Source organism: Cimex lectularius, unplaced genomic scaffold, assembly GCF_000648675.2.
Source record: "Cimex lectularius strain Harlan isolate CLEC.00 unplaced genomic scaffold, Clec_2.1 scaffold383, whole genome shotgun sequence".
Classification (NCBI taxonomy): domain Eukaryota; kingdom Metazoa; phylum Arthropoda; class Insecta; order Hemiptera; family Cimicidae; genus Cimex; species Cimex lectularius.
Genome location: NW_019392903.1, coordinates 147096 through 201584, shown reverse-complemented (window position 1 = coordinate 201584; position 54489 = coordinate 147096). Strand labels below are relative to the sequence as shown.

At 36.4% G+C, this 54489-nt stretch overlaps 3 protein-coding genes and 1 long non-coding RNA gene across 7 annotated transcripts; 2 read left to right on the top strand and 2 right to left on the bottom strand.

Moving 5' to 3' along the window:
- Positions 1–2469: 2469 nt before the first annotated feature.
- LOC106673344 (microtubule-associated protein RP/EB family member 1) lies at positions 2470–18032 on the bottom strand. 2 transcript variants are annotated; one of them, XM_014405432.2, is made up of 7 exons: positions 17921–18032; positions 11885–12054; positions 11722–11828; positions 10314–10530; positions 5402–5505; positions 3209–3358; positions 2470–3148 (listed from the first exon to the last, which is right to left on the bottom strand). In XM_014405432.2, exons 2-7 carry the CDS (start codon positions 12042–12044, stop codon positions 3089–3091), a joined length of 798 nt encoding a protein of 265 aa, XP_014260918.1. In that variant the 5' UTR covers positions 12045–12054; positions 17921–18032; the 3' UTR covers positions 2470–3088. The 2 variants fall into 2 exon arrangements, with proteins under 2 accessions (XP_014260918.1, XP_014260917.1); XM_014405431.2 differs by lacking the exon at positions 10314–10530 and adding an exon at positions 8650–8914 and having other exon boundaries at positions 2474–3148.
- A 1269-nt stretch (positions 18033–19301) lies between these two features.
- Positions 19302–26114, top strand: LOC106673342. Its single transcript, XR_001341385.2, has 3 exons — positions 19302–19782; positions 25807–25937; positions 26021–26114. It is a non-coding gene; the product is annotated as an uncharacterized LOC106673342 (long non-coding RNA).
- Positions 20417–21479, top strand: LOC106673341 (actin-related protein 2/3 complex subunit 4). The gene has a single exon (XM_014405428.2). It carries the CDS (start codon positions 20571–20573, stop codon positions 21075–21077), a length of 507 nt encoding a protein of 168 aa, XP_014260914.1. The 5' UTR covers positions 20417–20570; the 3' UTR covers positions 21078–21479.
- An 85-nt stretch (positions 26115–26199) lies between the features above and the next one.
- Positions 26200–52774, bottom strand: LOC106673340 (epidermal growth factor receptor kinase substrate 8-like protein 2). Of its 3 annotated transcripts, none has more exons than XM_014405426.2 (16): positions 52542–52774; positions 43332–43403; positions 43029–43243; positions 42747–42893; positions 42502–42676; positions 42240–42426; positions 40719–40839; positions 40414–40649; positions 39969–40143; positions 38231–38415; positions 37928–38171; positions 35198–35347; positions 34725–34836; positions 26671–26842; positions 26428–26563; positions 26200–26368 (listed from the first exon to the last, which is right to left on the bottom strand). In XM_014405426.2, exons 2-16 carry the CDS (start codon positions 43375–43377, stop codon positions 26300–26302), a joined length of 2370 nt encoding a protein of 789 aa, XP_014260912.1. In that variant the 5' UTR covers positions 43378–43403; positions 52542–52774; the 3' UTR covers positions 26200–26299. The 3 variants fall into 3 exon arrangements, with proteins under 3 accessions (XP_014260912.1, XP_014260911.1, XP_014260913.1); XM_014405425.2 differs by lacking the exon at positions 52542–52774 and adding an exon at positions 48968–49190; XM_014405427.2 differs by lacking the exon at positions 52542–52774 and adding an exon at positions 43822–43913.
- Between the last annotated feature and the right edge of the window lie 1715 nt (positions 52775–54489).

The window sequence follows — 54489 nt, the reverse complement described above, 5'->3', positions numbered from 1 at the left end:
TCCGACTCGTATTTGCCAAGCTAGCAGTTCTGGGTTTAAATCCTAGCATAGCCTATGGATTAATAATATTGTAAAAATAATGTTATAAAGTGGTTTGGGTTAGGGCGTCCGACTTGTATTTTACACTCTAGCAATCCTAGGTTCAAATCCTAACAGAGGCAATGGTTTTTAATTGGATTATAGTATGAAAATGTATAGAGGTTTGACCCACAACACACAATGGGTTGGACATTAAGCCGTCCTGCGTATATGTATGGATAAAAACTATTTACAATGCTACTGAAAAGTTCACATCTGCCTTAGATCCATAAAGGTGTTGAAGACGCGTCAACTTAGGAACAGTTCACCTGTTAGACATTGAACACCTAGCCACAGAACTCAAACGTGTCAAGCAACATAATTTATGTGGTGAATAAGTGATTCAAGAAAACTATATTTTGAATTTGTTTTATTGTCTATGATAATTATTAGAAAAAGATTCCTTATTAGCTATTTGATAGCTAGGTTGTAATATTAATAGTCTCTCCACTTAATAGAATTAGATGAAAATTTTTTCTTGCTTAATCCATGAAGAGGTAGATGCATTAGTGGGGGTGTAGTGTACTGTTGATTTTAAGAGCTGTTGTATCCTCTGTTTTTGCTTACAGCACACTGGTGAGTCCTAGTTCATCAAGTAAGTTGATTAGTAGGCCGAGTCTCAGTGGTTGATTTCTTCTACAGTTATATTGTACATCCCAAATCACTTCCTCTTGTGAGCAAATGCGGCTCCACATTTTATTAGTAGATGTTTCCTCTGTTTCCTTGCAGAATCTGCACATACTGTGTTGTTTATGCCGATCTTCCTCAGTTGCCCATGCAGTCTGCAGTGTCCCATCCTGTACAGAATCCTGTTAGGACTCAGTCTCGCAATTTTTTCCTACTTCCTTTAATGCATTCTATTATCTCTTTCCTACCAAAATTTTCTGGATTGTTCTTGGATTGCTTATGTCCAATGAGTGAATTCCATCCCACATTTTATTTGTATCCTTCAGTCTGAGGTGCTCATAGATAGTGTGGATTCCCATGCCACAGAAGGGCTCGGCTCCTGAGCCCCTTTTCTTGCAAGTGCATCCGCTTTCTCATTGCCTTCTACATGCTCTAGGACCCAGCAAAGGGTGACATTGTTTTGCATACCTAATCTGTTTAGTTTAGTTTTTCAATTCAGCACCATCTTTTTAGCGCTCTGATGGTACCTGAGATACCTATATTCTTGTTTTTGTACTTTTTGTTCAGATTGGGCTCGATACATTTCTCAATTGGATGGACTTCAGCCTGGAAAATGGCATGTATATTTTCCCATGGGTTCTTTTTATTTGGTTCCAGGACCGAATACCCCCTATCCCCATACCTTCTGATCCATCTGTGTACCAGTATATGATGCCATTCTTAAAGGTGTTTTCCTCTCTTTCCCATTCTTTTTTGGTACCCAAGTTTATTTGGAAATTTTGATTAAACATCCTGTTCACGTCATCTCAGACTGTCATACTAATAAGTTTTCTGTGCTGTCCTCATTATCAAATGGTGGAGGGGGATTAATCCCAGTATCTTCTCCATAGCAGCTGTGGGACGTTCTCATTGCTCCCTTATACATATGCACGCGTCTCTTACTACTGGCAGATCCACTACTTTTTAGCTTAATTCTTCTCCGTGCTCTGTGATTATGTATTTTCTTTCTGATAGATACCAATACCAGACTTTATTTTTCCTCTAAATTACCATTTTGTGTGCACTAACTGAGTCATTGTTATGAATTGTTTCTCAACAAATATTTTGGGGAAAATGACTTGTTTTATCCATTTCAATCAGGGTATGTTGAAACCAACAGTTGATATATGCTGGGCTATTGACAATGCTGGCTATTTGGATCAATTTAACAAAAATGAAGTCTTTTGACAAAAAACAAGCTTCCCCAATAATTTAATTTCAGCTCTACTTTAGATCTGACATTGACATAATTATATCCGGAGTACTGACGGGTCCTCTCCTGATTTTACCTCTCTTTCATTACACAAGTGTCAGATTCAGTACACATAAACGAATAAGCAATGATTTATTCGGTGTGAACGGAAACCAGGCTGTACTGACACAAGAAGGAGTCATCTCAGATAGCTAAAGCGTTCTATAACCCTGCTGAGTCGATTGGCTCAAGAATTAAACTCATAATAAACACCACATTTACGAGAGGAACACATAAAAAAATCTGAAAAATTGTTTTTGACCAATTTACACTTACTAATTTGAGGACGAGGTAGGTGGAGATCAGACACTATTCACGTCCAACTCGTACACACTTAAATACATAGTGTGGATGGCATTTTTAACATAACCGTCAAAAACTTGGTTGGAGTCTTTTTTTTATCCTCACTTCAGTCCAATTGTCATTGACAATTGTCATCATTGACATAACAAAAGTAGGGATTATGAAGGATGTCAATAAATTAAGCCATTTATTAAAAATTATGTCAACTTACAACAAAATTGTTACTTTAGTTTGTGAATAAATTAAATATAAGCTTTATTTCTTTTCTGGATCAGTACGAAGACATTATTTAAAAAAACTGAAAAGAATCAGCCACATATGCACGTAAGCAATGTATAATCTTTAAGTGCACAGCAATTATTAAAATATATAGACTGCATTATATTTAGAGAGTATCTTTTTTTTTTTTTTTCAAGCATTCATTGATCTGCTATATAATAAAATGTTTAAACGATAATAATCTGAAATTTTACTAAATAATTATAAAAAATATCTCCCCTCTATACGAAAAAATAACTTGCAAATTGTGTCCATCACATTTAACAATTGAACATTAATAACATAGAACTTTCAACATAGAAAAACTTGAAAATCAATTTGAAGTGAGCCTAGAATTAACCAAAACTTGAGGGTGCAAAAAAGACATCACCAACTTTTGTGTGTGTGTATATACATATGTATATCAAATATGTATGCTTGTCTGAATAATACTATAAATATATATTGTGCACATATATATTTATATACACACACAAAGTTTTACTGAACTTGAAGTTTAACTAAATGAAATTAATATTCATCATCCTGGTCTTGTCCTTCAGAAACATCTTCTGGGGCAGCAAATCCATCCTAAAAGTTTTTAAAAAAATTTATTACCAATTTTATTTTTCCTTTCATTGATTCACTTACTTCTGTGGCATAGAGAATATCTAGAATTCTTTGAAGGACAGGAGATTCACCTTCATGTGCTTGGCAAACGACCTCAATATCTCTGAGCTTACCATAATAGAAATCACGCTCTTTTTCTAATCCATCAATTGTGAGTTTTGTCATAGAAAGCTGAAAAATTGTAACAAATTAATTTAAAAAACTTTAATTTTCAGTACAACTTTTAGTGTATCCTTGATACAATAGAACTTTTCAATTTTATTTATTGGGTGTTCATCGCCAATTTGCATTAAAGAAAAAAACTCTTGCATAGACTTACAAAATGCCTCAATTTCTATTTTTAAGACAACAGGTCCTGGAATCTTTGCACCTTGTACAATCAGCAAATGATTCAGAATACTTGCTCAAAATAAAATTAAACGATTAAAAATTAACAGATTGTTTGTATATTAACGAATAGGTTTGTTCCAACATATCACAAACAGTTGAAAACTAATCAACGATTTATTGACTGCACACGCATGAACAGACATTTCTAAACGCAGTTGAAATGCTCGGACTAGTACAGTCAAATGGTATTTTCCATATGGTTTGTAAGTTTAAACACTTCTTGATCATAACCAGTGGCTAGGATTCTTGAAAGTCACAGCTCTCCCCACTTGAATAAGTAGAGGGGCCAGCAAGGCTTAGCTGCCTCTGCCTGGAGACCGGACGGTCCCACTCCGCTACCCATCCCTGAGAGCTGAACTAATTTGGTATTGCCTTATCATTTACCTTATTCTATATTATTTATATTTTTCCCTGTCTATACTTTTTGTTTGATATGCAACCCTCACCTTCACCTACGCTGACTGGTCATGAGCATATAATTTGATCTTTTATGACAAACCCAAGGGAGTCTTTCTTCTATTTTGTAATTTATCTTTATCTTTGCCATTATGCTTGGCACCAAGTTTGGTCAAATCAATTTAGTTTTAGTCTTTTAATTTATCCCTTATCTGGTTCAGGTCATAAAAATATGGAGTATCGGTTATTTGGTGTCTCCCAAAATTCAGACCGATCCTTGCTACCACTGACCAGATATTTATAGGGCATTTTAGGCTTATGTATACAGAGAGAATGGGTTAATGGTTAGAAGGGTCATGAATTTCACTTGACTAGAATAATCAATCCTACGTTCTAGTGACACCAAACAAATGATTCAAACACGCTCAAATCCAAAAATGCCAGCACCTTTGGATACAAAAGGCCATCTAAATTCCTGGTGATCCACAGTGTTAACAAATCTGGGTTTCCGCTGGTCTACCCTTTTATATTTCAAATAATTTTTGAAGGATATTCCAAATTTGAAGATATTATTGTACTTTATTATGTCATTTTATTAATGTAAACAAACCAGCAGAAGAGAATTTTCTTGAAATAATCGGCATATTATTTAAGGCCCCCATTTCTAAAACTTCCGAGTGTATTTTTTCCCTTTCTTAAAGTTGTCAGGATGTAAAAAGAAACTGGAGCCTTATTTGAAACGTAAGTATGATAAGTGTCAGTCCTCTTCCTAATTGTATGTGTATCCGAAATTGTTCTATTCTATTTCCTTCCAAAATGAATATGTACTAGGCAAAAAAAAAAATCTATATTAAAAATAAATTATTCACTTATCAGTAAGGCTATCTCTTACATTCATCCAGTGTTTTTTTTTTTTAAATATTTTAGAGGAAATGTAATATTTGAGGGTTTTTTAGTGCACAATATATGGTATTTTTGAGGAATTTTATTTATTGCAAAGAAATCCGGGTTCTAGTTATATGAAATATCTGATTTGATGAGAGCAATCCTTGGACTGATTGACGGTCAAAACCGAGTTCAAACTTGGCCTGAAACGGTGTTGGAACAGCCATCTGACATTTTTGAGATTGCATTTTTAGCCTGTTGGAACATCCAAGCTCAACTGCGCATGCACCCATTAGCTGATGGTTTGGATGAAGAGGGAACAAACCTAATATAGTTTATTTTTATTATTTTAACCATCAGCAATGGTTGTAATAAATTGCATACAAGTGGTCAAATAAACTACTTTAAAGTGATGTCCGATGTTGGACAGTTTATTGTCCTACATCGGCATTCTAACCACGATCGGTTTATTCTCCTTTCTTATTGTTTTTACACTAAGTTAAACTTACAAATATAAAACTTAATACAGACTAAATAATTTACCTGAGAACTCAGTTCTTCAATTTTATGTAGATCACTATTTAATCTCGAAGAGGTTACTGTATTTGAGTTTACTATACCTCCAATTCGGCTGTTTGATTTGGCAACTACAAATTAAAAACACTTTTTTAAAAAAATCCTTACAAAACATTTCATAAAGTTCAATTTTATTCAATTTTAAAGGATTCATGCAACATTAAACGACACAATGAATAAAAACAGCACAGAACTATTCTACCAAAGCTTAAACTTGAAATGAAATTACATACAAGGGGGTCAAATAAACTACATTAAAGTGTAAGCATCTATAAATTAATGTAAATAAACATCTAGAAGCTAATAATATTCCCATTTTTACCTGATTTTCTTTTCCTCCTAATTATGTAATTTTTGTTCTAACCCTTTATTGTTCTTCACCACTTCATAAATTAATTAGTTTTAGTTTTTTAAGAGAGCTTCCCTTATATTGTGACAATTTATTTTTATATCAGTCAAAGGGTTTATTACAATGATAATAAATTTGTAAAATGTTTCTTTTCTTATTCAAAATTTGAAATGTACCTCCTTTATATTCGCTACAACTGTTTACTACAGCAACTGCCAGGATGTTGTAGGTGTGTTATGCAATCCCAATATTGCGAGGGTAGGGAAGGGTGTTATCACATGTTAATAAATAATGCAATTAATTAAGGTTTTTTAGTTGAGATGAAAAAAAGTTAATGGCACGAGAGGGATTCGAACCCACGACCTTCCGTGACCTCGATCCACTCGGACATCAACTCCCCATCTCAACCCCACCTTATGAGTCTTCCCTCCTTTTGCCATTTTTTTTTTTCTGATGTCCGAGTGGATCGAGGTCACGACAGCTCAGGTGGTAGAGCAGCGGCGTATCTAGCCGAAGGTCGTGGGTTCGAATCCTTCTCGTGCCATTAACTTTTTTTCATCTCAACTAAAAAACCTTAATTAATTGCATGTATTAATTGGTCAAGCGGACCACGAAAATAGTGAATTAATAAATAATGTATTATAATAAAGTTTGATTTTAAATGTCTTCATACTGGTGGTTTAAGATCCTGCACTGATGACATAATACAAAAGAAGATTGGGACAATCGTCACAACCAATGAGACAAGTCAGAGGTGACACTAATATGTCATCAGAGGATCTGGAAAAGGAGAGGAAGATTTTCATAAGCTAATGCGTCTAAGAATTTATAGGTGTACTTTTCAAATTTTGAGTAGTGTAAATTCGTTTGCATAGATTATACGGTTTAGACTGAAATATTTTGTGAATTTCATTTTCATTCTCAATAAAATATTCCATCAAGTAAAACTTAGTTTTGCCTCCATAGAAATTTTAAAAAAAGTAAAAACTATTTTATAGCAAGTGCAACATAAAAATTAGGATATTAACATAGCCGTGTTTTTAGGTTGGATCCATAACTTTTTATTTGGCCATTTTCACGTTACTGGGTAGTGTACATGGGTTGGGTTAGGAATGGTTGGAGTTAGGGATGAGGAGGGTTAAGAATGGTTAGATTAAATAAGTGTTAGAATTAAATATCCATGGTCAATGCTTTTCCATAAAGTGGAACAAAATATGCAAGTGCAAAGCGGAAGTTTTCAGGAGAAAAATGGGCGAATGAACCAAATAAAATGTTCCATAATTATTTCTCTAGAATATACAAAATTAATCCTGCATGAATGACACACGTTATATCAAAATATTTGTCATGCTTACTGAAATGTATGTAAGGTTAAGTTAGGAATAATTACTGTTAGGGACAGGTTAGGTTAGGAATGGTTAAAGTAAATTAGAATTAAAATATCCATGATTCAATGCATTTCCGTGAAGCGGAACAAACTATGCAAGTGCAAAGTTCAAGTTTTCTGAAGAGATTTCCTTGAAGAGGAAAAAATGCCAAACGGTCCAAATAAGTTCCATAAGCGATTCTCTAGAATATTCAAAATTAATCCCACATAAATGTCAACACATTATATCAAAATATTTGTAGTGTTCACTGAAATGTACGTTAGGTTAAGTTAGGACTGGTTATGGTTAGGAATGGTTTGGGTTAAGGACAGGTTTAGTTAGGAATGGTTAAGGTTAGGGACAGGTTAGGTTAGGAATGGTTTGGGTTAAGGACAGGTTTAGTTAGGAATGGTTAAGGTTAGAGACAGGTTAGGCTAGGAATGGTTAAGGTTAGGCTAGGAATGGTTAAGGTTAGGGACAGGTTTAGTTAGGAATGGTTAAGGTTAGGGACAGGTTAGGTTAGGAATGGTTAAAGTAATTTAGGATTAAATATCCATGATTCAATTTTTTTCCGTGAAGCAGAACAAACTATGCAAGTGCAAAGGGCAAGTTTTCTGGACAGATTTCCTTGAAGAGGAAAAAACGCCAAATGGACCAAATAAAACGTTCCTTAAGTATTTCTGTACAATATACAAAATTAATCCCGCATGAATTACAACACATTACAGCAAAATATTTGTTATGTTCACTAATTAAAAAATAATCTAATTTTTTTAATCTTATCTGAAGTTGTTTTCTGTCATCATCAGATGTTACTGACTTATTGAGAAGTTTTGTTGTGTATTGAACAAAAAAAAATTAATTCGTCGATAATAATAATAATAATTTGAGATAAGTGAATGGCACTTGAACAAATAAAAATAAATATCAATAAAAAATAATAAAAAGGTGTGACCCCAATCACAAGTTTATTCAAAATTCTTCTTTTAAGTAACATTTTAATTTGAAATTGATTTCAGCTAACGAAAAACTGAAAACCCACTCTTGGAAATTATACATAGATAAAATAATGTTATCTTTCAATTGTTTCCCCCCAAAACTTTTTTTTAAAGTAGTTTGACTGTTTGTTAGTTATAAGTTTAAAAGTGGATGGACAACTGTGGATGTGGCGAGTAGTCTGTAGTAAGTCACTAGAGATGGTCTATGTTAGACCAAAACGTGTCTGACAAAATAAACACCTAGTGTGGAAAAGGCAGTTTATTTTTCACCCATCAACTTATTATGGAGTTCCACAAAATTAAGATGGACACTATCAAAAAATTATTTGATAATTTTATCTAACACTAAACCCCAAGTTGTATATTGACTCTTTGATAATTCTGAAATTAATGCGGGTTCCCAATTAATTATTTAAAATATATTAAAAGAAATAACAGCTAAAATAATAGTTTTACGATTTTATGACTTTAATAATAACTTCCAACTGTTCATCGGATTACCAGGTTTTCCCAATTTAGTTGCTGGTTGGGCCGTCAAATCGGTTTTGGAAGAATTGGTCTTTCTACTGTTACTGCTGTTGATTAAGTTGTTTGATTTAGTGGTAGCACTGCTTGCACACCCCCCTCCCATTGCTTCTCCGCTGCGGGCTGTTATTGCACAGTATTCTTGCCCAGAATAATTAGCATCAAAGAATTTTTTAAACCATTGGAGAAATTCGAAATTGTCCTGAAACTTGCCTTTAACAAGTTTGTCAATGGGAACAATCTGAAAATAAAACGCATGCAACAAAAAACAAAAGTGAGAAAACAATATTAAATGAGCATAAATAAATTAAAATTAATTAAAACATTCTCAGGCAAAACTAACACCAAACAAAATTTTCAAGACCTCCTTCGTTTGTACAGATTCAATTATGCAAAGGTCATTTAAAAATTTTAAAAACTTACAAAAATTTAAACGGAAACTAACAAACACATCTAAAATTCTACAGTGTGATTTATCAAATGTTGAACAACGCTATTGAGGAGAGAATAAATGATGGACATTGGTTATTTCACATTCTTTCATGTTTATATAACTAATACAAATGAAACTGATGAAAATAATTTAATATTTCATCACTTAATTTATATTAGGTTTGTTCCAACACATCACAAACGTCAATGAGTCAAAGAGGCCACCTTAATTCCTGGTGATCCACATCGATAACAAATCAGGATTCCACTGAATTTCATATTTTCAAATTATAAGAAATATCCGATTTGACAAGAGCAAAAGACTAGGGAAATGTCTAAGCATATACTGGATTGTCCATAGCCAAATCCTCAGACTGTTTTGATTGTCAAAAATCAGTCACAAACTTGACCTGAAACCGTGTTGAAACAGACGTTTGAGTTTGCATTTGTTTGAACTTTGAGTTTGCACTGCAATGCCTAAACTCAACTGCACATGCACACCGGTTTGCAGATGGTTTGGACTTATGTTGGAACAAACCTATAATAACTAAATAAAACAAGTAACAAGAAAATCTCAATCAATCATAATTTTTACTGAATGCTATTTAAACCCACTTTAAAATCTTGAGTAAATAGGCAAATTTTAAATTAGGAGAAAAGCAGCCCAATACTTTTTCTTTAATGAAAGAATGCAAATTCAATAAATATATGTCAGTATAGGTTCATCGCCTTACAAATTTCACAACTCTTTGAAGTCACATTGAAACTTTGAACCAGATACTTCTTAAAATTTAATATAATCGCTCAAAAGCAAAAACCTGATCAAGCAATTGTCATGTTTTATAATTCTTTATGGGTCAAACTTGGTCTGATAATTGAAATGAACTCGGGCCTCAATTAATAGTCCGTCTTTGTCTTTGGCATTTACTTATATTTGAAATTTTTACAACAGTTTAGGCTAATTTTGTATGAAATCTTAAATTTGACAAATCATCACAACTTTAATTTGGTGCTTAAATAACTAACTTATAACAAACAAAGCAACAGCATTTGTCATAATATTACAAAAATAAAGTAAGCAAAACAGATCTAATAAAGTGTGGGTGGGTGGGGGGTTATAAAAAAAAAAAAAAAAAAAAATGCATTCAGTCATCAACAAATTACTCAAACTAGTGAAGGAGGCCTTAAAATTCATGCCATCTGGTTACCAGAAGCTATCCGTCTGCTAACTGGAGGCTTAGGTGGAGCAGGTGCAGTGAAACCTGCCGATTCTATATTACCAGAACCCAACGTAATCCCACCCCTCACATCGAGTGGATCATATTCATGACCATCATAGTTTGCATCAAAGAATTTTTTGAACCATTGAAGAAATTCGAAATTATCTTGAAATCGACCTTTAATTAATTTGTCAACAGGGATTACCTGCAATGAAACACAATTTTTCTTCAAATGTGACATTTTTTTTGGAACGTTATTCTAGAAGGGCTTAATTAATCTTATCGAAGATCGTGTTGAACGAGTTGTAAAAATAAAATTAAAAATAAGGCAATACGTTCCAGGAAGAAAATGTCTGTCAATGGTAGGGATAGAATTGAAACAAAAACACAAAACAATTTCAATCCTTCAAGTCAGAATGAGCCGCAATAAGAATAGGGAAAATGGATAAAGATAAACAATCTTAAACTGTTGCAGTAGATAACAATGAGTAATACAGTTTTGATAAATCTTTGAATAAGTCTAATAAGAAGATAAAACCGTTTCCTGTAAATTTTGAATTAAGAGTGAAAAATTGCTGCCAATATGATTTCTAGGGCATGTCTAAATTGAAATGACTTACACTAAATTAAATTTATTATATCACCAAGGACAATTTTCCCAATCAAATCCTGTTTTGCCTAACACAGTGGGAATACTCTCAAAAAATCACCATTGGTTTCCATTTCAATATTCTGTTATGAATTAAAAAATATTAAAATTGACAAAATATTATAAACAAGAAAACTAAAATGTAAAAAAGACTTACAGTAATATCCTATTTATAAAAAGTCAATGTACACACATACTACAAACTTAAGAAAACATACACAACTAACACTACTAATTATTTTAAAAAAGTAAGTACTTTTTGAAAACTGAATACTTTAAAAAAAAAAAGATTTTATTTTAACCTACATTATTTTTTGTAATTAGATTCACTTAAGACTATTTAAAAAAGCACGCTTGGAAAAGCCTCTAATGAAAAGTATCATATATTTGAGCAGATTAATTTAGAAATACATTAAAATAAATAACTTGTTGGATTCGTAGAATGAGGTAGTTTAGAAAAACACCTTTTCCATTCATGTTTTGAACTTTAAACGGGTCATTTTCAGGATATCAAGTGCTGTGCTATTCTTGTAGTGTCTTATTGATGTTGTGTAAGTAAAATTGTTGTTCTAGACTACCTCATTCTTGACCCTCACGAATCGAACAAATTAGTAAACAACCAGTTACTAAAAAACGCATTAAAATAGATACTTTTGCTGCATCAGGTTGTAAATGATAACTCGTAGTACATTTGGAAATAATTAAGAAAAATTGCATTGAGGAAATAATAAAATAGATATAACACACCTTATCAACACCTTTCTTCTTAAAAGCAGCTTGTAACAGCTTAAAATTCTGTATGTACTCGTGTTCTAAATTGGTTTTAAATTTTATTCTTTTCACTGGTATACTCCCTGCAAAACATTAAACATTATATTAAAAAAAAAAAATTAAAAAAGAATTAAATTACCTGGGAAAAGCATATCCATGTATTGACAGTATGCAGCACCGGTACAGAGCTCTTCAATTTTAGTAAAATTTGATTGTAAACAATCATTAACCCAAGCGAGCATATCATGTCGGCTAAGATTTTCTGATGTTACATTAGTTGAATACACGTTAACTGCCATTTTAGCCCACCTGTTGAAAAACAAAAACAATAAAAATGACAATAATAAAAACTTAACAGTCTTAAATAAATAATAATAGTGATTTAAACTACAATCTTAAAATAAAATTATACGAAGGTCTAAAAGTCTAATGTAGGACTGTAGTAGAATATGCATGTTTAAACCATCTGCCCGTTGCATAGCCCAAGGAAAGAAATGCAGTACAACTTTACAAATGAACAATATGGTCAGAAAAATACGGAAAAGTATTTTTGGTAGTGTGTACCAGCTGAGGGAGGTCAGCAAGCCACTCAGCTTGGAGTCTGCTAGTGTCTGGGAGGGATGAGGCGTACTAATTGATTTATGCCTTCCTGCAAGGCTGACATTGGCGAAGCTGCGTCTTTTTTTAAGATCGAGTCCCTGGGATGGTACCAGGGTCTCACTTGGTGGGCACGGGCTGCATTCAGCGTTGGCTCTCCACAGTGGCTCAGTAACAGTTTGACCCCGGAATGTGAACATTTTCATACTTATATTATTATGATTTTTAAATGGTTTTTATTTACCTTATAAACCTCTAACGAGTAGAGTGGAAACCCCAAAATGAATTTCATAAAGAAATGCATGGGCAAGAGCTTCCTCAGGGGCAGCGATTTGTGTCTGGCAGGTGCTCTTTTTTTTTTGTCTAATTATTTTTTAATGTGCTATTATGGGCTATTTACCAGTATTTATTTATTTAAGGTTGGATATTTACCCATTACTTTTCTGATTGCAAACTTGCTGGATGCCCCAAAATATGAATTAGTTGATAACTCAAGTTAACTGGGAAAGAAAATACATATTGATAAAATATGTAAGTTTTTTTTTTGTAAACAAGATCTGTATGTCTGTGTACTAAAAATTTGTTAAATGTAGTAGTTATGATTGTTTATTCTTACAGGCAAATATTTCAAGTAAATATAATTAGGACAGGTGCAATATTTTAAAATTTAATAAGTTAATTTGTTGAATTAATCAATAAACAAATAGGTTTGTTTATTGATTTTGAGGTAATGGGATAAACATTTTCCAATGCATTACTGAGAACATCTACTACCACTTTGTTGTTTATCTTGCCTCTAAAAAGAGAATGCACAACCTAACAAAACTTCAGATGCCATACAAGTCAAAGTGCACTCTTCAAGACAATGAACACATAATTTAGTCACTTTCCATCATTTTGGTCTGCCTATCCTTGCTGTTTTCATCTATAAGACTGTGTTTTGACTTCTGTTCACTTCCAAATTCTTAAAAAAAGACAACCGTGTATATATTCTTTAACTCAAAGCTTGGCTGAATGTCCAGCGAGAGCCCACTCCTTCTTTTGTAATCTGTCACGATCTTAAACCGCTAAAGTCAATTTGTTCAGAAATGGAGATTTTGGGAAGATTAGTATCAAAACAATATTTCTTAGAGAGCTGTGAGTGCTTGTGATTGGCCTCGTCAATGTCTAAGGACTACTGTTCCTGTTTGACAAAGATTTCAGGCTCTCATGATCCCGAGCACTCACACAATTCTGTGATTCGTTTAACATCCCTGATTGAGCCGATCTTCTTTAAACCCCCTTACATGTACATATGTAGAAATAAATTCAGTTTTTTAAACATAGTAAAATAATACTAATAAAATTTACTAAACTAATGATAGTAATAAGGTACAATGAGCAAGAAGGCTGCAGTACCTGGGGAGCACAAACCCCGCATCCTAGTATACTCCTCAATGAAAATAATATATTATTTAAAATATTATTATTTATAATTGAATGATGAAACCAGATTAAGAAAGGAAAGCAGAAAGACAAAGAAAGTTTTTAAAAATTCAGACGCCATGGACGTGAAACAAGCCAGCGAGGAAACAGAACATTCTTCCCAGAGAAACAAATTCCAAGCCAAAGCCCATGCAATCCGGACGGATGAGGCTAAAGTTTTAGAGGAGTGTTGAAGGCTTGGGATATGACTGGTGCGTATGGATAAGGAATGTGGGCAAAAAGTTGATAGATATTGAGGACATTTATTTATTTTAATTTTAAATATGTGTTGTAAAACTTAAGTTTACAAGTGCTTAAAATGTGGAGATTGCTGATAGGCACTATAATATAATAGGAAATATATCTTGGTTTAAGATCATAACAGTATCTACTGCAATTGAAAGTGATGAGCAGATTGAGAGTAAGGAAAGCGAAAACATAGTGCTACAGTAAGAGAGCAAAGGAATTATTAGGGATTTAATAAGGAGAACTAAAGTTTTGTGTGGAGTGAAAAAGCCATGGTGTTGAAGAGAATGGAGGCTTGAGTACACCTTTTTAATAATAGAGCTCACATGGTAATGCCATATAGGCTTGGAATTAAAAATAACACCGAGATTTTTTACCTTTAGGACAAATATTAATAGAAGAGCCAGTTTTTTGTAAATTAATAAGGACTGCAATTTGTTAGGATTTAAAAGGATGCCGTTGTTATTGACCATTTGTTGTGAGAATAAAGGTAGAGAGTAAAGGTCCAAGAATAGAGCCTTGGGATACACCAGCTGAAATTTAGATATAATTTTGAAGCTTTAATTCTCTGATTTCTTTCAGACAGGAAATAAGATGAGTAGCAGTAGAAGAAAAACCAAAAAATGCATCAGTTTCCAAATAAGCAAATTATGATTTATGAAGCCGAATGTTATCACCAATGCCTTGGCGGATATGTGAAATATTGAGAAGAGATGTCTCACAACTAGGAAATTTTCAGAAGTCGGATGGTAAAGGCATGAGCAAATAAATAAAGATATTTGTTTAATGCTTTAGAGCAGGGGTCGGCAACCTGTGGCCCTTTGCAACTTTTTGTGCGGCCTGTCAAAGCCCAATATAATTTTAAGAAAAATCAACAAACTTAGAGCGTGAGCGTGCCGAAATGTGGCCGGTGACAAAAATGCGCGCTAACAGAAGCATAGTGGGAAACCTATTTTACTGCGCAAGTTTAATCCCCACTCCCCATAATAATACTTATACTCGTATATGATATAAAAGCACTATTTAAGTTACATTTGAATGTGCGGCCCGCATAAAAAAATTTATTTTGAAAATGGCCCGCTGTCCGAAAAAGGTTGCCAACCCCTGCTTTAGAGAATGATGGAATAATAGTAATAGAGCAGTCACTAGCAAGGGGGGGGGTCTAGTTTTCTTGGGTTAACCAACTATTAGGGCTTCCTTCCAGGCCAAAGGAAGACAAGATAAGGTGAGAGAGAAGTTCAAAATTTGGGTTATGTATTTTAAGGTAACAGGAAGGGGAAAAAATGATGAGTTTAATAAGAATTTAATGAGTTTAATTGAAACTAAAAGAAAATTTGTTAGTGATCTTGAAGAGCAGGAGGAAATGGAGTTATTTTGCCAGCTTGATTTTCTTTTTCTGTTTAGTCAGGTCTGATTTATTATATACATTTATTGTGAAATGGTTGGAAACGACCAAGCAACAGGTTCATCACTCTGAATAAATCAACAGGTTCATCACCCTGAATAAATTATCTCACAATAAAATATACAATGAGCAGATAGTATAATTATATACAAATCTGACAAATCTCTCAGACCAGGAGGCAGTGGGGAGAGAAACAAGACAGTGCTGGAACTCCCTTTTATTTATTTGGGAGGGTAAAGATAGGAGGTCATGAGGCCATCATCATTTTAAACAGCATGGAGGATTATAAGGATGTTGAGGAAAGAGTTTGATCCAGCGGGTTAGGATGTAGGGATAGTTTAGAGTGGAAGGGAAGCATGCTCGGATAAGATCCTTCATGAATGGGATTGAATAGGTCTTTATGGAGACATAGAACTGCATTGAGGATATGGTGGAGAACTTTGGTTTGAAATGATTCGTTAGATGTTGGAGAATTTGGACGAGACCCACAGTTCGACTCTGTCCAAATCAGTCTGATGTTTTGTAAATGTTTATATACACTTTATGTTGATATTGGGTAGTCGTCTGAGTAGTCATCTTTTGTTCTTTTCTTAATTCCTGGTTAGTGATTTATTTCAAGGTGTTTTTTAAGGAACTCACAACCATTCCATCAAATCCATTTATTGAAGATATGTAAAGTTCTTGTCGTTTTAATCTTGTATGTCGGTTCCGTGAACAAGGGAGAAGAAAATACAAACAGGAATTTTAACATTCTTAAAATTGTCAGAGGGGTCGTAGACCCGAAAGGAGTTTATGTGCAAGTAGATTGTATCGATAGTAACAGGAGAGAACCACCTAACTCTTCCAGGTCCCTCTAGGATCAATAGAAACCACGAGTGAGAAATAAGTGCATGTCTCCATGGAGCAACGGATTATTATCAAGTTTTTGACCAAGGGGGGAGGTGAATCCAACGGAAATTTTGGAGCGATTAAGGGCTCAGTATGGAGACAACACCCTTTCAAGGATCCATGTTTTTATCAATTTTCTAGAGGATGTGAAAAGGTCAAGAATGACAGCCACAATCTCCGCCCAAGGACGAGTGTGACAAGAGGCCAACATTGAAGCGGCTTTTCATATTGACTTTTTCCATGATCAGTGCGCAGTGTTATTGTGAATTATCGGATACTGCAAACTTTTCATTTCGAAGGAGCAATTGGCCAGTGCCAGGTAACAACTCAAACGGGTAACACTACGGGGCAAAAATTGGATGCAATACCCCTATAGTACAGAATTGTCACCTTGTCTTTCAACTTTTTGGACCCCTCAAAGAAGCACTTGGAGGACAGCTTTTCAATGGCAACAAGGCGGTGGAAGCATTTGTGCACCAATGACTACAAGAATGTCCAAAGGGTTTTTATGACGATGCGATAAAAAAACTTCATATCCAATGGAAAAATGTATTCCTAAAGCAGGAGAATATGTAGAAAAATAATATATTTTTGTAAGTTTAATTACATACTTTTTAATGAGTCGTTTATATTTGACACACCCTTGTAAGTCTGTTATCTAAGTAAAGCCCAAGGTAGGGACATGGTTGGATTTTTTTAATTTTTTTCAGTTTAAAGCAGAATTTATGAAAATCAGGAATAAAGTGAAAAGTCCAACTGAGAGGGATTTCAATGTGCTGACAATCGACACTTCTCTCCGATCATCAGGTTAAAGCGAGAGGTCAGAACGATGCAGGAAACTGTCCCCCGTACTTTATTAGAATAATTGATAATCGTATTTATTCGGTAATGCACGTGCTAAAAGAAGGAATTAACCTTGTCTTGAGTTTTTTATTTGCTTACCGGCCTGAGTAAATATTTACAAATAATTCACAAAGTGGATCGTTTTTTTTTTTGGTTTTGTAAGCGGATTGACACAGGACTGTCGGCTTCTGGAACAGGGGGTCAATCCGACGTCGGATAAGCCAAGCGAGACGAAACGGACCGATGTAAAGTCGAGGATGAAATCGAAGGGGCAGGCGGAAAATAAAAGAGGGCCGATGTGTTCTGAAAATAACGGTGACCGCGACGGCGACCGCAACCCCCGCACGGCCGGCCCGAGGCGACAAACGACTTACGACGGGCGAAATGTCGTCGGACGATCAGACGAGAAACGAAATCGTCAAGGGAGCGTGTAGAATCCGCGGACCGTTAGACGGCAAAGGTTCACCGCAGTTAACGTGGTACCGAATAACCTAATAAAGAACCACAGATCCGGGATCCAACGGCGGAACGGAATAAGAGAAAACGCCAACACCGCCGGCAGACAAAGCCGCCTCACCCGGATCCCATCGGACCGAATGAAAACATTTCAAAACAAAATAATACGTCAAATATATAATTATAAACTTTCAGAGAGATTCGGATAAAGTTTTTCTTCTTTTTCTATTGAGCGGCCGATAAAAATATTATTAAAAAATATAATGAATGATGTACCCTGTTGGTGAAACTCCTCTCACGCCAGTGGAACGTTGTTAAAGTGCCAATCGCATGAAACTCGACTCCTGAGGCTCGACTTCCAAACTCCCCTGTTATAACAAATCCGTGACCAGTGCCTTGATAAAAGAAGTGGGGCGAAGTCAAGCGCGCGCCTTTCCGCCCGTCCGAATTTTTATTAAATCTCGTTTCTTTTCACAAGACGGATTTCGAAAAAAGGTTTTTTGGTATAAAAAAAAAATTTCTTTTTCGAACTGGAAATTCAGTCGGTGTCCGACGTCGAAGCTTTTTCCCGCGTTTCCGCTTTCGAGTCGGACCGCGACCGGCCGCGTCGACTGTCGAGCGTTCAAACTCAAACCGAGTGCTAAACGCCGACCGGGACGAAAAGTTTTCCGACGATTGTCTTTCGACCCAACATGAAAACGGACTTTGTGACAAAAGTCTGAATTTTAGTCGCCAAAGCATTGACAGGACTTGGCGCCGTTAAGTTCATCTTCGTTCCACATCGAACAAACAAGTTTTGTCCCAACCAGCGCGGTAAATTTCAAAACGAGGTCTCATCCCGACTGCAACTTTCTCCTTCTGCACTAAACCGCTCAATAAATATTTACAGTTTTGTAGTATTTACTTCCCCTAGAATTTTTATTTTATTTTTATTATAAATTGCATTACAAATTATTAGAAATTATTATGTGAAGGAAAATTTAATTAAGGGATTTGGAAAAAATAAAATAAAATAAAAGGTGTTAATTCCATAATTTTGTTTACATGACGTCCTCTGTTAGCTAAAACCTCTGTGCACCTTATTAGGCATACTGTTAATAAGGTTATCACTAATTTCATAAGGAATTTCACTCCACAGTTGTTGCAATGCTTCACTCAGTCGTTGCAGGTCAACTGGCTGTGGATGGTGATCGAAAAACCTTCTCTGCAACGCATCCCACATGAGCTCAATGGGATTGAGGTCTGGAGGCAATGGCGAGGAAGGGGCAGATGGGAAATTCCCAGGCTTTCTAAACATTGATGAACAACTCTACCTCTATGAGGTCTGGCATAGTCATCCGGAAACCGAAAATCCCTGACAATGAGATCCCTGGTTTGAGGGATAATTTCTTAGACATAACGGACTGCGGTGAGGTTGCCTTCAACAAAATGGAGTTCAGTTTGTCCTCCATTGTAAATCCCAGCCCAGAGCATTACACCGACTCCTCCAAACTGCACTGAAAGGAGCACGAACTGGGGCATTGTACGCATCCCCTGTTCTCGGTAGACACTTCGGCGCCTGCTATCACTATACAGACAGCAACGCGACTCATCAGTAAATATAACAGCATTCCAATTGGTGTTCTCTTCTAAACGCTCGCTGTACCATATTCTCCTGAGTTGCTGGTCGCGGGGTGTTGCTGCAGATCGTCTCAAAGAGGATACGATGTGAGGTCAACTTCCCACGATTATGAATCGTTTATGTTGATGAAGGCCTTGCGAAAACATATTGTACTTCGTTTAGGGTCTGGCGGCCACTATGGAAAGAGTTCTGTCTTGCAGCAGCGACAATATTTCTGTCCTCCCTTAGCTGAGATCCACTACCAGGCCTCCTATTGGCACTTTCAGTCTCTTGGAATATGGCCAAAGCCCGGGAAACCACGCTGTGAGAAACGCCAACTAGCTCTGCGATATCCACTTGCCGGTGACCTCGATGACTCATTCTCACAATAATATTGAGAACTTCTGATAAGATTACGTCTTTCCTTGGTTAAAGAGAATACAACTGGATTAAAATAGAAAAAAGACGAGAAAAGGTGTTTGTTTAGTAAATGAGAAATCTTCGTGTTTACTACTCTTAAGTAAATCCGTTTTTAAAAGTAAGGATTAACATTTGTTTGTTTTTGGTTTATTATTTTCTATTTTGTTTAATCCAACTAACAATATATCGGTTAATTTTATTAAAATTAATAGACTAAGAATAAATTACAAATATCCCTATTCATTTGTGAGCAGTTTATAATGAGGTGCCATCGCAAAGAAGTACAAACTTTTAAAGAAATATTTAGCCCTGTTATACTATTGCTTAAGTAAATTCAAAAAAGCGTTTAGTTCCAGCAGATTTATAGTACCTGTAGTTGTATGTATATGCTATCAGTATTTATGGTACTTTACCAGAAATAAAGAAAATATTCTGGAACTAACAGCGTTTTTTAATTTACCTACACAATAATATATAACGAGGTTCCACCGCAAACTTTAAAAGAAATATTTAGCTCGGTGTTACTCCATATTTAATTATATTATATATTTATTTGTTTTCCAATTTGAACCCCATTTTCTTGAATCTTTCTCAATTTGAGAGCTTGTATTTATAAAAAGAAAGTCTTTGGAAATAGTTTCGGATCGTGTTTTTTGTAAATGACAGAAAAAGGAGAGATGATATCTCGGTAGAGACGGAGTTGGCGTATCGGCAGGCGGTGTCGTGTGACTGAGTCACCTAGGGAGTGGCCGCCACCGCCCGGCGACCGTATTTCGAACCTCAGGGCTCATTCTCAGCTCGTCCGCCGTCCATCGTTCGCAGCGTGTCTCGAGCCCGCCCGTTTGTTTGTTTGTTTGTCTTTTTCTCCCGTTTTGTGTTTTAGTGCCGTGATAGCGTCGGTGTGCCATGTCGTCGACCCTGCGCCCTTACCTGACCGCGGTGAGGAGCACTTTGAACGCCGCGATGTGCCTGAACAACTTCTCCTCCCAGGACGTGGAAAGGCACAACAAGCCCGAAGTCGAAGTGAGAACTAGCAAAGAACTCCTTCTCACTCCCGTTCTCATAAGCAGGAACGAGAGGGAAAAGGTGCTCATAGAAGGGTCCATCAATTCCGTACGTATAAGCATTTCCGTCAAACAGGCGGACGATATCGAACGTATCCTATGCAAGAAATTCATGAGGTTCATGATGATGAGAGCCGAGAATTTCATCGTTCTGAGGAGGAAGGCCATCGAGGGGTTCGACATAAGCTTCCTCATTACCAATTTCCACACGGAACAGATGTACAAACACAAATTAGTCGATTTCGTTCTTCACTTTATGGAAGAGATAGACAAGGAGATAAGCGAAATGAAACTCGCCGTCAACGCAAGAGCTAGGATTTGTGCTGAAGAATTCCTGAAAAGGTTCTGAATGAAAGAGGGTGGCCGCTCTGCTCCATGTTCTCCTTCTTCACTTTGTATTCCTATCCGTCGAAAGGCCGCAGAACTGCCGACTGTACTGCATCAGCGTTGATTATGGACTTCTCTCGTACTTCTCATCTCTCCTGCAGAAATCAATTATTTATATTTTCAAAGTTCGTAACTGTGAAACGGTAAACATTGCTGCAATTACAGTCGAACGTTATACGCATTCCTTGCGATGAACAGGAAAAATATTGTTTAAATATATTGTGTTATGCATTCATATTGATATAAAGAAACTGTTAAAAAAAGGCTCTTGATATATTTATAATTGAATTGATTTTTCACGTACAGAGCCAGTTTTTTCATCAATGCATGGAAAATTAAAAATATATTATTTCATTTAAAGTTATTTTCATTTTCATTTTTTTATATATATTTTTTTTTAAATAATAAATCCATATTCTATGTTTATGCATTCTCACGATTCAACTTTTGTAATTCAACTTTACTCGTGACTTGAATCAATTTTTGTCCTTTCAAAAAAAACTGATCAACAATAATTAGGTGAAACATGATGTCGAAAGTAGTCGTATGCGAAGTTGTGTCAGTTTTTAAAAATTATTTTTCGGCTTCTGTCTACATCATTCTACGATCCAGCAGGGTTTCAGAGTAGTAGCTCACAAAACTCCCAACCGCATATCCTCCTACCGGCCCATCAGCCTTCTTCCTGCAATTTCCAAAATCCTCGAAACACTCCTTTTAAAGCGATTAATTCCCATACAAGATACTCTTAAAATGATTCCCTTTCCCAATTTGGCTTCCGTCCGCATGATTCGACAAAGTTTCAGAGTTTTAGCTCACAAACCTCCCAACCACATATCCTCCTATAGGCCCATCAGTCATCTTCCTGCAATATCCAAATGAATCCTTTTAAAGAAATCCTGGATACTCATAAAATAATCCCTCTCCCAGATTCGGCTTCCGTCCACATCATTCTATGATCCAACAAAGTTTTGGAGTTATCGACACTGTAGAGAGCTAAGAATATTGCTTGGATGTGTTCCTTAAAAACAGGCTTTTGATAGGGGCATGCTTTACAAATTTAAACACTTCCTACCCATCCTTTAACAGACATCTGCCTCAATTACTTGCATGGGTTCAATTCAACTTAGTAGTATCACTCATCTATACTACTGACATGCACACCCTAGTACCATCGTCACGACCTACACGACGATACAGCAATTTTGTCCTACTCGAATCCTATCCAAGGTTTAACATCCAAGAACACCTTGAGTTTATTGAAAACTGGTGTAAAACGTCTAGGACAAGACTGAATGAAGAAAAAGGCACTATTTTCACATTGAAAAAACGTACAGCAGAGATAATGACTTCATTCAAGTCAAATACTTAGTACAATACCTAGACAGACGTGGAATCCTTATGCAAGACAAAACTAGTATCAACTGAAGGCTTGGACAACTATGATGAATTCTACGACTGAAATCTCTGTTAACCTTCAATGCTAAACTAACCTTCTAAGGTTGTTCTAGACTTTACTTCGACTACTTTATACATACAGAACTATAGGGTTCTGCCAAGCCATCCAATCAAAAGTCCTCGGACAAATATCAAAGTTTCTTCAGTCACTAACCTCACTCAATATATATTCAATATTCCTCCTTCAACAAACGTCCATTCCCGATTCCAAAATTTTCACACCAACCTCTCAATCCATCCTAACCCTACTGCTCAACCCCTCTCCTAAGAACTTGCCACGTCCCCTTAATCGATGATGGCCTCTAGACCTTACCCGTTGAACCCCTCACATCATGTCCTCTAGGTACACTGGGAAAAAACCGTTTTATAATCACATTTGTAATATGATGTAGGGTCTATAAGCATATGTATAGGGCACAAATAAAAAAATATATTTACATTGAAGAGAGCAATTAATCGCTATTATTCTCCCACTTTACTAATTATACTTCACACCCTACTCCTTAGAAAGGAGGTCTCAGGGCAATTTCATTTTGAGACGTATTATGGGATTGCAGGAATGGGTCCTTTTGGGCTAGAGACTATTGGTGCGATGGGAGAGAATTTGGTAAATTTTTGGATAAATGAAGTTTTAAGATCTTTGTGGAGGGTTTGAGAGACATAGAGAGAATTTGAGACATAATACAGAGCATTTGTAGTTTGTCTGAGCACATTTGGAAGGTTTAGTGGTTTTTTTTTTCTTTTTCTTATTGGCCTTATGATCTTTGCATATTAGCCATGACGAATTCTTATATATGTTGTTCATAATTGGGGGTTATCGGGAAAAAAGGGCCAGAGGCGACGGTGGGAATCGAACCCACAACCGCGGCGTGAGAGTCTCTCATGCTAAGGTTTAGTGGTTCCCAACAGTTCTATTCTGTATGTCCAAATAGGTGAAACCCAAGGTGGCAAACTCTCAGTTATATTTGGGGATAGGAACTTAGTTGTACTAGATAGTGGGAGTCTTCCTTCAAAGTGTAAATATGACATGAACTTGCTTTCATTTAACTTCATTTTCCATTGTCTTGACCATGAGAAGCAACTGCATGTCGGGGTCAGACGATAATATATGTGTGTCATCTACAGTATAAAACGTATAGAGGATTGATCTGAGCATACTGTGTTACTCCCATGGCTTGACTCTTGAGAGCAGTATCTGTAGTAATCTGATCCTTGTCAGACCCAAAAAACCACTCTATTAGGTAAGAATGGAGGATTAAGTAGAGGATATTTGGACATGCATTTCAGGAGACCCTTGTGCTGCACGCAGCTAAATACTTCTTACTAAACGCAAGGGAGGTGGATATACTTAATAATGCAAAACACTTGCTGGACTTGGAATGATGGGAGCGAAAGTGTTGGTCTGGGGGAAAGTTAGAAGAGTTTAATTTTTACAACATTCTTTTAATTTTCATAACTATTATTTAATACATTTTTGCTCTTTGTTTATTTATTCAGGGAATAGGGGTGATGGTTTAACAGCCAGGTCGTTGTGTGTCTTTATTTCCATAACATTTTCAGCTCCATAACTACAGCTCTCTTCATGCAAATATTGACAATATATCAGTTGGATAGCCTAATTATTTTTAATTTTTTAAATAGCATATTTATTAAATCAAATATGAATAGTTTCAAAAAGTTTTATTTTTTCCTGACGTAAAAAGAGGTTTTGTTGGGGGTGGCAAGGGCACCTATCTTCATGTAACAAGAAAAAAAAAATGGAAAAATATTGATTGATGTCCTAAATAGTTGATGCCCTTCAATATAATTTAAAAAAAAAAGTGTGGTGATTAGTGACCGTTAATCGATAATTATTCAGAAATCGTGCGATGTGGTCTGGTGTGATGTAGGTTTCAGAAAAACATTTTCTTTATCGTGCCAACGTTTTGATCTTTATTGAGATCATCTTCAGGGCCTGGGATTTACAAACATTGTTCACATATAACAATTGCATTTTGGATGTGGAAAAGTGAATTTATAGAATGCAAAATATATTTTTTATATATTCAATCAAAGTATTTCTACTCACTCAAAGTGTTTGTCTTCTGTGCAATTGTGCCATTCTTGTGTGTCGTGTCGAGAGTGCCATAAAAAAATGAAAAAAAAATATTTTGCATTGTATAAATTCACTTTTCCATATCCAAAATGTAATTGTTATATGTAAACAATGTTTGTAAATCCCAGGCCCTGAAGATGATCTCAATAAAGATCGAAACGTTGGTACGATAAAGAAAATGTTTTTCTAAAACCTACAACACACCAGACTGCATCCCACGATTTCTGAATAATAAAAAAAAAATCATCAACACATGCAGCTTTAATCTAAACACACTCACTGTATCACACATTCTTAAATATGTTCCCTCTCACTTACATACCTTTCTCTCAAGTAGGGTTATGGAGTACTAGATATTCCTCCATCACCATCACCCTTTATCATGCATGTAGACAACTATACTCAAAATACCTAGTCTGATTGAGGGTCTGGGTGATGATGATGAGATACTAGGGTTTTGTTCCCAAAGCCCTGCAGCCTTCTGGCTTTCCTAGTTCCTTCGCCTCAGAAGTATTAGGTCATTGTCTATTGCTGCTACAACTTCATTCCCTGTTTTTTTGTTTATGTATCTTAGATTATGTTTGTTATCATTCGAAGAGACATGGGTGGCTGTTTCTTCCTCCTTATTGCATAATCTATAAATGAGTTTAGTCCTCTCTAACTTAAGCAGTGAGTGTTGTTTTAGCATAAGATTACTGTGTCTAATGCTCCTAGAGTTTATCCACTTCTGTTTTTGTCTTTTTTGGATCCATTCTGTGATAGAGGATTCTGTTTGTTTTTTTATCCCAAGAATAGATTCAAGGCCTATGGTCTTGGAAGATCCTCCTCTGGCCAGTGTGTCTGCTTTTTCCTTACCCAAAATTCCTTTGTGTCCTGGTACCCACCCATCAGGTTATTGTTTTTCCCTGGGTTTTGGATATTTTGAATGGATTCACTGACTAGTTCTGACGTGATTCTTTTTACATGCTGCTTGGCTATCTGATCTTAAGAGGATTTTTTGTCAATGTTAACCTCTTTTGGGATTTTCTAAGGCACAAGTATTGACGGAAGATATTTCAGAGGGGTTCTTGATATTCCACTTGATTCATACTTGATATATTCTTGTACTGCACATATATTCACGCATGTTCCAATTCTTTAGATATCATAGTCTAGCTTCACCCCCTCAATTCAACCCAAGACCAACCAGCACCCGAGGCCCCAGACAGTCGTTGCCACAACCGAGCCCTGCCACGCCGCCAACATGGGGTGCCAGCATTGTTAACAAAAATTGTAGGATTATGAATTTACTTTTTATTTATTAGTTTAATGACTGTTAAGTTCAATTTTTTTTATTGATGTTGAATATTCCTTAGTATGGATTGGAGGTTGTTGCGGATTTGGTGGAAGTATAAAAAATAACATTTAAAAAATTCAGCAGTAAAACTGGAAATGATGAAGGCTGAAATGGTATCCTCATGATCAACAGACAGCCTGTACCATCCTCAGACCTGGAGCCTTTAACTTTACAAACAGGAATCACGTAAACAGGAGCTGGGATGAACCAAGGGTTTTCTCTTTATTTAATTGTACAAACATAACATTAATCTAAATTACAGTGACAGCAATACAATTGTAAATTCTTCCTTTTAAATTTAATGTTCAAATTGCTGTCTTCTTTTTGCCAATTTCTCTTCCAGTTCCATACCTCTTGTCGTTTTGTACTGTTACAATTACAAAGATTAACAAAAAGAAGAGAATTATCTTTTGTAAAATATCTAACCTTGCTTAAGTTACGCTGTAAGCTTAACTGATTGTACAGTCTTTTCCCATCTGCTGAGCCGCAAATAATTTCTAGCTGAGGAAGTTGTAACTTAAACATTTCACCACCTGTCATCCCTTTCATCATCTCACAAATCCTTTATTGAAACAAATCATATATTAAACACAAGAAAATATGTTCTACTTAGTGGTTTTATCGCTAATACCACCAGTACATTTATAATAATTAGTCAATATTATTTACCTCTCATTGAAATTTTTCTCTTTCAGCCAAGCAGTAACTTCATCCGGTTGAGAATGTGCATCAATAAATACCTGATTTTTACGCTTTAATATAATCGGCTTCCTACCGTGAAATACCGATAATGCATCCTTTAATTCAGCGAACATTTTATATTTTTCTGTATCTTCTGAAACTTGAGTTAAACACAACTGTAAATATACATATATAATTTTTTTTAAAGTAATTAATATAGGAAATGGTTTAAATAAACATTGCTAATAATAGACAAAAGACTTAAATATTGTCTGACATGTTCTTACAGTAATTGTAAATTCACAAACAAGGTGTTTTATTTTGTCAATAGTAGTCAAGACACAACAATCTCTAGAATAGACAAAATGGCAGTTTAGGTTTCAAAGCTTTTACAATTATTAGAAAAGTATTGTACAACAAATATAAAACTAAACTGAACAGTTTTTATAACTAGTCACCATAAATTTATAGAAAAAATGAGAAATTATGCAAAAAACTTAACCATGGATTTATTTGGTTCTCAAAAGTGAAGTGTGATACCACTGATTTCTGACTTATATAAGATCAATGCACACACATGTACATACATAAACACATGCTCAAAATTTAGCCTATTCCTTCCTGCAGTCACCCACAATTCGGGGAATACTGAAGAATAGAGTAGTACCCTCACTGAATACAATGGGTAGATTAAAAAGGCGAAACAAGAATCATGGAGGAAATACTGTAGAGAAGTTGAAAACATCACTGAAGCAGTAGATTCCACAAAGTCTTTGCCCAAGACCCTATAAACCCCATTGGAACATTAAAAAAACCAGATGAAAAACATACACAAACCGGAAAGGAAACATTAGAAATTCTAATAAATACAGACTTTCCTGAATCAAAAACTACTGCCAACCTGGAGATAAAGGAGAGTGCTGAACCCGCCAAAGGCCACAAAGCCAGCTATCAACAACTTCAGCCCATTCAAAAATTCAGGAACAGATGGGATATACCCAGTACTCCTACAAAAGGGAAAAATAACATTAATCCCCCCGCATGTAAAAATATACAGAAGCTGCCTGGCAATGGGATACAACCATACAATATGATACAAGCACATGGAGAACTGTAAAAGTAGTTTTCATTCCTAAGGTTGCACAGAAAAACTACACAGATGCAAAATCACATAGACCAATCCGTCTAACATCCTTTCTACTCAAAAAGCTCGAAAGACTAGTTGAAAAACATATAAGGGGCAGCTCTCTAAAAGAAAAACCCCCTTATAAATATCAACATGTCTTCAGAAAGGAAAATCCCGTGAATCAGCACTACACCAATTAATGATACAAATAGAGATACACTGAACAACCAAGGAATAGCCTTAGGAACCTTCATGGCCAATGAAGGAGCATTTGATGATACTCCTTTTGTAGCGTTACATCACTCAAACAGCGAGGAACTGACAAAACCTGCTGCAGATGGATAGAATCAATGATAAAAAGCAGAAAAGTGCGGGCCTTCATGTTCCACAAAAAAGTAGAAGCAGCAGTGGCGAGAGGGTGTCTACAAGGAGGAAAGATAGTGGATGATCTCATATGCAAACTAAATGAAAGTGGAATCTATACCCAAGGCTATGCAGATGACATTGTCATACTAGTCAGGGGAAAATTTGACTGACTATTAAAAGAGCTCACCCAAAGAGCACTAAACATGGTGGAACAATGGTGTTCACAATGGGGACTTAAAGTAAACCCCTCAAAAACTACCCTAATTGCTTTCACCAAGAAAAGGTCCTCACCTGCACGTACTACAGCAAAAAGTAAAATATTGCTAATGACCACAAGAAGAACCTAAGGCAAATCTTGGGGATGAAAACTGAAAATGGCCTATTGGCTGTACACAGCAATAATAAATAAGGGCCAAAATAACCTATGGATTAATTTGGTCGACCAAAGCTCAACAAAAAGTAGCTACTCAATGTAACCTATGTATTACAGGGGCAATGAGAACAACCCCTACAAGTGCACTAGAAACTCTGCTACTTCCCTCAAAACAGTTGTACTAACAGAGGCTAGGAAAATCTCATATAGGCTCCAAAAACAATCAAATTGGATAGGAACTAAACAATTCGGGCACACAACCATAATTAACAAAATCAGACACCCATTCTTAGAAATGGGAACTGACAAAATGATCCTAGAAATATTCTTTGGAACATCTTATAAAGTCTCGACAGACTATAAAGGAGAGGAAGAACACAGGGGAGCATCAGATACAATGGTATGGTATATAGGTGGCTCCAAAACAAATGAAGGAACCGGATCAGGCATTTTCTGTGCAAGCCCAAAATATGAGCAATCAAACTCATTAGGGAAGTACACTTTGGTCTTTCAAGCAGAATTACATGACATCAACGCTTGTACACTAGAAAATCTTAAAAGAGGTTACTTTACTGAAAAAAAATCTTTATAAGATTTGATAGCCAAGCAGCTATTAAAACATTAGCATGTAAAAAAATCACAACAAAATTACTCAGTGAATGCATCCAAAATCTCCAAAACCTGGGGAAACACAGCAACCACCTGGTGATATCTTGGGTGCCAGGGCACAGAGGAATTTTGGGTAACGAGAAAGCAGACACACTAGCCAGAGTAGGTCCTACAAGACCATACCTTGAATTGGGATAACAAAAACAAATATAGAATCCTCCTCAGAATGGATCCCAACAAAACAAAAGGAGAAGTGGATAAACTCTAGCAGCACTAGACACAGTAAACTTAAGATGAAACCACCCTCATCAAGACTGGAAAACTCACGTCTGCAGTTGGAGAGGACTAGACTCAGAGGAGTGATGGGACTACTAACCGGTCACTGGCATCTGAGAAAACATCTACACAACATATACAATGATGATCCCATCTGCAGATTATGCAATGAGGAGAAGGAAACAGCACCTATATCATCTTCAAATGCGAAGTAACAGCCAATGGAGTTTATCGTAGCAGTAACAGTCAATGACCTGATACTTCTAAGAAGGATTGAGTCTGTTGCACTGACTAGGGAACAAGTAAGGTACAATAAGCTAAAAGGCTGCAGTGCCTGGGGAGCCTAGTATCCTCATTACCATACTGTACCATGCCACCTACAATTCCAGCTTTTGTAATTTACAATAAATGACTGGCAGGCTTCGAGAATCACCCACCACAGGTGTTGGTAGTCTGGGGTCAGGCCTTGACATCAACAGGTTATTTCAACAATGGTCATTTTCTCCAATGCTATCAGTTCCTAAATACAACACATTCACACTCTCAGAAATAAATCTCATATTTTTTTTACATGCTCTCTATATGAAGCCAAGGAATTGCACAGCTCAATTAGGTGGGACACATCGAGCAACCAAAAGTAACTGTCCATGTCTGTGTAACTTTCTAACTTCGCATAGCCTATCCTTAATTAGGTGGGGGGATAGCCCTTCATCTACGAATCAGATCCTTTAAGGGCCACATATCGACAATGGTCTTGATACGTAAGAGCTTCTCTGCTAATGCTACTGCTGCCGCATTCTTTTAATCATGATTTTTATTGCATCCTTAGCAATAGAGGGCCGGAGGCCTTTTCATTGATATCACTGAGGCCCTACAATCTGAGTAACCACAAATTTATTAGATGTGAATAAATAATTATCTTTGTTTAAACCAACTCATTATTTTAGTATGGGTTTGTTTAGTACTGTTTAGTTATTACATTGAGAGTAGAGTAAGTGAAAGATAATTTTGATCAAATTAACTCACCTAGAAATTTTTACACTTAATAAACAGATTCACCTTGTCTAGATTTATTTGTTGACAATATTTCTTTGTACGAGTTACTATGAGGTAGTTTTTGAATTGCTCTTATTTGCCACGGTAGCAGTCCTGGGTTCAAATCCTGACATAGCCCATGGATTTGTAATTGTGAATAATATAGAGAAAGTATAGTAAAGCAGTTTGACCTCCCATCCTTGACACCCAACGGGTAGATGGATGTTAAACTCTCCGATTAGGAGGGCCGCGGTAGCCGAGTGGTTAAGGCATCAGACTCTCAGTTAGAAGATCCCGCGGTCATGGGTTCGATCCGCACCGTCACCTCTGGACTTTTTCTGACGCCTAAGGGGACCGGTGGCCTCAATTGAAAGAAATTGACACGGCACTCACCAATGGAAGGAGCGGGATCAGATCTCAGCGACCCTGAATTTGGTCCCAACCCCCTTCAAAAATGAGTTTCTTCGATGGAAGAACACTGGCACACCGGAGGCTCAATTCACCCTTATGTTGCGAGCCCCCAAAAATGGAGCCAGGGATAAAGTACAATAAGCAGCTGCAGTGCTCAGGAGGGAACTCCTCCAGTTCCTGGTAGCTATTGTTTAAAAAAAGGGGGGGAAACATATATGTCAGGAATTTAATTTTTTAATTCATTTATTTTTTAACTATCTTCAACATACAACTGATATCTAATTAATTTTGTACTTATTTTTAATTAATTAATCTTTAATTAAGGTTTTGGTTGAGATAAGAAAGTCATCTAGCGGGATTCGAACCCACGACCTTCAGCTAAATACGCTGCTGCTCTACCACTTGAGCTATCATGACTTTGAACCACTTGAACACTAACCTCCCATCACATCCCCACCTTTTGAATTTTCTCTCCCTATTATTTATTACACGTTTTGGCCACTACTTGTGATTGTTCTTTTATAATTTGTCAAATATTTTAAATGGTGTAAAAGTTTTGGTTTTGTCCATTTTAGTACATCATGGAGTAATTTTAAGTCTGTAAGATGTCCTTACAGTTGTTACTGTATCATCGAGGATTTGGCAATAAGACAAGACTGATCAAGGCCAGCGTCCCACAAGGGAGAATTTTTTTTTAATAAGGAACCGGGGCACAGCGGGACAATAGGGGCATATGGGCTGCACTCTCAGGGGTTGAGATATTCAAAATTTCTATTTTATCTTCCCTGTTATACCTGATTGGGATGATGGGCTTGGACTGTGATACATTCACATTGGCCTTGTAGATGCAGCTCTGCCCGCATCACATCCGACTGCAATCTACACTACCGCAGGTCACACTTCCTTATTTTGACTATTATTAAATTAGATTTCGGCAATTAATTCTATCTCCCTTAAAAATCAAATAGACTCGAAATCGTTGCTTCATTGCCAATAAACAATTCAAACAGAGAAGCCAGCAATCCACTGCTTAGGTGTGCCCTTCTGTACCATTCACATTCCAGCAGTATGTTGTGCAGTGCCATCAGATACCCATGGGTAATTCACGTGTGTCCAATCCTTAGTCTTGCTCAGTTTTCTATTATTGCCCGAATTGATGGTTCGTTCATGGTGAGTTGTGCTTTTTCTCATTTCTTGATTTGAGCTAAATGAATTTTTATAGTTTGGTTGTTTCCATTTGACAGGCTGAAATGATCTGAAACAATTGGGTGGTTCGTCATCTTGTAGACCCCAACAAGACATCTCATCTCACAATATTAACAAGATTTTGGGCTGGATACATAATTTTTAGTTACATATACATTTTTTAATGGCCTTATGAACTTTGCATATTAGCTAAGGAATGTGATATATATGATGCGTCTTTTTTGGGGGGGGGGGATTGTGTGAAAAAAGGGCCCGGGGCAATGGTGGGAATCTGACCCACGTCTACAGTGGCCCGTTTATATATACATGATTCAATGTTTTTCTATGAAGTGGAACAAATATGCAATTGCGATGCATTTTTCCCATTTATCATTAGACAGGTTAATCAGTCCCTCTGCCTTATGTGTATGGCATTGTGGTTTTAATATTGCAATAAATCATGTATCACAATTCAATTTATAGTAGATGATGGGGTTTGATCTGCGAGTTGGCGAACTCATGTTGAACACACAACGAATTCAATTTATGTTTAAACAGTTCAAGTCCATCCACTAATTAGGTTAATTTAAAATATTGAACTTGCAAGTATTTAATACATAGTTTCTATTGGGGGTGCAAATCAGTTTTAAAGGATTTTCTATAAAAAATGGGGCTTTATGGTGCAAAAATGATAACTTTTCCCCATCTTTCTGGCAGCATACGAATTCCTCGTTGAAAGAACAACTGGTCAACTGGTCTTTAGAGACAATGAAAGAATCAACCCACTTTTTCCTAGTAACGTGTTGCTAAAACGAGCCAGTCATTGATTGAAACAAGTGGTATTCAGAAGGAGCACAGTAAGTATATCCCATTTGAGTGTTTCCAAGTAGTTTTTGACAGACATAGAACATGTAGTCGTATGTCATGCCTCTGCTCATCTCTTAACGCATCAATTTTAGTTGGTACCGATTCCCCGGCATGGTTTTATTCAGTTTTAACAGATTGTAACACTACACCCATCCATCCCACCGAATTCAGAGCATGGGCTTTGATCCATCGATATTTGGCTTCGCCATAAATGTTGTTGCATGGCCGGGCTTTTCCAACAATTTATTATCCTTTGGATTGTCATAATGAAATCATCAAATGGTTACAATTCGATGCAAAAAATTTATTTTTCAAAATCACCACTTTTTTTTCAAATGGAAGCAGAAAAGTAAGCTTCCCTTGCAAAATTTGACGAACTGAAAATTAAAGCCAATTAATGATGCTTTAATAACATGAATGTGATTAGATGATGCGATTTAATACAGCAACACTCCTATAAAACCTTTTTTTTAAATTCTAATTACAAATTTTTTTAATCAACGGTTCGCAACAGCAGAGGCCCTACCTACGTCAACCCTTGGGGTGTCGGTGTTTAAAAAAAAATATTTGTACGTATATCGGGTTCAAATGCAGGTCTGCTGGACCTCTAACCTGGGACCTTTACCTTACAATGATGAGTGCCGTATGTTAACTGCTGCAGCCACTAAAACCCTGTAAATCCTTTAAAACTTACTTCTACCCCCAATAGACGGCACAATACAAGGGAATCATGACCAAAAATATAATCAAAATGTTACATTATATTATATTCTTGATACACGATTGACAACATATGCATAGCAAAGTGACATTGAGGAAAATCAAAGTACACAGAACAAGGATAATTGACACAAAAATATACAATATACAAATTTTTGGACGGTTTTTTTAATATTAAAATTCGATAAATTTATTTTAAACGAGTACGGCAATTGTTGACATAGATTAAAAGTTCGGTTAACATAGTCATTTTTGCAATTAACACCTGTCTTATTGTACTTTTTTTATTTACCCACCGGTTTGTTCTTGATGAGCATACAAGTGTATATTTTGAAACACATTGCTACTATCTGTAAGATTTAGGCAATTGACGAATCTGATGATAAAGGGAATGGACATGTTCTATCTCAATGTTTTGGAAATAGTTTTTATTTACAAAATAACAATTTGTGTTAATAAATTATTCTTTCGCCTTTAATTATATCCAAATAAAATATGATTGTAAGAAAGTAAATAAATAAAAAAATGTATATAATATTATATAGAAGCATTTGAAAAGATAAAATGGTTTAATTAAAATAAAATAGAATGTCAATTGAATAAATCAATTATTTGTAAATTAAGTACAGTTAACAGTTATAAAATAATAGTAGGGGGATGGTATAACTTTTTATTTTATTTTTTAAATAAAAACTTTTCTTTACTATTTATCTTAAAATCGGATTGTCTTTACCTTTTGTCAATTGTACTTCATTGACAGAAAAAGCATCCTTAAATACATTTGCAACATACACAATAAACAACAAATAAAGCTCTTAATACAGATTTAAACAACAACATAACAATGAAAGATACACCCACTATTTGTTAGGCACAAAAAACAAAATTGTAACATTTAAAAAACTTAGCACATGTGTTTTACAATGACAATCTGTTTTTTTCTTTTGATGAAATAACTGTTGATTAATAATTCAAGACAATAACTGTCTAATAAGTACAAACAAAACTGAGGAAATTTCCTGATTTTTTCATTTTGGGGAAAGGTTCAAAAATACCGGAATTCTCCCATCTTACCGAGTCTCTCTTTACGAACCCATTCAGCCGTAGCAGGCGTCGGTTGGACGAGATTCGGTTGTGATGGCGATGTAGCTGGGTTCATTCCACTGGAATGCCCACCGCGTTCATCCTAAAATCATTAAAACTTGTAAAGTGGAAAATATCCACAATCCTTTTTTTTCTTCACAAATTACAATTTGTGTTACATTCTTTCTAGAAAATGTTAATTTGTGCAAATCTGCACAAACCATTGGAAAAAAGTTCTTTCTTGGACGTACAGTATTCGCATGGAATTATACGTGCATGTTGTTCTTTAATTTTTACTTTTTTAAATTATTATTCAACAGAATTTTATTTGAATTTTGAAAAAAAAAGAAAAGAAAACAGCTTTTAAAAATATGTCAAATAATTTTTTATTTGTTTCGACCCAGCATTGTGCGGGCTTACAAAGAATGTTGAAATGTACAAAATTAATGTTCTCATTTTATTACCTGAGGTGAAAAATAGTTTCTTGAAAACGACTGATTCCCAAAGACTTCACTGTCCAGCGGTTGATAAGGCGTCACTATTGTATGAGGGACGTGTGCGACATCGCCCCGACTGTTTCGAGCCTTCCACCACTTTCGAGAATCATCCAAAACCTGACCAAACAAGACCAAAAACCATTATCGTATTAACACATAACTCCTCATAAAGTGTTTTTACTTCACATTTTTCAATTATTATTTACAGATCATGAGATGCGGTCTGGTGTGATGTAGGTTTTAGAAAAACATTTTACTTATCGTGCCAACGTTTCGATCTTTATTGAGATCGTCTTCAGGGCTCAAAGAGTTTGTTTTCTGTGTAGATGTGTCATTGTTGGGTGTGTCGTGTTGAGAGTGCCCCCAGATTTTTCATTAAGTTAAATTATATTTTGTCAATATATAACTTGATTGTCTAAGTTCGTCCTGGTCGGCCTATTCTTGAGTGATATTTGTTATTGGGAGGGATTCAACATTTTATCATCAGTGGAGTGCCACAAAATTAGCAGACTAGGATGAACAGTGACAACCAAACTACAGGCTTCATCACTTTTCAGACCTCAACAGATCTCCCGAGCTACTTACACAACCATGATAGCTCCTAATTACTTGCAACTAATGCAGAAAGATAATACATTTAATTTTAAACTAAATAAATTGACTGGTGCATTAAATTTGTCTATTGGTGTAGTTGATGAGGGCCTAAAAATTAATAAAGACCAAGTGGGACATTGATTCCATTCTTGAAAAAAACCAAATATCTAGGAGTCACACTGGACCAACAGCTTGCATGGAATCCACATCTAATTAAAACTACGCAGAGCCAAAATTGCCTGGGGGAGGTACAGTTTCTGTGTTAAAAGCTGCTAAAAGAAACTCATTGGTCGGTTGCCCAAGACAAATGGGTTGGTGGTGTGGTGGACTTCGCAGGCTAAGGGGATCAGGCTATTAAGCTGGGTTTCCAGTGCATGAAAAAAAATCACTTGCGCAATTAAATGTGAGAATCACTCATGAAACACCGTCTCGGGTTAACCATTCCCGCAAAGCGAAACAAGATGAGTACTCAGTTTACGTGAGACAAGTATGTCGTTTATAACTTCATGAACTGCTGCATCAGTGTTTGCTATCATGACGATACTTTTTGTTGTAACTTTTGTATTTGACCCATTTTGATGCTATTTTCTTCCATGCATCCTCTCTTGTTCTTGTTACAATGAGTTTTATCTTTAGCATCCCACAAAATACGTACAGAATACATTCATTCTCATACTCGAGACAAGAGCGTTTATATAGAGAGAAACAAACAACATGAAACACTTTGATGTGTGCTAAAAACCCATAACATCCTCACACCAAAAGTTTTGCAGTCCCAGCTAGGTATCCACAAAGTGAGAAGTTTCACGAGTGATTTGTGCGCTATGGAAACCCAACTTTAGGCTTGCACTGAAAGGCAAGCTTGACTCAGTGTTACTACAGCCATAAGTAATGCAACTGCAGCCTTGGAGTGTTGATAAATCTTCCACCGCTCCATATTCTAATCTAAGGAAAAGTCAGAGAAGTCGCTCACAGGCTCATAAATGGACAACCATCTGCAATAGAAACTGAGGGAGTTGATACAGGCATGCCAATCGATGCCACTACTCTAAAATACAACTTCACCAACAAATATAAGGTATTTCTATTGGTATACTGATGGCTCAAAAACAGATAGAGGCATGGGAGTTGGAGTCCAAGGGATAATCATTTGCTTTGACAGTCAGCCATGAGGCTTTGACAGTACTCAAGGCCTTAGCCTCATGCGAGGTTTGGGCTCCCTGGCAGAAGTCAGTGATGTCAGGTCCCTGGGCATTAGGGCATTGAGAAAGTGGAAAAGCAGGGGGGGAAGCCAATATGAATTTTCTGTGCCCTGAAGTTTACGTAATTGTTCTCTTATAACAAGGAAAGTAAAATCTGCAAGCAAAATCCTACACTAAGGAGCAACTGCTGTCAAGGCAATGGAGGTTGATTAATAATCTGAAACTAGCCATTGATTTATAAAATTAGAGGAGCATAATAGAGGTGGTAGCCTACTCAGGCTGAGGTGCTGAAGGCCGGCCTTGTGGCCACCTCATTATCCCTATCCCTTGATAAACAGGATGGTCTACTCACAACTGGTTTTGCAGAGATCAGGATTTCAATTGTTAAATACTCATCATCAGAGCAATTTACAAGTACATTCACCATGCAGATTGTAGACAGTTCACTGTCTAAGATAGACACTATCTACAATTTGCACGCTGAATGTACTTGTAGATAACTTGCATAGTCTGATGATCCGGATCACTGCAAAAGCAGTTTGTCAGAGATCTGAGTTTTGAACTATTTAACTAATTTACCACTCTATCATGATAATTTTTTAATGGAAGTTCATAACAGCAGAGGCTATATCCGACCCTAGGATGCTAGTGTTTATTCAGGGGGGAAAAAAATAGTATGTCGGGTCCTTCGAATCTTCACAGTGATGAGTCGCCATGCCAATACCTAAATCGTTGCAGCCATTGACCCCCCCCCCAACCAACAATTTTTAATAATGACATTGCTGTTCAATAATTTTCAATTTAGCACCCCTCATTTATACAGTTTTTTATAGTTATAAAGATAAAAGAATATATTGATTTTCCTAACTAAAACAATTAATAATGGTGTTGTTAAAATTACCTGCAAGTATTCACCTCTGACTACACTCAACTCTTTGTCATTGTTAGCTGTCCTGGGATATGTTACTTGGACAATTTTCGTATCCATTCTCGTTAATTCTTCGAGCCACCTTGCTTGAGCCCTATCGAACTTTTCGCCGCCCATTACAATACCTGCTCCAGTCCTTTCGATTGAATCTGCGGAAATATCACTCCTCGGAGGAGGAGGTGGGACTTCTTGTTCAACAGGTGCTTGCAAATCGATCCTACAAATTGTTCATTCATTTATTTCTTCAATTTTAGAGTAACACAATATCAATGTTACCTCTCTTCACGACTGAAACGGTCGTTTCTGGATGGATAACTGCGTTCATAAGAGTACCTCGGTTCAGAAGGCGAAGGGGCTTGTCTATCATACTCAAAATAATCACTACTGTAGTGTGACTCTTCTCTTTCTCTCTCTCTTTCGCGTTCTCGTTCTCTTTGGTAGTGTGTTTCTCTCATGTCCACCTAAAAGAAATTTTTTTTTAGTAGTATGAATTTAATCAATATCAAAACAAGAGCAATGACAAGGAATATTCATTTATCGTTTGAAGGAGGAGGAGGAGGAAATTAATCACATTCAAGTGCTACAACAAACGGACCTTCTTGTTAAATTATTTTGAACAGGATGATGCCAATCATGGAAAATTATCACCTTAAGGGCAATGAGGACACAATGAAAATAAATCTTTCATGAAAAAAACAAAATGACTGATTTTTTTCTACAAATGTTTAAAAAAAAGATTAAGGGTTATTTGCCTAGATAAAGCACCCAGACAGAAACAAGATGAGGGTCTACAAGCTGAAATAGCGGAAACACTTCTCCCCCAGCTACATGTGGGTTTATCTATGAAATATGTTTAATGTTCACGAATAAAACATTAAATTATATTCATTGTTGTTCAGGGTCTGCTAGCACTGCCAGTCAATCTGAACCTCCAAACTGAAGCTAATTTTTGTCCAAGAATGGTCCCTATATTGTCCCATCAAGAGCTGTCAAATCCAATCCAAGTTATTCTTTAAGTGTCTATTATTTTCTATGATTATATATTTTTAACCTATGTATTTATTTCATTTTCACTATGAATCAGTTGTTTTTACTATTTTTAAATTTTTTAGTACAATTTTGTTTATAAATGTTTTAAGAACAGTATGAATTTTGCATTTTGCACTGATGATCTCTGGCCTATTGGTTTAAAGTGGAAGGTGGGACCCTGTGAAGTGCATCTGGTGAAAGCCAGGACAGGGCAGTACATCCAGCTCCACATTTACGCCCTATGCCCTCTTTTCACTTAAAATGGACCGCTTCAGACGGCCGTGGATAAGAACCGTCATCCTGCATAACGCATCAGAGGAGACGTAAATGTACAAGTTGGGGGAGTAACGAGAAATTCATGCATTAGTCTTGTGAGCTAATATGAAGTCTACAAATGACAATCGTCTATATTCTCTGTCTCTGCATATACCAACTTTTAAAGGGCTTCAGCATTTCATATTTTTTTAAAAATAATAGTTTTACACTATTTAATAGTTTTATTAACTATCTCCAACAAAATTAGATCAATAAAAAATTATAACTTGATCATCTGGACCCTCTCCTTCCTTATCATTAGTCCAGATAATAAATTTTATTTTAATAATTAAACTAATCTTCATGAGTAAAAATTGAACTTTAATAATGTATAAGAAAGAAAACTCACGTTTAACATTTGTATATTTTTTTTGCTTAATGGGAAAACTTTGATTCATGGATATGTAACCCTAATCATAAATCTAAATCTAAATCTAACTCTAACTCTAACCCTAACCTAACCCCCTACATATCCATATTAAAAAACTAATTATGAATTACTAATTAATAACTACTAATTACTAATTATGATCAAATTTAATTTTTGAGCAATTATACGACCAATCCTTCAAAATGCTTTGTCTAATAATGTGAAAAAATTATTGTGAATTAGCGCACAGAACTAAATTAATTGATTTGCATAAATTTGAAGTGAATTTTGTGTCGTTACCTCATTTTGTACAGCTCGCAATTCTTCCCCCCGGATCGGCTTATTTATCGGGCTAATTGAATTGCCCACATTAATATCTCGTCTCTCATCGATGTCATCAGTGACAGCATAATCTGGTGACCAGCCATCCATAAATACTGGCCTGTATGCTGGTACTTTTCCTTTCCATTGCTCTCTGTGATTGGAAATTCATTTAGATTTAGTTATTAACGCAATTGTGATTAGGTATACAAAGTTTCATAAACATTATTTAATATGTAGGAAATGAAAACAATGTTAATGTTAATTTTAACCAAGAAAATTATTGTGCCTATGTACTTGAGAATTGACTGAATAAAATAACTGGGAAAATATATAACAATTGTTTAAAAGGTTGTTATATGACTTTAGGCTATTAAAACAACCTTTCTTTTTAACTGTAAACATAATAAATAAATAAAATTACCTTGGAATTAACCAGGGATCGCCCAAAGAGTGCCAAAGCTCTGTTTCCTTGCTTGTAACACAATTCATTAACAAGTTAATAGCTTCCTGCGTAAGTAATGGAGTAACGACTTTAGCCGGTAGATTTGGAGCGTATTTCGTGTCATGGGAAGCTTCGACGATAAGAGCAAGGGGCGTAAATAAAAAGTGAACTAGCTCAGGTGCATTTGGATCGTGTATATGATGTTTCAGTTTAGCCTGAAAAATTACATTTTAAAAGCTTTACAGTATACAGTTGTTGTAATAATAAATTTGAAGTGTAATTACCAAAAGTATAAATGACAACTTGAATTTTTGAAATATATCCACAAATTCCAATTCTGGCGGAGGTTTAGCGCGCATGGTCAACAGGCCATCGCCCATATCTTTCTTCTTGGACTTTCTATTTCTGAAATTAAAATAGTCTTAATAAGAAAATGAGTTCAAAATGGGCAAATTCACTATGGTTAAAGATTTTTTATGCTACATAACTAATTAAACAATATATATACAAAATATTACACAAGATGATGTGGGACCACTGGTTTGAAGTGTTTTTGGCGAAACTAGATTGAAAAATATTAGACAAATGTCTGACCATTCTTGCCAATGGGCCAGCTGCTCAAAAAGACGAAAATCCTTGCACAACAAAGGTAGAAAATTGTAGGTTTGTTCCAACACACAATCACAAACTAGTTGCCAACTATGCACGCCAGAACATGACTGATCATGGATTCTTCACTCTGTTGGAACGCTTTTTTTCCTATTTCAGGCTCCTAGAGTCAAATTTTTAGTTTGCGATGTTGCCTGCTTCCATGCTTTTTGATCAGAACCTGGAGAACTGATTATTTAGTGCCTTCCAAAATTCAGGCTGATCCCTGCTGCCACTGTCCAGATATTTATAGGGCATTTTAGTCCCCATTATATGGGGGAAATGATTAGAAGGGTCATGAGCAGTTGACAAAAGATTAATCCTGTGTATGTTCTAGTGGCACCAAATGATTGGCTCAAACCCAAAATGTCAGCACCAGTTAAAGTGCCACCTATATTCCTGGACATCCGTGGCATTAACAAAACTGCGTTCAGCTGGCCCTTTCATAATTCACATAGTAATAGTAAAAATTATTCATAAATTTGCATATTGAAGAAATTTTTATTATTTTACTTTATTACATTATTTTATTAATGTTAACAAACCGTCACAAAACAATTTTTTTTGCCTTCCCTGAAGTAGTTGGGTTGTGGATGGAAATAGGAACCATGTTTTGAAAAATAAAAATTGTCAGTGTCAATCCTCTTTATAATTATAAGGTATTTTTGTGTGAATGACAGTTACATGCACAAGAGAATAAAGTACGCTCTCTTACAACTTGCCATGATAGCTGGGGTTATTAATCTAATATTATTTTCTCAATAGAAATTAATGTAAATTCCTTGATTGTCAGTCTATAGCCAATTCCTTGAACTGTTTTGTTGGTCAAAAACCAGTAATAAAATTGGCCTGAAAGCATGTTGGAACGGTTGACTGACAATTTGAGTATGCATTTGTTGCGTGTTGGAACACCCAAACTCAACTGCACATGTGCCCGCCAGTTTTGAAAATGGTTTGGACTTGTGATGTAACAAACCTTATATTAAAAGAAATATGTAAATTAATCTAAATAAATTTTTTCTAGGCTCCTAGGGTCCATTAGCAAAAATGCACTGACTGTTGTCTAATATTTTTATCACCAAAGTATCACCAAAAATGTTTCATTACAAAAAAAAAAAAAAAAAAGGGGTGAAGTTCAACCATAAATAAAATCTTACTTCTTCCGTCTTTCAAGTTCCCTTGATGCGGCTGCTGAATGCTGCAGCCTCGCGATAAATTTTTCAATGTCGTCAAAACAGTGGTTTAAAGTTGTTACATCACGTCCGTATTTTTCACTCGATGTTGAACTGCTTTCATCATCTGGATTTGCGTTTACTATGTCATTGCTGCCCCTCGAATCTGTCTCTAAATGTAAAACCATATTCAACAATTAACGATTCTCCAAATTAAAAAGCAAACAAATTTGCAAACAATACATACGGGAGACAGCGTTGAAAACTGAAACTTGTTCCCTAACGTTTATTCCGTTCAAAGGTGGTTCTGGAGGTGGCGTTGGGGGAGGAGGAGGGATTTGCCCGGTCCTCGGTCCGAGTGCTCTTCCAGCTCTGAGGTGTTTCAAGTCCTCCACTAATTCTTGGGCAGATATTATTTGGCACTGAAATTTTGTGTAAAATTAGTAACTTTTAAAACCACTCGAAAACTCACATCCCTTGAGTTTAAATTACCTGAAATATATGCATTTCAGAATGCGAATTTGGTCGTCCATCACCGACAATAAAAACTAAGATATTGTTATAAATTTCCATCGGATCGTTGCTTGTAAATGCTGTTGGATCTTGTATCAATGCAGCTGGAAACTTTTCCATGACATCCTGAAACACAAATTTACATTAAATATAGAAATTATGTATGTCAAAAGACAAAACGTAACTGTTAATTATTACATACAGAACAGAAACATATTATAACCTCTATTAAGAAAGAACTATGAAATGAGTTTTTGTTACCCCAGTCTCATTGTCGATGATAAGCACAAGGTTTTTATCCAATCTGAGTTGCATTTTTTGTGACCAAATCCCATTTGTCTTTTCAAGCTGCAAAAGCCTTCTCATGCCATCTACCGGATAGACAATTCCAGTTTCTTTCGAGACTGAAAATGTCGCTAAGTGTTCCATAAGATATGTTGGGCTTTCCTCTCTCTCGTTCCTCCCATGGTCAACATCTAGGACAAAAGTGACAATTATTAAAACAAATCTTGCAATTGTGAAATAGATTTTAAAAAATTTTAACGGATAAAAATATAATATTACCTGGAGAGAACCCATTAGAATGGACGCTCGTTCTATGATAAGGCATTGTGGCTGCTTGACAGCAAGTATTCACTAGAAGCAAAAAAGTTCTTGAAATTTTTTTTTGATTAAGATAATAATGTAATTAAAAAGAAGATGAAAATCGATTCATTAGGAGATACTCTCTGCGAAAGTTAATCGATAAATAAACTATTCAAACCATTCTGCCTGCATACATTGAAAAAAATTAAATTGTATATGTAGGAACAGTAATTTTGGACACAATTTAAAAAAAAAATTTTTTTCCACTCGTTAAATCATAAGATAAGTGTTATCTTATAATGAAAAATTTCAACAGACAAAATATCCCGTTGAAAAGGTTCGTTTCAACAACAACAACAGCTCAAAGTTCGTTCACTCGATCAAAATAGTTACAATTAAAAACAACCTACTTCATGGAATATTTACTCAATGGACAATTTATACGGACTATTGTTAAGTGCGGACACACCCAGTTATCATCCCAGCATCTTACACCAGTCCCTTTCATGTACTTTCTTTTCTCCCTGGGCCAACAAATTGGGTGCTGCTTCACAACTTACTAATGCAAAGTTAAATCTCTTTTAGCATCGATAAATAACCTAAAAATAAAGCCATTGGTTTAGATCTTATCCTGTAGATATGTTATAAATATTTACCAGCCTCCTGGACACACTATCTCTTAAATTTATATAATGAAATCTGGTTTCAAGAAAAAAATCTTGATAGCTGGGGACTAATTAAATTGAAATTGCTTAATAAAAAAGGTGCCCCAAATGATTGCCTGAACTACAGGGGCACTTCAATAATTAACTGTCAAGTAAAACTGTTTATGGGATAATTCGCCAGCGTATTTACAAGTAGGCTGAAAATAACAAATTAATTCTGGAAGAACAAATGGCATTCAGAAAAGTAGAGGTTGTTTATATGAGATATTTACCCTTTTGACAATAATACATTTGCAATTTAGAATAAAAAGTAAGTTAAAAAAAAATTTCTAGATTTTAAAAGGGCATTTAAATTTATTTATTTTAATAAAAACTTTGTAGTACTCGTCCCACTATGTATAGATGCATAATCTAGTTTTTAACACAAATTTAGGGTACTTGCCAATTATCGTAAACTTATTTATGCAGTTATTTATGTATACCTTTGATTTGCTAAGCAGGTTGGGATGTCAGGTTGCATGAAAAACCAATAATAGCTTACAAGTGAGAACTGCACTAATCACTTGTTATGAACAAAACCAATGTATGTAAATAAAAGTAAGTAAACAAACATCCATTTTTCGCACGTAGACAAATATTCATAAGGACATTAACTTCACTTCACGCTGCTTATCTTTAGCAGAAACCGTATTGCTTGGGTATCTTCCTAGGATGCAGCCAAGGTTTGTTGACTGGGTATGGCACCGGTGGAGATTCAAGAAGATTCTTCCCAGAACATTTTACCTTATCCTGTGATCCTATTGCTGTCTGCCTGGTGAAATCCCAGTCCTCTTATATCCCACTTAACTCTAGTGTAATTTAAACAGTAGTTAAATTGCGTGCATTTTAGAGTTTGGGTTTTTAAGACCATTTTTCTTAACAATCAAAACACTCAATTAGTTAAAGTAAATGACATTTGTAAGAGGCGTAGTAACAAAATTACTGGTACTCTTATTATATTTTATAAGTTGGACATTAAATAAATAAATTGTGTATGTGCTTGTACTAAAAGGTGAAATTCTGTGATTCCATAAAGAGAGCACGTTGTGGTGCCATCCGATATGAGAATTAGACGTTCAGACGAGGCCACTAGTTGATTCAACTAGTTGAATGGATGGGTATCGAGGAGTGTAACGTGGTAGCAAAATGTTTGGGAATCGCCCCAAACTCTTCACACAAGTGCCCCTCATGTTCTCTTCCCCATTGGTTGACGCAACTCAAAAGATACTGCTTGGCATTCCTCCTTCACACCAGTGCCTAGTTGAGTAAACTGAGTTCACCATGGAAAGCGCTGCAATTGCAAGTTTCAATTGAAGCAGTTCATTGAAGATATTTGTATTATATGGGACATGAGGTGTGAGGAGTTTAAGTGATAAAATTAAAAGAAGCAAAGCACAACCCCAGCACAGCCCGTTTCCCAATTTTATAACAATGGATAAACCCGCACTTTTCTTTACTGGGTTTCCTCCTTTTTGCAGAAGAGCAAGCACAAGAAGTGCTCCTGCTTGCTCGGGTTCTAACATCATACGGACCTCCTGTTGGAAAGAGAGGCTGATTCCACAAGTTGCCTGGTGTGAAACCAGCAAAGAAAGTCTTCACACGGCAGTAAACTAGTTGAGAGTCTACCGGGCAACTTAGTTGAATCAACCAAACTACCTCGTCTGAAAGAGGTGTCATGCTTGAGCAAGGCAACGAGTATCTGGTCCCCTGTTCTGAATTTTGGAGGTAACAGGGTTATTCTATTGTATACTGAGACTGATTGTATTTATTAATGGGAATGTCAGTTATTTCGACCAACACTCTTCTTTTTGTTTACTTTGTCTTTTCTGTCATGTAATGTAATAAAGAAGAATTCTTTACGTACAGTGTTCTATGAATCTAATGGTAAAAATTCAATATTTTCGCAGTCTTCTATTTATTGTACAAGCAATTGAATAAACCGTTTTTATCTCCTCCGCGAACTCCTTTCAGTTTGCTTAATTTGTTCACCAACTTGCAGACCAATACCCACAAGAAGATCACAATTTTTTTTAAAGATTGCAGCCCGTAATACATTAATGTTGAAGCTTTTACATACTTTCATTCAGTTTTTTTTTTTTTTTCAAATGAAATCCTTGATGAAATTCGGCGTTCAGCCAGCGAGACTAGTGCTGCAGGTTCATCACCAAATTTTATCTCACAGATCACAAAATGGACTAATGCTTAATTGACCCATCAAATTTATAATTCAATACACTACTAAATAATACTTAAGTAATTATAACTAAAAACTATAAAGTGGTGTCCCACTTAATTGAAAGGCGCAATTCCTTGGCTTCATATAGAGAGAGCGTAGGAATGCCACTAGATATGAGAATTGTGTTTGACAATAACACTTGGATTTTAGTTACATAAAAGGTGTAGAGGGTGATGAAGGATTATCACATATACACCCTACATCATAGAGCATAGCATGATAAAATTAAACATGATGTGAGAAGACCCCCTACTGGTAACTAGGGTATATATATCCATACACATGCAGGGTAAGTGAGGAAAGTTGTTGGACGAGGGGGGTTTGGGTGTATGGAAAGGGTACTGTGGAATTTCTGGTAACTGTTACAAGATCGTGAACGAATGTTATATGTAAGTGCGTGAATGGTTTTATTAGAGGCATTGAATGCAGCATTAAGGATTTGTCTTAGAATTTTAGATTAGAGAGACTGGACATGAACTGGAATGTTTGGTTGAGCCCCTTGCCCCTAGGGGCCTGTTTAAGTGTTTTGTAAAGGGTTTTTATTGTTAATGTTTAGGTGGGATTGTTGGTCGAGTAGTCTCAGCATTTGTTTGTAACGGCGGTGCATGTCTTGTCTTTTCAGGTGAGAGTATGGATTTCATATCTTTTATCAATGTACACAGTCCCACGTATCGTACTATGTCAGCAGTCAGTATCAGTACGTCATTCAGTCATAATTGAAGGCATGGTAACTTTCTTGGTGCAAAAATGACTTGAACACATTTGCTTTTGTTTGCTTTGATTTTCCGTTTGCAGACCAGTCTTCTAATAGAGCGAGGTGACTTTGCAGGAGCTTACAACAGATGGGTAACACTGCCATGAGTGAAGGGTATTTCAATAGGAAATGTATTAAGAGTGTGTGGGTTTAGAAACTGATTGCATTGTGAGCTGAAACCTGTTGATAACCCTTACAGTCCAACCTAAGTGGCTGGACGGTTAAGATTGAGGTAATTATTGGTCCTCTTAGTGTATTTATTACATATTTTATGATGGACATTAAATAAATTAATTGCATATGTATTTGAATTAAAGGGTGTCATTCCTCAGCCACATATAGAGAGTGCATAGGAATGTCACCAGATATGAGATTGTTCTTGCGCATGTCAACGAGTTCTTGGAGGAAATAGGGTTGTTTAATTAGTATATAGTTCTGATAATGCTATGTACCCTAGGTGTGTGTTGAGAGTGAATGTATTTATTAGCATGAATGTATACTATAAGAGGGCCAATGGCAAAATACTGAGTATCACCGAAACTGAGTGAATGGTATGTAAATAAAAAAGAATGTATTCCAGACTGAGAGTGTGATCGGATTTAGATTTAGGGACTGATTGCATTGCGAGCTGAATGACCTGTTGATAACTCCTGGAGCCCAACCTTGATGGCTGGACGGCTAAGACTGAGGTCTGACCTCAGAATGTTGACACATGGGGTAGATGATTTCGAGGGATTCAACTCTGTACATACGTTTATGTATGTACATGTATGTGCAGATTTGAACTTGTATAAATCAGTAATAAGTGATTAAAATAAAAATAAATGTTGATGTTGTTTTATTTGATAGAATTGTCCCTGTTAAATTTTATAGTGAGGAGCAGTACTTTGCAGGTCTGCAGGAGGTCTGCAGATTGTCTAATCAAAAGAAAGATCGTAAATATATATATAAAACCGTGTCATAAAAACAGAAGCCAATAAACTGGCCCGTCCAGGAAATAAACAGAATTATAAGACAGTCTTAAATAACTGTGAGAAATTCCGGCGTAAAAGTGGGATGGCGTGAAATTCCTGTCTATATCCGTTCGCCTCCGAGCGAAAATTTCATCACCGAGGGAAACGGAGGACAGAAATTTCGAAGCACGCGTCTTGAGCTTCAAGGCGCTTTTATCCGTCCCGTTCTCGTTATCTAACGAAGAAAGGCTTTATTGTGGGACTGACGGGAGAGTTTATTGTAGAAAACTACTTTTTGTTTATTCGTCATCCGTATTCTGTACTCTGTTGTGTCATTTTTACAGTACGGAGTGTGATTTCTTATCGGCCCAAGGCCTAATATGTCGGGCCGGAGGCGTTTTGACATTTCTGTCTGTACGAGCGGGGACGTTCAACATCTTCAGACGCGAGCTGCAGAAAAATCCACGATTTCAACTTTTTTATGGATTGAATATACGACTTTTTTATACAATTTCTATCTTCCATTAAAATCTCGGGTATAGTGCCGAATGGTAGGACTAAGGTGTCGAATCCAGATAAAATAAAAGACAGAAACGCGAGTTTCCACGGTTGAGAACTGAAATAAGGTCAGGTCAACCGACTAATGACGGCTTACGTGCATCAAAACACTCGGCGACGAATATTCCAGAGGGTTTTAAATTTGGCCGAGGGACGTACGGAGCCGATGGGAGGGAGTTCAAGGATGTAGAACTCCCGAGTCGTGCTGAATCGCCTTGTAAGGTCTGTTGACAACCCAGGAAAAGACGGTCGGAGAAATTCGGTTCAAATGTTAAAAAAATAAAACAATTTCGAATTTGAAAGAGAGAAGGCAGTCGAAAGGTCCCGTGCCTTTTTGAAAGTGCGCGAGTGTCTGGAACGCAGGCGATACCTACGGTTCCACGAATGGCATTAGGTTACAAACCACTCACCTCTCAAATGAAGTCAGTATCGTAATCCAGTAAAACGGCCGGTCGAATATCCAGTTCCATTAAGGCCGATTCGGATCGAACAACCGAATATTTACGGCTTAAGGCTTGTAAAATCGAAGGCGGCGATTAAAAAAATAAAAAAGAGAATTCACTGAACTGAGTCAGGTGAAACTAGCCGAAGCAACAGGTCTCTTCTCTCACTATCAGGTAAGGTAAAAACAGGAGGGGGCTCGGGTTGTACGTACTTTCTATAGGAGGGGGGCAGTCACAACTATGACTCCTGCATTCCTCGCCTTCCACTCCTATTTCACATTCGGACACTCCTTCCTTCGTCCCCCCGTCGCGGCCCCTCGCCTTCCTCAATCCTCAACCGATACTTTTTCTCACGGTTTGACGGCCTTCGGCTTCGAGGACTCTCTAGTCTCTAGGTCTGTACGGTGTACGCACTCCCGACTCCGAACGTCTTCGGTTCCTGTGGATCTTTAAGAATACGAGGCCTCGACCCGCGAGAACTACGGAGGAGCACTGTTTTATGAAAAGGGAAGGCGGACTTTGTAGACCAAGCCCTCGTCACCCGAATAGAATAATAAGCGCCCCATACTAACACGAAGAATAAACAGAAAGTTCAGTTCTATCAGTCGAAGAAGTATGTCTGAAGAAGAGCCACTCTTGGGTAGCAGATCTCAAAATAAGACCAGCAGAAAGCCAAAAACAACTGCCCAATCTTCAAACGTGTATTGGGTAGCTGCTAGAAATTATTAGTTACGATGAGTCTCAAACACTGACATACAAGTTGAAACGAATTGTCAAGGATCGATCTACGCCATACAACCTTGTTTGCACAAAATTGTTCGATTGTGTGCGGAGGGCTTTATAATTTCTAAGAGAATAGTTTTATACACCGATGCACAAATTTAACGCACCACTCAATTTATTTAGTATAAAATTAAATACATTATATTTTCACATTAGTTGCAAGTAATTACGAGCTATCGCGATCAAAATAAACAGTAAATAATGCTTTGTTTACTTCCTTTATTTACTTTTGTATTGATTAATCGCATTGGCACAAAAAGTAGCATTATACCTGTCCTTCCATTCTGCATCGCCTAAAGATCGCTTTCAGTTAATCTTTTTCTTTCGTTGATTTAATTTGATATTATTCTTATTCTTAAACCTTATTCAACGGCTCCAGTCAGTCATCTGAGTGAGTATGATAGTGTCAAGTCTTGACATTATTAGAGGAAGGAACAAAGTCAATATGAAGGGTTCTTGGCGCTTCAGAGAAACCGGGCTACACACTAGAAGGCCAGGGTAGGTCGACCTAGGTCTACAAACCGGAGAGATGATAGATTCATCCGTCATCAGGCTCAACGAAACCGCAGCATTGCAGCAAATGGGATAAGAAATCTGATAAAACAAGCCCGAAATGTTCCGATTTTCTTCATAAATTAAGGGGAAGAAGGGTCAATGAAAATAATCTCAGGGCCGTGCACCCTGGCTGGAAAATGGCCAAACTTTAATTCATTCAACCAACACGGGTACATGTGAATTGTACATTGGAAGTTTGGGGACGAATTCTCTTTACAGATGAGAGTTGGCCTCAAATCTTCAAATGGGCGTAATTTCGTTTGGAGACGCTCAGGAGAAAGGTACGCCCCATGATGTATGGTTCCTCAGATGGCATTCCACGGTGGGTCATTGATGTTCTGAGGTGGCATTTCCTTGGACGACCGGACCGAAATGGTTGTTGTACCAGGAAGATGTATAACTTCACAGAGGTACATATAAAACAATAAAAGATATGTAGTACCATTTGCCCTTCGCATTGGTGAGAGATTCTTACTAATGCAGGATAATGCCGGGCTCCATAGAGGACGTATTGTGGATGACTACCTGAATGAGTTGGAATTGAGTGCTTGGTGTTGCCAGCTCGAAATCCATGTGCATTATATGTGGTGCATTAATTTTGTCCATCTCTGTATCATAATAAGATATCTAGGTAAAGAACAAAGAAGTATGGACACGGGGCCCAACGTCAGGTCGCAAGTGTGTAATTAGCATGAAAGGTTGAGAAGCGAGACTTTAACCATGAAAAACCATAAGTATTCTTTTATAACTTATAAGACACTCCATATACAATCAAACAATTTTGCGCAAACAAGTTTTTTTGCATGGATCGATCCGGGACAATTGGTTTGAGCTTGTATGTCAGTGTTGGAGACTTCATCGGACTTATTTTGAGATCTGCTACCGAACGGTCATATCTTAAGTCTTCCACCATTCCTACTTCCAGGTCTGTATTTTTTCTGACAAGCAAGCAATTATTGCAACGCAAAGAATTTCCTCGACAGAAACTTGCAGGGGATTTTTAAAAATGTACCAAAGTTTGCTGCGAAATCGCAAATCGTTTGATCGTTCATGAGGGCGGAATTTGTGGATTGGAAATTCAAATACGACGAATTTGGAATTTATTTACTAAAATTGTTTAATTTCGAGGCTATCGCCATTGGTGAAGGACGTACGTCTCTTATTTTCAAATTATTTCGCTAACCCTTGCAAAAATGAACAAACACTTTTCACAGTTGTACTAAACAATGGAATTTGTTCTGGAATAAACCCCACGTACTCTTCATTTCACAGGTTTCGACGGCTTTAAACCCTACTCCTCCAAATTACAGCAATTACAATAATATTTGCTTCTCGAAAGTCGTTCAGCTCGACAATATTAAGGCGCCTCTTAACTCTCGGCTTAATTGATTAATCTGTATGGCGTCTCTAACGCAATTATTATTTTTTATCGTGCGATAACGGGATTGAAGTAGGATTCACTATTGTCGCCTCCGAAGGATATACGGCCTACAATTGAAAATATAAATTAACTATTTCAGATAAGATAACAATGAAGTGCTTAAGAACAACAAACCCCAAAATAAATGGTTTTCGTTAATTCATCAACTGTCGATAGGTACTCAAAAACAACGTCGATTGAACTGCAAAAAGTTATACTAACTTTTACAAAGAACTGAATGCATTTGCATTAAGGCGGCTCCAGACATGCGGTATTCGCCGAATGCCGATTGCCGCCGAATATTTGCCAAGTCTCTAGAAGCTGGTCTTGGCATTCGCGAAATAGCGTGCCTACGTATACACACATGCGTGTTTTGTATAACCTCATGGTCGTTGCGGAAACAGGGAATACGTATTTTCCAAATGTCGTGGGATTCCTCTACGTACTACAAATTGTAATGGACAACAGTGAAACTATCACTGCTGCAGCTGCGGTTACTATTTTGTGCAGTGGCTACAAACTAATTGAGAAAATATATTTAATTATATTTTTTTATAGTTTTAATTATTGCTTTATTTATAAAACAAATTATGATTTGTAAGAGAAGGTTTCCAAATTATTGGCTCTGTTTCGTAAACATCGAAGAACTCCAAAACTGTTGCATTGGTTCAATCCATTCCCAACAAGAAAAAAACAATTGTTACTGTTATTAAAACATCCATAGTAGTTAGCAATCGTTTATTAATGAAAAATAAATAGTATTAAATAGAAGTATACACTTACGGTTGATTTTGATAACAGTTGACAGTTGGTTAAAGGTATGTACAATTAAAGTTGATTCCCGAATGTGTTGATGGTTTGACTCCGGTTACTTCACGAATATTCATGCCCTTTGAAGCGGACAAGAAAACCGACAAAAAGCCGAGCACGGCGAGCACCGGATGTTGTTATTCGGCTAATAGCCGAGCGTCCATCCTCACTAGTCGGGATTCGATGAAAATTTGCGCGGCATTCGGCGAATACCGCATGTCTGGAGCCGCCTTTACGAAAACGTCGCAGTTGTGTTTCTGTTGCCCAACTCCTTAGTTCCAAAAGAAAGACCTCATGTATAAAGACCTCTTCTTAATCTCTCTCTCTCTCTCTCAATAATCCGAACTAATCATTGCTGGGTGGGGATTCGGATGTCAGAAGGTTTAAAAAATACATATGTATGGGCAAAAAAAAATCGAAACAATACAGTATTATTTATTATAGCAAGTACAAAACGTTAAACCTATTAGAATACATCATACCGACATACAAGTGAAGATTTCTTTAAAAAATCAGTTAAAAAAAAATTTAACACTTTCCTCATTGCTTCGTCTTCCTTGTCTCTCGTATTTAAGCAGTTCGTATATTATACTTAACGCAAGAAAATAGTAGACTGATCAAACGTTTCATTTTTAGTAATGAAAGGGAGGTGAGGAGCTGAAAAAAATAAATTCTTTTCAATAAATTTGTATAGTCTAAGCTGGTCTTTCGTATAACTCTCTCATTCACTCAATCACTCCCTCTTGCTCTCTCATTCACTCCATCACTCACATGCTCTCTCTCACTCACTCACATACAGTCTAAGCTTTCGTATAACTTGTGATGTCTCTCACTCACTATATCTCTCTCACTCTTTCGCACTCTCTCATACTCTTTCCATCACTCACTCAATAACTCTAACTCACTCTCTATCTATTTCGGTTTCTCACTCACTAATTCTCTTTCTCACCCAACCACTCACTCTTACACACTCACTAACTCTTTCCCTCTCAGTCACTCTCTCATTCACTCAATCACTCACTTGCTCTATCTCTCTCACTCACTCTCCCTCTATCTCTCTTCTCACTCAACATCTCTCTCCATCTCTCTCTCTCTCATTCGCTTAATCTCATTCACTCACACTCTCTTATTCACTATGTCTCTTTCACTGATTCGCTTTCTATCACTCACTGAAACACTCTCCCTCCATCTCACTCACACACACTCTCTCTCATTCACTTAATCTCACTCACTATATCCCACTCACTCTCCCTCTACAACTCTCACTCACTCACTCTCTATCTCTCTCTTACTGTAACTCACTCTTCCTTTTTCTCACTCACATACACACTCTCTCTCTCTCTCTCTCATTCACTTAATCTCAGTCACTCTCACTCTACATCTCTCACCTCTCTCTCATTCGCTTTATCTCACTCGCTCACTATCCCTTTCTCTCTATTTATCTATCTCTCTCCCTTCTCCCTTCCTACCATATAGTGTTTCATTTGTATCCTTTAAATTCTATTTTAAAAAAAATTTCCAGTTCGGATTAATGAAATGTTCTTAAGTAACTCAGTTCGGATTAGGGAGGGATCACTGTATTTCACACATTGCCGCATGGCTGGTTCGTGAAAATGTGTCGAATTTTTCAATTAAATGCCCGTCGAATTTAATATATAATTAGTTAATATTCGTTATTATTAAACGGTATGAAGGCCACTTTCGTTGAAACGAATCTTTCGGAATTGAATCGCGTGGAATGCACAAGCTTCCTCTCGGCCTATTTGGCATTCCCGAAACACCCTCCAGCAGCCTACGGAATAACAATACCACCTCTACTGAATGGTTAATTAATATGTATATGAATGCTAAGGGGGCAGAACTTATCATACTAACGCGGGAAAATTTCAGAAGGGGTTTTTTCACTGTCTGAAGAGGCTTC

Coding starts and splice junctions, on each gene's coding strand:
- LOC106673340 (XM_014405426.2), bottom strand. CDS start 43,377: ATGCCTTATCATAGAACGAGCGTCCATTCTAATGGGTTCTCTCCAG. Junction 42,427..42,501: donor AGTTTTCAACGCTGTCTCCC/GTATGTATTGTT, acceptor TTTTACATTTAG/AGACAGATTCGAGGGGCAGC. Junction 26,564..26,670: donor GAGAAAAATTTCAATGAGAG/GTAAATAATATT, acceptor GTTTCAATAAAG/GATTTGTGAGATGATGAAAG.
- LOC106673341 (XM_014405428.2), top strand. CDS start 20,571: ATGTCGTCGACCCTGCGCCCTTACCTGACCGCGGTGAGGAGCACTTTG.
- LOC106673344 (XM_014405431.2), bottom strand. CDS start 12,044: ATGGCAGTTAACGTGTATTCAACTAATGTAACATCAGAAAATCTTAGC. Junction 11,829..11,884: donor CATGGATATGCTTTTCCCAG/GTAATTTAATTC, acceptor AATGTTTTGCAG/GGAGTATACCAGTGAAAAGA. Junction 8,915..11,721: donor AGAAGAAAGGTGTTGATAAG/GTGTGTTATATC, acceptor TTTTATTTTCAG/ATTGTTCCCATTGACAAACT.